At 44.3% G+C, this 70,492-nt stretch overlaps 2 protein-coding genes across 3 annotated transcripts in view; one reads left to right on the forward strand and one right to left on the reverse strand.

Moving 5' to 3' along the window:
• The window catches only part of LOC129703182 (chloride channel protein 2-like), a 496,183-nt gene extending 485,353 nt beyond the window's left edge, over positions 1-10,830 (forward strand). For both annotated transcript variants that reach the window (XM_055645357.1, XM_055645358.1), the window contains 2 exons: positions 2,574-2,660; positions 4,480-10,830. In XM_055645357.1, the coding sequence (XP_055501332.1) occupies positions 2,574-2,660; positions 4,480-4,674 (282 nt within the window). In that variant the 3' untranslated portion in view covers positions 4,675-10,830. The remainder of the gene's footprint in view (positions 1-2,573; positions 2,661-4,479) is intronic.
• Positions 10,831-38,170: 27,340 nt separating this feature from the next.
• LOC129703183 (heat shock protein beta-7-like) lies at positions 38,171-57,465 on the reverse strand. Its single transcript, XM_055645359.1, has 3 exons — positions 57,172-57,465; positions 41,857-42,002; positions 38,171-39,869 (listed from the first exon to the last, which is right to left on the reverse strand). Exons 1-3 carry the CDS (start codon positions 57,362-57,364, stop codon positions 39,699-39,701), a joined length of 510 nt encoding a protein of 169 aa, XP_055501334.1. The 5' UTR covers positions 57,365-57,465; the 3' UTR covers positions 38,171-39,698.
• Between the last annotated feature and the right edge of the window lie 13,027 nt (positions 57,466-70,492).

Here is a 70,492-nt window from a genome sequence, read left to right on the forward strand (position 1 = left end):
CCTGACCGTAGCAGCTGGAACAGTCCGTTGCAGGAGTGGAAGGGGTCTCCTATGATTTTATTTGCTCTGGAGTTGCACCTCCTGTTGTATAGTTCCTGCAGGGGGGTGAGTGAAGTTCCCATAGTGCGTTCGGCCGAACGCACTACTCTCTGCAGAGCCTTCTTGTCCTTGGCAGAGCAATTCCCAAACCAGATGGTAATGTTCCCGGACAAGATGCTTTCCACCGCCACTGCGTAGAAGCACTGGAGGATCCTCGGAGACACTCTGAATTTCCTCAATTAAAGGCGCCTGAGGTGGTAAAGGCGCTGCCTTGCCTTACTCACGAGTGCTGAGGCGTGTGATGCCCATGTCATATCCTCAGAGATGTGGACTCCCAGATATTTAAAACAGTTCACCCTATCCACAGGATCCCCATTCATGCTAATTTCATTCTATCCATGCACTCCAGAGACTCTCTCTCTGAGAACTGTGTACCTGTACGCCTAGATCCCTTTGCTCTACAACACTCTTTCAGCATCCTACCATTCACTTTGAAGGTTCTGCCCTGGTTTGACTTCACAAAATGCAACACCATTGGTCATTCCTGGGCCCACACACCCAGCTAATCAAGATCCCACTGTAAAGCTTGGTAATAATTTGCACTATCTACAGTACCATCTTTTTTGGTGTCATCTGCAAAGATACTAACCATGCCTTGTATATTCTCATCCAAATCATTGACATAAAGCACAAGCAGCCATGGGCCCAATACCGATCCCTGTTGCACACCATTCGCCACAATCCTCCAGTCCAAAAAACAACCTTCCACCACCAAACTGCTTCCTATCATGAAGCCATTTCTGTATCCAGGCACACAAAATTGCTGGAGAAACTCAGCGGGTGCAGCAGCATCTATGGAGCGAAGGAATTTCCTTCGCTTCATAGATGCTGTTGCACCCGCTGAGTTTCTCCCGCAATTTTGTGTACCTTCGATCTTCCAGCATCTGCAGTTCCTTCTTGAGCACTCTGTATCCAGGCAGCTAGCTCTCCCTGGCTGGCCTGCGATCTAATATTCCATAGCAGCCTTATCAAAAGGCCTTGCTGAAGTTCACATAGACAATGTCTACAGCCTTGCTGTCATCAACCATCTTCCTTGCTTCTTCCAAAAACTCAATCAAAGTCTTGAGACACAATCTCCCACATACAAGACCATGTTGACTATACCTAGTCAGCCTCTGCTTATTCAAATGCATATATATCTTATCCCTCAGAATCCTCTCCAGTAACAGTTCTATATCTCCCAGGCTTTTCCTTCTTAAATAGAGACATAACATTAGATTCAGATTCAGATTCAGATTCAATTTTAATTGTCATTGTCAGTGTACAGTACAGAGACAACAAAATGCATTTAGCATCTCCCTGGAAGAGCGACATAGCAAACGATTTGAATAGATAATAATAAGTGTCCCGGGGGGGGGGGGGGGGGCCTTGGTGATTGGCAGTCACCGAGGTACGTTGTTGAGTAGAGTGACAGCCGCCGGGAAGAAAGCTGTTCCTCGACCTGCTGGTTCGGCAACGGAGAGATCTGTAGCGCCTCCCGGACGGTAGGAGGGTAAACAGTCCATGGTTGGGGTGAGAGCAGTCCTTGGCGATGCTGAGCGCCCTCCGCAGACAGCGCTTGCTTTGGACAGACTCAATGGAGGGGAGCGAGGAACCGGTGATGCGTTGGGCAATTTTCACCACCCTCTGCAGTGCTTTCCGGTCGGAGACAGAGCAGTTGCCATACCATACTGTGATGCAGTTGGTAAGGATGCTCTCGATGGTGCAGCGGTAGAAGTTCACCAGGATCTGAGGAGACAGATGGACCTTCTTCAGTCTCATCAGGAAGAAGAGACGCTGATGAGCCTTCTTGATCAGAGTTGAGGTATTGTGGGTCCAAGAGAGGTCATCGGAGATGTTGATTCCCAGGAACCTGAAGCTAGAAACACGTTCCGCCTCCGTCCCGTTAACGTGGATGGGGGTGTGCGTGCCGCCTCTGGACTTCCTGAAGACAAATTAGCCACCCTCCAGTCTTCTGGCACCTCACCCGTGTCTAATGATGATTCATACATCTCAGCCAGGGCTCCTGCAATTTCTTCTCGAGTTCCCTCAGTGTCCTCGGCTATATCTGATCAGGCCTGGGAGATTTATCTATCTTCACAAGCCTTATGGGCCTGTCTCAATTCGGCGATTTTTTAGGCGACTACAGGCGACTGCCGAAAAACTTTAAACATGTTGAAATTTTTTCGGCGACAGTTTGCAATGTCGTAGGTGCTGTCATAGGTTGTCGCCAGATTAACGTAGGTTGTTGCCAGGTGATGTGGGTTGTTGATGGTGCTGATTTCCATCTGTCCAAGACGCTGGCAGTCGCCTAAAAAAATTGCCTATGTGGATGACCAGCAACTCCAACATTCAAAATTTGCTTTAAGTTTATGTCAAATTGTTTTTGAAATGTTTTAGAAGCATTTTCCAAAAATGAATTAAATCATGATGTTGAAATAGTTAATTGTGAATTGCAATCAACCATCTAATCAAAAATTCTTGCCTCCTTTCAGACTCACACCATGTTCTCCCTATTAGGACTTAACCATGCTTACGTGACAAGTATTGGGAAGTTAATAGGAGTGGTAGCTCTTAAAGAGGTGAGATACTTTGCATTTTATTGAACACATAATTGAGTGAATGCAGTGGAAAGTCATCAGGTTGCTGCCTAAACCATCTTCAAAAATGTTGGCTGTATGGTTGTGCAGGAAGGAACTGCAGATGCTGGTTTACAGCGAAGGTAGACACAAAATGCTGAGGTAACTCAGCGGGACAGGCAGCATCTCTGGAGAGAAGGAATGGGTGACGTTTTGGGTCGAGACCCTTCTTCAGACTGAGAGTCAGGGGCGAGGGAAGAGAGTTCTCCGACCAGTCTGACTGGCCCCCTGATTAAATGTTATCTCTGTATGCTTCATGGTCAGTTTCTCCGAGCTAACAATCATTTATTCTCCATTTTCCTTGATCTCATCTATTTTGATTCACACCTTACCATTCCTTATCTGCATGTCTTCCCCCCCCCCCCCCTCCTCCCCTGACTGCCTGACCTGCTGAGTTACTCCAGCTTTTTGTGTCTATCTTGGATGCACGGTCGTTCTCTCCATTAACATTGAAAGATAAATTGACAGGAATTGGTTCTTTGTGTAGAAAGAGTCACTTTCCAAATGAAACTTATTTCCCCCTCTTCTGGTCACATTCGCAAAAAGACGATGCATCTGCAGACCTAACTCAGTCATTGACATATTGTATTGGTAGCTCTCCCTGTCACTATAATGGAGATACAGACGGCGCAGTGGTGCGACGGTGGAGTTGCTGCCTCACACCACCACAGACCCAGGTTCGATCCTTCGGTGCTGTCTGTACGGAGTTTGGACGTTGTCCGCTCAACAAAATGAGGACAGCGGAAAAAATCACTGGGACTTCTCTTCCTTCCATCATGGACATGGGGTACAAGCGCTGTCTGAGTAGAGCTAAGGGCATTATCAGAGCCCCCACACACCCACAATTTGGACTGTTCATACTGCTTAACTCTGGGAGGAGGTACCGCAGCATGAAGTTACTCCAACCAGGTTCTGCAACAGCTTGGATCCCCGGTCCATAAGATTACTGAACAATGAAAAAAAAATTGACAGGCTAGAACTTTGTGTAGAATCGTCACTTTCCAAAAAACTTTTTAATCCTATGCTGGTTTACAGAATTTGCAAATGAGGCATTTTTATGCACGCACCTGGAACTTTTAACTTGACATATTGTTGGGAGCTCTCCCTGTCACTATAATTTCGATACAACGGCGCAGTGTGTCTACGGTGTATATCTGAATGACACCACCAAAGTTTTCATTCAGGTTCATTCATTCATCATTCATTCTGTACATTCATTTGGACGTTGTCATTCTCATTCAAAATAGTTTATTTCATTCACTGTACAAATGCCAAGCAAGTTAGGCATGTTGTGTCCTTGGACAAGTCATGTCGTGTCCTTTCATTCCACAAATGACTTGTCTATCTTTACAGTTCTATTATCTTTAACTGTTCAGAAAAGATAATCATCTTTAAAGATGTTAATCAGACAAAAACCCTTCTAAAGTAGATGTATGAGAAGGAACTGCAGATGCTGTTTACACTGAAGGTAGACACAAAAAGCTGGAGTAACTCTGCAGGTTAGACAAGATCTCTAGAGAAAATAAATACTGTAGGTGATGTTTTGCGTCGAGACCCTTCTTCAGACTGAGAAACAGCTGACTTCCTTTTGCCCAGACTCTCAGTCTAAAGAAGGGTCCCAACCCAAAACGTCGCCTATTCCTTTTCTTCAGAGATGATGTCTGACCCGTTGAGTTACTCCAGCGTTTTGTGCCTTCCTTCCAAAGTAGATGAATGTTTTGCGAATGTAGTGCTCACTTCTCCCTGTTTCAATTGATTCCAGCTGAGAAAAGCCATTGAGGGTTCAGTCACATCCAAAGGTGTGAAGATGAGGCCACCTCTGGCCAGTTTCAGGGGGAATGCCAACAGCAGCAGCGAATCAGACACCACAGAAATCCACAAGTTGTGGGACAGAAGGGAAAGCCTCACAATTCCACGTGACTCCAGTCCATCGGATACAGACGACAAATCACACTGAACAAGTCTGGCAGGGAACTATCTGCCTGAACATAGCTGCACTATCCACACTTAAAGCACCTGCTTTGGATTTGGAAATGTAATCTTTCAACTGGTGTCAAAAGGGTTGGGATTTGTATGATGCACTTCTAAAGAATAATTTGAAGTTGGTAAACCTTAAGAGCACTGATTGTACATTTTATTTAGAAAGTTGTAGAGATATGCTAGTCTTCATGTGCCAGCAAACATCTACAGTATTTTCAATTCATATAAAACCTAATGTTTAAATTAATGTCAATATCTAAAAATAACTGCAGACAGTTTGGAAATGGATTTGTTGATATGATGATTTCATTTCCACTATGGAATTAGAATATATGTGTTGCTTAGCAATTAATGTTCTGATGATATCAATGTTCATTTGTACCACTGTTTACAAACGCTATATGAGTTGGTGGCAGAAATGCATATGGGAAATGGAAGTTCAACGTGTAGACCCCCTCTGGAAAATTGAGGTGAAATGTGGCAATATACAAATGCTAATTCCATTTTACTGTATTGTGCTATCCAGATATTCCTGTGCTTGAGAAATAGGCTCAATTAATAAGTTGCACTAATATATGGTGTTTTAAATTTGCATCGAACATCCATATCAACCAGTTCCAGAATTTCAATCTACTGCAGGCAGCTAATTTGCAAGCAATGTGTACTTATTGCAGTTAAGATCCATCTTCCCAATAATGTGATGGTCAATTTATTCATGCTCCTGGTCTTGTTTACACACCAGATGTTAAATTCTACTACTGAAACTCATTTCACGTGCTATTTGGGTGGCAACCAATGTGTTGGCAAAGCTACTTCCAGTCCCAAAACATTTCAATTAAGCATTCTGCTCCAAATGATCAAGTGCACATTTCAAAGAAGATAGCTTTGCAGTCATTGTAGTGGGACTGTTGAAATCTTAATACCTCATAATATGTTGTGTCCCCAGGAATTAATCAATACTGGGGAATCAGGCTGTCAGCTTTTTAGTAATGAATACGTTTATGTAAAATTGAAGAAATCTCAAAATAATGGGATTGACAAATTTGGATTCTTATTCTTGCCCAGTCACTGCTCCAGCAAGATAGGTATACCTCTGATGCGATAGTATGTATTGACAGATGCACTTTGAGTTATTGTGGATGTATTAATGTTCTGTATCGACTCTATTTCTACTACAAAGGTATAATCATGGTCACAGCTCATGGTTTTATAAGACATAGAGTCCATTCATAAAAAATTGAGGTTGGATTTCAGTCGATTTTATTGAAATCTAAACTCATGACTGGTTAAAAGTGCCGCTATCAAATGCTATTTTCACTTTGTTTCCATCAGCTTCATTGAAGTTGTTTTCCCTCGATCAACTAACAAATCACGCATTAAAATGTTAAATAACGTTGTTTACTTAACTAGAACAAATTCAAGATCAATGGCTTGTTTTCTTACAAGTGTGATCCCACTTTCGATCAAGTCAAATGACAGTCCAATGTAATTTCCATCCATTTGTGTTTTCTTTTATATTGGCCTTCGACGAATGTTTGTAACTCCTGTTTAGAACACGGGAATATAAACTTGCACCCTTTCACTTACTGTGATTGAAATAGCAACACCTTATGGTGGCCATCAAGTATTGTATTGCTGGTTCTGCAACAGGTGTACGATAAAATGCCATCCGACTGTTAAATGATCAGACATATTCATAAAGCATCAAGGCAACGTATATGAGTAATGGTCCAGCCATAACAATTAAAATTAGTCCACAAATTATTAGTACAGTGAGCTGATTTGCTGAGGCAGTTTTGACATTCATATTTCTCAATTCAGCTTTGCAAACAAATGGGACTAAAGATGAAATATTCAAATATTATTCAAATATTCTGTTTTAACTTGAATATTAATTTAAAAAATTGATCCTTTGCAGATTATACCCTGTTGACTGTTTTCCTCCCACGAGTCTCTTGGTCATTAACTGTGTCAGTTTATGAATTTGTCCTACTCACCAAAATGTGAATCGATTTACTTGGATGCTTTAGTGACTGTCTAGCTAGCGAACAAACTTTGACCAAATTAGTATTCAAATCCAGACCAAGGCTTGACAACTGTTAGTGCAAATAATGGATGGTCACTTTTGTGTATGCATGATTCTATAGAATTAAAACAAAGGGAATTAGAGGTAACGAGCATGAAACTGATAAAAAATATATTATGCATAAATCCTCTTATATGTTACATCTGCCTTTGTTTGAATCTTATCCCCTGAAGTAAACCACATCTTGTACATAAGAAATTAGCCATACAAAATAACAGCTGATGAAAAGTATGATATATTTGGGAAGTATGGAAATATACCTGAGAGGAGAGGGACTGCCTATGTGGTATATGAAGACGATCAAAGTTCCTATGACATGATGTGTACGAGGAAATGCAGATGCTGGTTTAAAACGAAGATAGACACAAAAAGCTGAAATAACTCAGCGGGACAGGCAGCATCTCTGGAGAGAAGGAATGGAAGGGTCTGTAGAAGGGTCTCGACCCGAAACGTCACCCATTCCTTCTCTTCAGAGGTGCTGCCCGGCCCACTGAGTTACTCCAGCTTTTTGTGTCCATATCCTATTCCATGATGTTATGTATGCATCCTACTGCTTCAGTGAAGACATCAAAGATGAGATGACTTTGTGCTGTTGATACCTTGTATCATATTGGTCTGTAAAGAACTTGATTTCCACTGAGTCCACTGTTCCCACTTTCACGGGGACTCTTGATGAATTTAGTAAGTTGAACCAATGACATAGGCAGCATTGCTTTATCTCCACAGCAATTTATGGTCTATTGCATCTACATTTATTTTGGAGACAGTCCCCATTGTAAGAACATAATTTAGGTGTATTGAAATTGTAACCCAATCAAGTTTGTCCTTTTTGAGATTGACCGACAATATCTCCAGACCATTTGTTGAGAATTAATTTCAGTAATCAAAGGCGTATGGGTCCATGTGTCTATCCCATCATTTTGCTTTTTAGAGTAATATAATTACCCTGACTTGCAACTGGGATAATATCTACTTCATATGAACTAACAAAATATGCAGCCATTTTATTAATTCATCAATTTATTCTTCGACATTTCATGGATGCTGCTCAGTTATACATTCACATGTGAGTGATGACTGCTGTTGGTAGAAAAAATGTACCTTGTATCTTTATGGGGCATACAAAATGAATCCTAGGCAGCTCCATAAAGCTTGTGTTGTAATTCTTCAAACTGACTATATCAATGATTTTCTTCTGCATCTGTTTCCTTTCTTTCTTTGTCGCTCTTCTTACGTCTCTTGATAGTTGGTTCTCCCTGGGAATTTAGAAAAGACAACTAAGCACTTAATGGGCAATTTCTCAATGTCCCTACCTTCCATCTCTGTCTATTCTCACTGCAGTTCCATGCTGATTGAAGACTATATATTTATGCACATTTTTGATCTTGAAGGTTTTCTTTGTTCAATTGTCTGTGAGCGATTCTTTCAACCAAAATGATTTAGGCATGGATTAGTCATTTGAAAAATGATGACGGGGAAGTTATTGACATTAATCTGGTTTAAGTCATTTTGTTTCTGCAACATATCTTTTCAAAGTCCAATGATGTGAGTTACTGCCTTAACTGAGCAAAATATAAATCAGTTGCCCAATTATGCATCAATGATATGATAAAAAATGAAAAACGAAAAAAATGAAATAGATTGAGGTCTATGAGTGAAAACTAAAGATGCAATAATTTGTGTTTAGCTAATGAAAAGGTTATCATCGTTTGCTCAGTCTCAGATCATTTACTGAACCTTTTTAATATCCCTATCATTTTTCCTTAATAATTACTTAGTCGCTTGCATGAAAGTACAAGAAATGAAAGCAAGAGCAAGCTGTCCTGTCCTTTGAGTCCAATAATACATAATATTTCAACAAACCACTGTAGAGTTATATTATCAATATTTATTCCAAGGATTTCATGTTATTACCATTTTTCACCTTCTGTTTAAATTCATCTTACACATCCTTTTCTTAGGAAATATAGATAGTTCATGAGCAGCATCCTCATATACTTGGTTTATCCATGATCTCACTGAAATAAAGAATCTTAAAAACTTCCTGTAAATGTAAAATTCCTGATATTCCAAGGTTGTAGTATAACAGATTACTTTCAATAATTCTGGATGAGTTCATGATCAAACTATCATGTAAAAGGATTACTTTACTGGCCACATTCCTTTGACTACTGAATACAGTTGGAATGCCCAGATTAGATTGATTTTCTAACTATTCTAAAGGAGAGAGTAATCTGAATGTCAGAGATTTTCCTGCTTTGATTCATTTTTACATAAGAAAATAGCAAATAGCTCTACTTCATCTATTTTCTCATTCCAACCAATTACTTTTGTACCCGTAGGCTTGGGGTTTCAGCCGGGAAATAGACACAGTTAACACTAAAGACAGAATTATCTCCAAGAACATTGTCTCTGCTTTTTGTCTGGTTTGACTAATAGCTCTACAGATTTTAATGGCTAGGTAGGCTTAATATTGGCAGTGTAGCGACCTCATTAACAGGCACACATCTAACCTGAGATACTTTTTTTTCATGAATTATATGAGCGTACTCTCTGGGATTAAACTTGAACTTGATTTAACCACTAGCTTTTGGTAGCCCTTCCATTAAATCTTTGATATTTTGGCTGCTCATAATTTTGACCTCATTACACCTTCAACAATAGCTTGTTGCTCAAGATTCACCCTTTGCTCTAAATTGGTTTGTACAATAACAGGCTGTTGTGCAGCTCCTTTCAAAAGTTTTATTGATTGCATTGAAAAAAAGATTAAGCATTAAGCCAGCAGAGCTAAAAACAAGCGTCTAGTATAACAGATAATCTATTACCTTGGATGGCAGTGTGTGGTTTAATGATCAAACTATCCTGTAAAAGGATTACTTTATGTAATCTTCTTAATTAACCCCCAAAATACTGGATCTATAATGGCCATTTATATTAATATATTTTACATTGGAATTTATTTTTCAACTCTTGACCTTTCATAATGAGACATGAATCAAAATGTCACAGAAATGTAGCTGTCTTTTGGGATTCTTCCTGTAATGACACGATACATTCATTGATTTAGTTTCAGACCAATGAGTTATAAATGTTTTACAAAATGTTGGCAGTAATATTCTGCAGAATTAGCTTATCCACAAAATCTATATGATTTGTAGTTTTGAAAACACTGAGATGATTGGAAAATGTAATTTTGGACTAGATATTTGAGCATTCCGGGTACTGTGGTATCTGAACAACATGTCTACAGTCATTACGTTTTTGTCTTTTTACATTGATTTATGAAATTTATGAAAAATACTGTGAAGAATTTTGCAATCTGTCAGTTTTGTGTAAGAATTCAAAAGCATATACTGCATATTATTGGACCAATCCCCAGTGTATAATCTGTGTAAAATATAACATGTGTTGTGATTCTTCCTATCAATGGAGCAACATGTGATTCAGAAGAGAGGGATCAATTTAAAAGCATTATCAATGAAATCTTGCGAACACTAAATAACAATCTGATTGGAAATATCGTATTGATTGGAATTAAATATAATAATTGGATTGCATTTTAATATTTGAGGTATTCTTCTATTGCTGTCATTTAAATTAAACATATATTTTCAGTATAATATGATTAAGTGTTCTAAAATGGATGCTGTCTATTTCGTTTCTTGTGCAGTTTTTCATGATTATAAAACTACATGGGTACTCCGTGGTGATATTCGCGTCAGAATCATCACTTGTGCAATAATTTTTTGAATGGGAGATTTTGACATCCAGTTCTATACATGGAATTAATTCAATTAAATTCATTTTTATATCAATGATCACTTTTTTTAAACTGCCCGTTGCAATTGATCAAACATTAGCCTTAATTTTTTGTGTTGCATTCGGATTATTTGTTTCTGATCCATGTTAAATCTTCTGTAAAATAATTTCTGTATATTAGAGTGAGCTCAGATGTTTAACAAATTTCAGTGTTATTTAAAAAAAATGTTTATCTTGACACTACAAGAAATAATAAATTTTTAACTGCTTTTGGAGTCTTATTTGTGAAAAGTGATTATCTTCATTAATGGCCAATTAATAATGCATTACAATTCAAAACAATACAATAATACTTTATTTAATTTGCCAAGTCAGTCATACAAGTAAAAAGCAACAGAAAACACAAAGTACATTTTAACATAAAACTTCCACCACAGTGACTCCTCCACATTCCTCACTGTAATGGAAGATGAAAATAAGTTAAATCTCTTCCCTTCTTTGTTGTCCCGTGGTTGGGGGCCTCAAGCCTTCCTTTGATGGGACGATCTTGACTGCCCTAGCCAGCAGCGTTTGGGCCCTCCGCATCGGGAGGATGTTAGCTCTTCGCGCTGAGCTATCAGACCCCGGGTCGGGGCTGGTTGAAACCTTCTGCTTCGTTGGAGCTTCCCAACATCAACGGCCTCTCCCGAGACTGTGAACCCGCGAAGGAAAGTCCGCAGGCTGCGTTTGGAGTGATCCCAGGCAAGGGATCGGCTCTTATGTTAAGTCCAGGCTCCGCGGTGGGGCTCAAAGTCAGTCCGATCAAGGCCTCCAGCTCCAAGATGTTAGGCCGCAGAGCGACCGGAGATACGATCCGGAAAACAATCGCATCTCCAGCAAGGTAGGAGATTGAAAAAAAAGTTTCTCCCGACTCCCTCCCTCCACATAAAACAAACCGGAGAACATTTACACAAACTTTATAAACACACTAAAAATAACAACAAAAGACGAAAAAAGAGACAGACTGTTGGCAGGGCTGGCAATCGTGTGGCGTCCCTGGTGGTCGAATGTCGAAAGCCCTGGTGAAATAGTAATGATTACAAGGTTAATTCCCGGGGTGGCGGGACTGTCATATGCTGAGAGAATGGAGCAGCTGGGCTTGTATATTCTGGAGTTTAGAAGGATGAGAGGATATCTCATTGAAACATGTAAGATTGTTAAGGGTTTGGGCATGCTAGATGCAGGAAACATGCTCCCGATGTTGGGGGAGTCCAGAACCAGGGGCCACAGTTTAAGAATAAGGAGTAAGCCATTTAGAACGGAGACGAGGAAACACTTTTTCTCACAGAGAGTGGTGAGTCTGTGGAATTCTCTGCCTCAGAGGGTGGTGGAGGCGGGTTCTCTGGATACTTTCAAGAGAGAGCTAGATAGGGCTCTTAAAAATAGTGGAGTCAGGGGATATGGGGAGAAGGCAGGAACGGGGTACTGATTGGGGATGATCAGCCATGATCACATTGAATGGCGATGCTGGCTCGAAGGGCCGAATGGCCTACTCCTGCACCTGCTGTCTGTTGTCTATTGTCTACTGTTCAGTTTAGTTTAGAGATACAGCAGGGAAACAGGCTCTTCGGCCCCACTGAGTCTGCACCAACTAGTGATCCCCACACATTAACATTACCCCACACACACACACCAGGGACAATTTACACTTATACCAAATCAATGAGCCTACAAACCTGTGCGTATTTGAATGAATCTTGAATTTCCTTTATTGTCATTCAGACCTTACGGTCTGAACGAAATTTCGTTCAGACCGTAAGGTCTGAATGACAATAAAGGAAATTCAATTCAAGTATTTGGAATGTTGGAGGATACCGAAGATCTCGGAGAAAACCCACGCAGTTGACTGAGAGAACGTACAAACTCTGTACAGGCAAGCACCCTCAGTTGTGATCGGGCCCGGGTCTCTGGCGCTGTAAGGAAGCAACTCTACCACTGTGCCATCATGCCGCCCTGTTTGTAGAGTACCTAGAATTGGAATTCCTCCGTGCAATTAAACATTAACTTTACATGTTACTTGCTGACCTTTGATACCATTGTTAAAAGCAACAAAATATGATAATAATAATGGGGACACAAGAAATTGCAGATGCTGGAATCTTAAGCAATCAAACTACTGAATGAACTCAGCAGGACAGGTAGCATCTGCGGAGGGAAATGGGCAGATGACATTTCTGGTGAGGATTCTTTGAGATTGGAATAGAGGGGAGATAGCTGTTAGAAAAAGCTGAGTAAGCTGCAGGGGCAATAACTTGCAAATGATAGGTATAGAGTGGTTGTTTGGCAAATGAGTGGTTGTTTGGCAAATGAGTCAAGTGGGGAGAAATATTCAAGTGATAGGAGCAGAATTAGGCCATTCAGCCCGTCAAGTCTGCTCTGCCATTCAATCGTGGCTGATCTATCTCTCCCTCCTAACCCATTCTCCTGCCTTCTCATAACTTCTGACACCCGTACTAATCAATAAATTGATGGAGATAATGGCAAAGGCTGGAGGTGATAGTCTTAGAGATACATAGCGTACAGAACAGGCCTGTCGGCCCAGTTTGTGCATGCCGACCAAGTTGCCCCAGAATAGGAAATAGAACACAAGCTTGTTTCTAGGCTTGAGGATGTGGTTTTTAAAAACTCTTCTGCACCCCTGACTGAAAGTTGTGCTAGCGCTTGTGAACTGGGGATTCATATTGTTGTCAATGACTGGCCTCATTGAGAGGTGGCTCCTGAGAACGTGGCAGTGAAGGACTCAAAGACTGTTTGCAGCAGAGCCCCCTGACGTGCACAGTCACATCAGCTGCATCCCATAACATAAGGTTGATGTGATCATGTCTCTGGACTGGAGATAGCAAAGTTATCTCCCTCCTTATCTATATTGCTCCCTCCCTTATTTCTTCCTCCTCCCTGCCAACTCCCCCATTCACAAGCCTCTGCCATATCCTGAATCATTGAACCTCATCATGACGTGGAGAAATTATATTCAAAAATCAAATAAATCTGGAATTTTGAGGGGTAAAGAAATTTAGATATGGTAATAATATTTGTGAAATTATCAGATTGTTGCAAAAGCTCACCTGATTCATGACTACTTGGCATTTTCACCTGGCCAAGATCACATATGACTCCAGACCCATCAATGTCATTGACTCTGCAACCCCTCTCAGTTGACAGGACAATTTTTTTTTATTTTTTTTTATTGGAAGTACAGTAAATTACAATAATTCAGATTCAATTTTAATTGTCATTGTCAGTGTACAGTACAGAGACAACGAAATGCATTTGCAATAATACTCATCAGATATATCGTATTACATTTTGTTGTACCACTTCGTTTTTCGAGCTTTAAAAAAGATAGAAATAAAAGAAGTAAGGAAAGTGAGCAAGAATTGTGAAGGTGCAGGAAAGTGTTGGGAAAAGAAAGCCCCTTAGGGAAGAAGTTAGAGAAGGAAGTAAAGAAAGGAAATAAGACCCTAGAAAGAAAAGAAAAAAAAGGAAAAACAATCGCTCTATTGCAACACAATACTCGCAAAAAAGGATGTACCAACCGTATTTTTTCAAAAATTTATATTATACCCCCCGTTACCAGATCCTGGTATCATTTATATTTTAAATTACTATTGCACCTTATGCTTGTATTAGATCCATAAATGCAGACCACGTCTTTTGGAAGTGGTCTGCTTTGCCTGCTAGGAGAAGTCTCATCTCTTCCAAGTGTAGTGTTTCAAACATGTTTGAAATCCACATTTTTATTGTTGGTATTGGAGCATTTTTCCAAAATTTGAGTATAAGTTTTTTTCCCATTATTAGCCCGTAATTAAGTAAGTTCTTTTGAAACACATTTAATTCGGGGTTACCTTCCGATATTCCAAAAATGATCCATTCTGCTTTTGGTACAAGTTTATTTTAAATAATTTTGTGAAGATTTCAAATATTTTGTTCCAAAATGTTTGGATTTTTATACAAAAAACAAAAGAGTGCGCTATAGTAGCTTCTTGTGACTGACATTTATCACAAATATCACAATTTTAAATATTTTCAAATCCGTGACTATCTGAAAAAATACACAAAAGACTATCATAACATGTCCCCAGACTTATTGGATGAAGCCAGGAAGACAAAGGCTGAATCAGCAAATCTAATATCATACTTATACAACATTATTTTAAATATAGAAATATCTACAACCGATGGTATTAGAAGAGACTGGGAACAAGAACTAGCTATAAAAATTTCAAAAGAGAGCTGGGATAAACACTTACTATATGTGCATAAATGCTCGATCAATGTACGACATACTCTAATTCAATATAAAACATTACATAGACTATATTATTCAAAAACTAAAATAAATAAACTTTTCCCCAATGTCTCACCCATTTGACAGGACAATTTATAGCAGCTAACATTTGATGTGAGTTTCACCTGTTCTCCATTGATCTGTGAATTTTCTTTCCATTTACCTTTCCCACCATTTTCCATTGTGAACTGACTGTTGAAGCTGGCTTCGACCTCCGTGACGAAACCTTCCCTCATCCACCTCAATGATGACCCTTGGGCGCTCTATAATCGGGTTTTAACTTGCACTAAACCTTGTCATGTATCTATACACTGTAAATAGCTCGATGATAATCATGTATTGTCTTTCCACCGACTGGATAGCATGCGACAAAAAGTATTTCTCATTACCCCCGTACACGTGACAATAAACTAAATTAAACAAAACCTTGCATTGTGACAAATTCTTCTGCTCATAATTTTCATCAAACAATGTTGAAGAGTCTAAGGATCATAGTGCATGGACACAGGCCCTCCATCCCAACTCATCCAAGCTGACTAAGATGCCCCATCTAAGCTAGTCCCATTTGCCAGTTCTCTCTCAAAATCTTTCCTATCCATGCAGCTATCCATGCATTTTAAATACTGTTATAGTATCTGCCTGAACTACCTCCTCTGGTAGCTCGGTCCATATATCTGAGTGAAAACGTTGCCCTCTCACCTTAAACATATGGCCTCTTGTTTGTGATTCCCCTACCCTAGTGTGCATTCACCCTATCTATCCCCCTCATGATTTTGCATACCTCTATAAGAACACCTCTCAACCTCCTGCAATACCCGTAAATCTTCCTCCAGCATAATGACATCTTTCCTATAGTAGGGTGATGAAAACGGAATACAATCCTCCATGTATGGCCTCAGCAACATCTTGTACAATGGTGGTGCATCAGTAGAGCTACTGCCTCACAACACCAGGCAGCCAGCCTCAATACTCACCTCACGTGCTGTCTGGGTGTAATTTGTACGTTTTCCCTGTGACCACCTGGGTTTTCTTCAGGTGCTCCGGTTTCCTCCCACATTCAAAACATGTGCCGCTTTGTGGATCAATTGGCATCTGTAAATTGCCCCTAGTGTGGAGAACATAGAACTAGTGTACGGGTGGTCGATGGTCGGCACAGACTCGATTGGCCAAAGGATCTGTTTCCACGCTGTATCTTGTAAATAAACTGTAACATAATGTCCCAACCACTATAATCAATAACCTGACTGATAAAGGCCAATATAGCTTGGCTGTTTTGACAATAATATCTACCTGTAAGTAAGTAAGTAAGTTTATTGGCCAAGTATTCACATACATGGAATTTGCCTTGGTGCTCCGCCCACAAGTAACAACATGACATACAGTGACAGTTACGAATAACTCAGAAAACACTAAACATTAATAATAATAAACATTAATGATAAAACACCATTGATCAAGCATGTGAACCAACAAAATACCAGATCAAAGGGAGGCTACAGATTTTTGGCTGTTGAGTAGAGCAACTACTCGTGGATAAAAACTGTTTTTATGTCTGGCTGTGGCAGCTTTGACAGTCCGGAGTCGCCTTCCAGAGGGAAGTGATTCAAAGAGTTTGTGGCCAGGGTGAGAGGGGTCAGAGATGATCTTGCCCGCTCGCTTCCTGGCCCTTGCAGTGTACAGTTCATCAATGGAGGGAAGGTTGCAGCCAATAACCTTCTCTGCTGATCGGACGATTCGCTGCAGCCTCCCGGTGTCGTGCTTGGTGGCTGAGCCAAACCAGACCATGATGGAGAAGGTGAGAACAGACTCGGTAACGCCACTTTCAAGGAACTATGTACCTGCACTCCTAGATCCCTCCTCTCTACGCACTCTCCAGTGCCCTGCCATTCACTGTGAAGGTCCAGCCCTGGCCTGACTTCCCTAAATGCAACACTTTACATTTTTCTGCATGAAACCCCATTTGCCATTCCTTAGCCCACTTGCCCAGCTGATCAAGACCATGCTATAACTTCTAATTTTACATCGAACATAGAACAGTACAACACAGGAACAGTCGCTTCAGACACGATGTCTGTGCTGAACATCAAGCCAAGATAAACCAGCACATGATCTATATCTCTTCCTGTGTCTATATCCATGTGCCTATCCAATTGCTTGTTAAAAACCATTCTCATACCTAGACTGAAGAAGGGTTTCGGCCCGAAACGTTGCCTATTTCCTTCGCTCCATAGATGCTGCTGCACCCGCTGAGTTTCCAGCATTTTTGTGTACCATTGTTAGCTGTGGCCTAGGTGTATCGAGTTACAGACAATGAGACTCAACAAGAAAACTTAGTAGCTGCTACGACGGGTGGGGGAGGGATGGAGAGTTAGGGGATGCAAGGGTTACTTGGTTAGAGAAATTAATATTCATATCACTGGTATTCATACCAATATTTATACCAACTAGGCAACTAGAAATGGTGAACAAGGACAAGTTGGGCCAATCTGTGCTCAATCACTCTGACATATGCTCGCTCTCTCTCTCTCGCTCTCGCTCTCTCTCTCCCCACATCTCTTTGTCTTCTATCTCCTCCCCATGTGTGTCTCTCTCCCTATCTCTCTTTCTCATCTCTCCCCATATCTCTCTCCACATCTCTCCCTTTCCCATCTCTCTCTCCCTCACCACTCTCCTCTGGCCCAACTCTCTCTTTCACTCCCTTTTTCTCTCCCATCTCTCTCTCTCTCTCTCTCTCTCTCTCTCTCTCTCTCTGATCTCTCTCTCTCCCCTTTCCCTCTTTATTTCCCTATCTCTCTCACTGTGTCCCTCCTCTCTCTCCCTGTGTCCCATGTTCCTCTCTTCCTTTACCTCTGCTTCTCCCTCCCCGCCCTCTTTCCCTCCCTCCCCTTCCCTCTCCCCTTCCCTCTCTCCCTCTCTCCTTATATCTTCCTCCATTCTCCCCTCTCTCCTCCCCCCCCCCCCCCCCCCCCCCCCCCCGCTCCATCCATTTCTCTCAACCCTTTTCTTTCTCCAAACATTCTATGAAGGATATTAAAATAGTTATGAACTTAACAATGCGAGCGTGGTCATCAAAATCAGAATGCAATAGATGGGCTGGGAACAGATGTGGCAGAAATGAAACCTTTGAGACGATCCAGATACAAGATACAAGATACGAGATACAAGATACATTTAATTGTCATTTCGACCCCTTGAGGTCCAAACGAAATGCCGTTTCTGCAGCCATACATTACAAACAAATAGACCCAAGACACAACAACACAACATAATTTACATAAACATCCATCACATCATTGTGATGGAAGGCCAAAAACACTTATCTCTCCACTGCACTCTCCCCCCCCCCACGATGTCAGAGTCAAAGTCAAAGCCCCCGGCTGGCGATGGCGATTGTCCCGCGGCCATTAAAGCCACGCCGGGTGGTGCGAGGTCACACACCGGGTCTTGCTGTTAGAGCCCCCGGCGTGCGCTCGCAGAGTCCCGAGGCCATTCCAAGCCTCGCGGGGCAGTGATGTCAGGCCCCGCTCCAGGAGCTCTTCAACCCCGCAACTCGGGCAGGGGAAGTCGCCGTTGCAGGAGCCCTGAAAAGCGGTCTCCCTCCAGGGAGCCGCGGGCTCCCGGTGCCGCCGTCCACAGACCTGCCGTTGGAGCCATACCTGCCGTATGGAGCGATAAGAGTTACAGCAGAAATGAGGAGAGATTCAAAGTCCACTGAGTCAGAGAAGAAGTGAGATGGTATAAAAATGAAGGCACAAACATAGAAACATGGAAAATAGGTGCAGGAGGAGGCCATTCGGTCCTTCGAGCCAGCACCGCCATTCATTGTGATCATGACTGATCGTCCCAAATCAATAACCCATGCCTGCCTTCTCCCCATATTCCTTGACTCCACTAGCCCCTAGAGCTCTATCTAACTCTCTCTTAAACCCATCCAGTGATTTGGCCTCCACTGCCCTCTGTGGCAGGGAATTCCACAAATTGACATCTCTCTGGGTGAAAAAGTTTTTTCTCACCTCAGTCTTAAATGACCTCCCCTTTATTCTAAGACTGTGGCCCCGGGTTCTGGACTCGCCCAACATTGGGACCATTTTTCCTGCATCTAGCTTGTCCAGTCCTTTTACAATTATAGAAACAATGGAGAGTCTTAAGATGGTCAAAGTAGAAACATATAGTCATAGAGTGATACAGCTTGGAAACGGGCCCTTCGGCCCAACTTGCCCACACTGGCCAACATGTTCCAAATACACTAGTCACACCTGCCTGCATTTGGTTCATATCCCTGTAAGCCTATCCTATCCATGTACCTGTCTAACTGTTTCTAAAATGTTGGGATAGTCCCTGCCTCAACTACCTCCTCTGGCAGCTTGTTCCATACACCCCCCATCCTTTGTATGAAATATTTTCCCCTCAGATTCCCATTAAATGTTTTCCCCTTCACCTTAATCCTAGGTCCTCTGCTCCTCGATTCACCTACTCTGGGCAAGGGACTCTGTGCATCTACCCAATCTATTCCTCTCATGATCTTATACATCTCTATAAGATCACTCCTTATCATTCTGCGCTCCATGGAATAGAGTCCCAGCCAACTCAACCTCTCCCTATAGCTCAGACCCTTTAGTCCTGGCAACATCCTTATAAATCTTCTCTGTACCCTTTCCAGCTTGACAACATCTTTCCTATAACATGATGCCCAGAACTGAACGCAATATTCTAAATGCGGTCTCACCAACGTCTTATACAACTGCAACATGACCTCCCAACTTCTATACTCAATAGTCTGATGAGGGTTAATAGTCTGCATTTTTTTTTTTTTTTTTTTTTTTTTTTTAATTTTTTTTTTTATTAGAAGTACGGTAAATTACAATACTACACAACACATATATCTTAATACATTTTTTGTACCGCTTCATTTTTTTTTAGCTTTAAGAAAAAAGATAGAAGTAAGGCAAGTAAAGAAAGTGCGCAAGAGTCGTGAAGTGCAAGAGTGTTGGGAAAAGAAAGCCCCTTAGAAAAGAAGTTAGAGAAGGAAGTAAAGTGAGAAAATAGACCCTAGAAAAGAAAGAAAAAGAAAATAGGAACAATCGCTCTATTATAACATTAAACTCCGCAGAAAGGGGACTACCAACCAAGTCTGTTTTTGTTGTTTTACCTCCCGTTACCAGGTCCTGATACCATTTATTTATTTATTTAAATTACTATTGCACCTCATACTTGTAATAGATCCAGAAACATAGAAAAATAACCAATATTTTAAATATCTTCAAATTCGTGATTATCTGAAAAAACACACAAAAGACTATCATAATATGCCTTCCGACTTATTGGATGAAGCAATGAAGACAAAGGCGGAATCAGCTAATTTAATATCGTACCTATATAATATCATTTTAAACATAGAAATACCCACAACAGATGGAATTAGAAGAGATTGGGAACAAGAATTAGCTATAAAAATCTCAAAAGAGAGCTGGGATAATCATTTACTACAGGTGCATAAATGTTCGATCAACGTACGACATACGCTCATCCAATTTAAAACATTACATAGATTATATTATTCAAAAACTAAATTAAATAAAATCTTCCCTAATGTTTCACCAATCTGTGATAAATGCCTGTGTCAAGAAGCTACCATAGCGCACTCTTTTGTTTTTTGTACAAAAATCCAAAAATTCTGGTATGAAATATTTGATATTTTTTCAAAATTAGTCAAAATAAAACTGGTACCAAAACCAGAATGGATTATCTTTGGAATATCGGAAGGTAACCCTGAACTAAACGTGTTTCAGAAGAATTTATTTAATTACGGGCTAATAATGGGAAAAAAGCTTATACTTAAATTCTGGAAAAATGCACCCACACCAACAATAAAAATGTGGATATCAAATATGTTTGAAACATTACATCTGGAAGAGATGAGATTCCTCTTAGCAGGTAAAGCAGACCAATTCCAAAAGACGTGGTCAATAGTCTGCATTTAAGGTCATAAAACATAGGATTAGAATTAAACCATTCGGCCCATTGGATCTGCCACACCACTTGATCATGGCTGAGTTATGTATCCCTCTCAACTCCAGTCTCCTGCCTTCTCCCAGTAACCTTTGACAAACTAACTCATCAAGAACCTATCAATCTCCGCAATAAAAATACCCAATGACTTGGCCACCACTGCCGCCTGTGGCAATGAATTCCACAGTTTCACCACCCTCTGGCTAAAGAAATTCCTCAGTTCCATTCTAAAGATACGTCCTTTTATTCTGAGGCTGTGCCCTCTGGTCCTAGACTCTCCCACTCCACTCCCATTTAGAAAATAGTCTACACCTTCACCCAAGTACACGACTGTGCATCTTGCTACACTGTATTCCATCGATCACTTCTTTGCCCACTCTCCCAACCTGTCCAAATCCTTCTGCAGAGTCCCTGCTTCCTCAACACTGCTTGCCCTTCTACCTATCTTCGGATCAACTGCAAACCTGGCATCAATTCCATAATCTAGATCATTAATGTGTAGGAAGGACCTGCAGATGCTGGTTTACACCGAAGATAGACACAAAATGCTGGAGTAACTCAGCGGGACAGGCAGCATCTCTGGAGAGAAGGAATGGGTGACCTTTCGGGTCGATACCCTTCTTCAGACTGAGAGTTAGTGGAGAGGGGAGATATAGAGATATGGAAGGGTAAGGTGCGAAAACGAGACATCAAAGGGGATGTCGATCAAGGAAAATATAGAATAGATCATTGTTCGCTAGAGGAAGATTATAGCGAAGCATACAAAGATAAAATTGAAACAGGAGGACAGTCAGACTGGTCGAAGAAGTAGGATGGGGGAGGGATGGGGAGAGAGGGAAAGTAAGGGTTACTTGAAGTTAGAGATGTCAATTTTCATACCGCTGGGGTGTAAGCTGGCCAAGCGAAATACGAGGTTGCCGTTCCTCAAATTTGTGTTGGGCCTCACTCTGACAGTGGAGGAGGCCCAGGACAGAAAGGTCAGTGTGGGAATGGGAGGGGGAGTTAATGTATTTAGCAACCGGTCGGACTGAGCGGAGGTGTTCAGTAAAATGATCGCCAAGCCTGTGCTTGGTCTCACCGATACATAGGTATCCACACCTGGAACAGCAGATACAGTAGATGAGTTCAGAGGAGGTGCAAGCGAACCTTTACCTCACCTGGAAAGGACTGTCAGGGTCATTGGACGAGTCGAGGGGGGAGGTAAAGGGACTGGTGTTGCTTCTCCTGCAGTTGCAAGGGAAAGTACCTGGGGAGGGGGTGGTTTGGGTGGGAGGGGATGAGTTGGCAGGGGACTCATGGAGGGAACAGTTTCTGTGGAATCATAAATGTGTAGGAAAGAACAGCAAGTAAACAACACCCTTTCTATAACCTTTTTGTTGCTTCCGCAAAGAATTCCAACTGATTTGTCAGGCAAGATCTCCCCTTAACAAAATCACGCTGACTTCGACCTGTTTTATCATGTGCTTCCAAGTACCCCGAAATCTCACCCTTAATAATGCACCCTAAAATATTACCTACCACTGAATTCAAGCAAACCAGCTTATCGCTTACTTCCTTCTGTCTCGCTCCCTTCTTGAACAGTGGAGTCACATTTATAGAATGCTGGGACGAGGGAATGGTTTGACCAGAAGGGTTGATGTTTCGTGATAAACAATGCGATTTTGTTTCAGATTTCTTTATGTTACAGTTCAAATTTTCCAATGGGTGTAGTGAGATTTGAACGTATCTCCACATTATTAGACTCTGGATGATGAGAAATCTGAGCCCTTGGCAAAGCTAAATGAAATTACATCAGCCACATACGATTCAAGCTTCAGTTATTTCTGCAAATAAAAACATTAATTAAATCCACATGCTTTATAGACCCTCCAGCGGAAACAGAACTCAAGAGATGTGTTAGTGTTTAAATTTGTTTGACTCTATTTAAATATCTATTTTAAAATATTCAAAGTGTTTAATGTCAGGTTAGTGATGTCACTGGCACGGGGAAACCTTCCCATAAAAGAAGCAGCCGCCATCGGAGAATTAGATGGCAAGTAAGAAGAATACCTCACGCTGCCTCGGCAAGGCCAGCAGCATCATCAAGGACGAGTCACACCCTGACCACTCCCTCTTCCCCCCTCTCCCATCGGGCAAAAGGTTTAGAAGTGTGAAAACGCACACCTCCAGATTCAGGGACAGTTTCTTCCCAGCTGTTATCAGGCAACTGAACCATTCTACCACAACCAGAGAGCAGTGCTGAACTACTATCTACCTCATTGTTGACCCTCAGACTATCCTTGATCGGACGTTGCTGGTTTTACCTTGCACTAAACGTTATTCCCTTATCATGTGTCTGTAACACTGTAAATGGCACAATCGTAATCATGTATTGTCTTTCTGCTGACTGGATAGCACGCTAACAATAGCTTTTCACTGCACCTCAGTACACCTGACAATAAACTAAACTAAACCTTAACTAGGATTAATTTGTTATGGGGAAAGGGAATGGGTGGGCAGATGGGATTGCTGTAAGGGACAGGCTTAGATATGGAAGACTGGCTGACTGACTCATGTTGCAGTTGTATTAGACGTTGGTGAGGCCACATTTAGGGTGTTGTACACCATGTTAGATATGTTGTCAAGCTGGAAAGGGTCCAGACAAGATTTACAAGGATGTTGCCAGGGCTAGATGGTCTGAGCTATAGGGAGAAGTTGAGAAGGCTGGACTCTATTCCTTGGAGCACAGGAGAATGAGGGGTGAATTTATAGAGGTGGATAACATCATGATATGAATAAATCGGATAAATAAATGAATAAATGACATGCACAGAGTCTCTTGCCCAGAGTTGGTGAATCGAGGACCAGAGGACATAAGTTTAAGGTGAGGGGGAAAAGATTTAATAGGTATCTTTCACACAAAGGGTGGTGGGGATATTGAACAAGCTGCCAGAGGAGGTAGTTGAAGCAGGGATTATCCCAACATTTAAGCAAGTTAGACAGGTACATGGATAGGACAGGTATGGAGGGATATGGACCAAAGGTAGGCAGGTGGGACCAGTGTAGCTGAGGCATATTGGGCAGTGTGGGCAAGTTGGACCGAAGGGCCAGTTTCCACATTGTATCACTCCATGGCTGTATTAGTCTTTGACTCCTATCCTTCTGGAACAGTTCTATGATGTTACAAGAGAAAGGGCTAAAGGAATCAAAGGATATGGGGAAAAAGCAGGAACGGAATATTGATCAGCCATGATCATATTAAATGGCGGGGCTGGCTCGAAGGGCCGAATGGCCTACTCCTGCACTTATTTTTCTATGTTTCTATGTGTCTATGAATCTAAATGTAAGATCAGTAAAGTCAGTAAAATAAAGGTTCCTAGTATTCTAATTGGGTAATTTGTCAAGTAAGTTGGCTGACCATTGATAGACCATTAACATGACAATATTTCCACCTTGCATGTAATAGAAATTTTAAATTAAAATTCATTTCATTATAACAGACACCTGCAATATCATTATAGAGTTATATCATTTTGGATGTTTAGTTTAGTTTAGAGATACAGCACAGATACAGGCCCTTTGGCACAGCGATCCCTGCACACTTACACACACTAGGGACAATTTTACAATTATACCAAGCCACTGTCTTTGGAGTGTGGGAGCAAACCTGAGATCCTGGAGAATTCTCATGCAGGTCACGGGGAGAATGTACAAACTCCGTACAGTTAAGCACCCATAGTCAGGATCGAACCTGGGTCTCTGGCACTGTTCTGTAGCAACTCTACCGCTGCACCACCGTGCCTCCCGTTGCTATGGCCCAAAGTCTTAGTCATGTAATATATGACCCAATTATTTGCATTCACCTTTTGTAACATCGTACAAGTGCTTAGATCAAAATGCAAATACTGTATTCTAAAAAATGAAGATCTCTTATCTGCAGCTGTGAAGTGCAATCAGTATTACCTCTGCTCCATGCAGAACAAATCAACTTGACAATATTGCTTAATGGTACTTAAGAGAATTGGGAGATTGTCTTCGGAGGGTTGCCAGCATTTTCATCTCATGTTTCCCTTTCAAAGCAACAACGTATTATCTGTCATCAAGTTACTTCAAGATGAATTAGGCTGCTAGTGGGGAAAATAGATCTTGCAGCATCTTGCAGGCATTCTTGTCATTTTGAAAATGTTATTGTAGAGCTTTCATCTCTCAGGATAGGGACTTGGCTGGCTTTCACAAGTGGGAGGATTGAAGCAGTTCTAGAGCAGAAATTGATTATTTCACAAGTAATTGTTTGCTTTGATCTCAGCTGAAGAAGATTTGTTGTGATCACTGCTCTGAATATCACAGGAATTGTTCCTCTTCTGAGGCGCTGTTCAAACATTATGCAGTAGGTACTTGTATTTGTGAATGGATTTGTCATGTCAATGAAAAAGACCATGCAGCATGTTGAAATGCAATTTCTATTTTTATCTAATGTGCCTTTCTTAAATTCATTCTTATATCTTTAAAAATCTCTCCAATCAGTTGCTGCTTCCACTAATATTATCGTTTCCCAGCAACATTTACAAATTTTGATTTAAATTCACTTCCTACCATTTGTATTAATATTAATTCTCCACAGCATTAAAATATATGCCGGTTGCCAAACACTTTAATTCCCCTTCCCATTCCCATGCTGATCCTTCCACCCTCCATTGTCAGTGAGGCCAAATGCAAATTGGAGGAACAGCACCTCATATTTTGTTTGGGCAGCTTACACCCCAGCGGTATGAATATGGATTTCTCTAACTTCAAGTAACCCTTGCATCCACTCTCTCTCCGTCCCTCCCCCACCCAAGTGGTGGTACTAACTTTAAAGTCATCTTGTTGAGTCTCATTGTCTGTAACTTGTTTTCACCCAGCACACAGCTAACAAAGGCTTGTTTTCTTTATCATCATTACTTTTTTGCATATCTTTCATTCATTTGTTCTATATCTCTCTATATCACCGTCTATATCTCTTGTTTCCCTTTCCCCTGTCTCTCACTCTGAAGAAGGGTCTCGACCCGAAACATTACCTGTTCCTTTACTCCAGAGATTCTGCCTGTCCCGTTGAGTTATTCCAGCTTTCTGTGTCTATCTTTGGTTTAAACCAGCATCTGCAGCTCCTTCCTACACTGAATTGAACTGAGGTTTGTCTTGGTTTCAAAGAATGTAATGGGGCTGTCCCATCTAATTGGCGAGCTTAGAAGAGTTTGCCCACGACTCATACTCGCAGCATGGTCGACACGAGGTCCTAGGAGGTCTTTGTAACTCTCCTTCATGCTCAAGAGTAGTACCCGCATACTCGAGGCCTCAGCTAGGTCGCGGCGTATTTTTCAACATGTTGAAAAATGCCTGCGAGTAAAAAAAGGTCGCCATGGAAAAAATCGATATTTTTTTAACTTGTAGGTTTAGTCGAAGTAGGTCGTAGTAGGTCGGCATGTTAGTCGTAGGTAACCGAGGGTAGTCGAAGGTAGTTGAAGCTAGTCGTAGCTGGTCTTCAACATAGTCGAAGGAGGTCTCAACATGACACTTTTTCAAACTCTCCTAAACTCGCCAATTAGGTTGCCGCTGTGGGACAGCCCATTAAGGGAGTGAAATACAATAATATAAGGTCTCTGCTTCACCATCTATTTTCCTCTTCTGTCATTGGGATTTTGTGTCATTTTTACCCCTGTAAATACTGTAAAAATCGAATATAGAAGAATAGCAATATGTTTACAATTTTTTGCTAGTGATACTCAGGAGGGAATTGGAGAAACAAATATGCTGGGATATTGCAGACAACTGCATGAAGTATTGGGCTGTCGTAGTAGGGGAGTTTAACTTTCCCAATAAAGACTGGGGCAGCTATAGTGCCAAGGTATTAGTTTAGTTTAGTTTAGTTTAGTTTAGTATAGTTTAGTTTAGTTTAGTTTAGTTTAGTTTAGTTTAGTTTAGTTTAGTTTAGTTTAGTTTAGTTTAGTTTAGAGATACAGTGCAGAAGCAGGCCCTTCGGCCCACTGAGTCCGCACCGACCAGCGATCCACACACATTAACACTACCCTACACACACTAGGGCCAATTTTTACATTTACTAAGTCAACATACCTGTACCTCTTTGGAGTGTGTGAGGAAACCGAAGGTCTCGGAGGAAACCCACGCGGTCACGGGGAGAACGTACAAACTCTGTAAAGACAGCACCCATAGTCGGAATCAAACCTGGGTCTTGCCGCGGCAAGCGCTGTTAGGCAGCAACTCTACCGCTGCGCCACCATGCCGCCCTTAGATGGGGTGGAATTTGTCACGTGTGTTCAGGAATGAGCAGGACAAATGACGGAAGTTTTGGTTGGTGGGCTTTTTCATTCTTTAAGCTTTAAAATAGTTAAGGATGATAGCCCTGTCCCACGGTACGAGTTCATTCCAAGAGCTCTCCCGACTTAAAAAAAAATCAAACTCATGGTAAGCACGGAGAATGAACGTAGCGGGTACTTCAGAGCTCGGGGATGTCTCTTGACGGCTCGTAACGCTAATGGCAGGTACTCGGGAAGACTCGCTAACGGCAGGTAAGCGCGGGAAGACTCGTGAAGGTTTTTCAACATGATGAAAAATGCCCACGAGAGCCCCGAGTACCGACGAGTGGCCATTACCGTAAATCTCCGAGTTCGGATCAGAGCAAACTCAGGAGAGCTCTTGGAATGAACTCGTGCCGTGGGACAGGGATTTAAGGACAGAGCTGATCCACAAGAGCAATCCCTAAATAGGGACAAGGTCAACCATGATGGTATTCGACAGGAGGTTGCAAAGGGTGGTTGTTTGTGGGTAAAGGCAATGTCTGGAGAGTGGGTCCTGTTTGTGGGTTGTGGGAAGAAGATAGAACCAAGAAGTGCGGGGTTGGGGAACTACAGGTGGCACAGGTGGTAGAGCTGCTGCCTTTCAGCGCCAGAGACTCGGGTTCGATCCTGACTATGTCTTCTGTCTGCATGGAGATTATACATTCCCCCCCGGGTTTACTTTGGGTGCTACGGTTTCCTCCTACACTCCAAAATACTAGGATCGTAGGTTAATTGGCTTGGGAAGATTATCAATTGCTCCTAGTGTGTATATAGGATAGTGTTAGTGTTAGTGTTAGCGTGCAGGGATCGCTGGTCGTTGTGGATTTGGTTGATCGAAGGGCCTGTTTCCACACTTTATCTCTAAACTAAACTAAACTAAACTATAAGGTTGAAGGCTGTGGAGGGGAGATCGGCAGAGGTGATGAAATTCCACGAGATCCCACCACCAGTCGCATCTTCCCATCTGCACACTTTTCTGCTCTCCGAGGAGATCATTCCCTCCGCAACTCCTTGATTCAATCCTCTCTACCCACCCAGACCGTTCCCTCCCCAGGTACTTCGTACCCCACCCCACACCTGCAGATGTGACACCTGTCCCTACATCTCCACCCTCACATTCATCCATGCACCCCAGCAGACCTTCCAGGTGAGACGGAGGTTCACCTCCTCTAACCTCATCTACTGTGCTCCCAATGTGGCCTCCTTTACGTTAGTAAGACCAAGCATAGACTAGATGACAGTTTTGTCAAACATATGCTCTGTCCACCTACGCCTGTTGCATCTCCTGAGACAGACACAAAAAGAAGGGTCTTGACCAGAAACGTCACCCATTCCTTCTCTCCAGAGATGCTGCCTGTCCCGTTGAGTTATTCCAGCATTTAGTGTCTATCTGTGGTTTAAACCAGCATCTGCAGTTCCTTCCTACACTGTTGAATCTCCTGGTTGTTACCAATTTTAACTCCCTTTCCCATGCTGCCCTTTCTGTCCAGGGCCTCATCCATAGCCAGGATTGGAGGAACAGCACATCATATTCCACTTGGGTAACTTATGAACATTGATGGTATGAATATTGAATTCTCCAATTTCCGTTAACACCATCCCTCTTTTCCTTGTCCCTCCATCGCACACCCAGTTCTGCCCCCCCCCCCCCCCCCCCCCCCCACCCCCCACCCCCCACTTTCCCATTGTGGTGAGCCACTTCCTTACTGGCTCACCACACCGCTCTGTACTGCAGCTCCCGTCCCTGGCTGGACAATAAGAGCGCCACATCAAATGGCAATTTATGTAACACAGGGCTATGTTTAACATTTCTTCAAAATAACCACAGCCACACCTTTCAAAATTATTCCTGGTAAGCTGGGGCTAAAGCCCCTGTCCCACGTGGGCGACCTCCACCGCGACCTCTGGCGAGTTTGCCCGTGACCCATAGTCACAGCAAGGTCGCCACGAGGTCGTAGGAGGTCTTTGTCACTCTCTTTCATGGCCGATAGTGGTCTCCGCGTAGTCGAGGTTTCAGCTAGGTCGCGGCGTATTTGTCAAGATGTTAAAAATTGACCGCGACTAAAAATAGGTCGCCGTGGGAAAAATCAATATATTTTTACTCGTAGGTCTAGTCGAAGCCGGTCATAGTAGGTTGTGATTCTAGTCGTAGGTAGTCGAAGGTGGTCGATGGTGGTTGAAGGTAATAGCTCCGGGGTGAAAAAAAGGTCAGTCGAAAAAATGGTAATCTAAACAGCAGCACGTGACCTCTGTCACTCCAGGGCATGTTCATTCACAGCTGGAGAGTTTTTTGGAGAGGAGACGTGTTTTAGAGATGGCACCAAAAATGCAGCAGCGCTGGAGGAAGGCACAATCCTGAAAAAAACCTGCCGTGCATGTGTTACCCACCCAGGAGAAGTGGCAGGAGGTGATGCCGCAGGAGGTGATAGTGCTGAAGGAGGTAACCCTGCATGCAGGGCCGGATTAAGACCCATAGAGGCCCTAAGCACTTAAAAGATTTTGGTGCCCCCATATAAATGTAATTCAAAATATAAACTATAATAAACCATGAAATACATTTTAATTTTTCAAAATAAAACTAACAGCAAGATGGAAAATAATGTTTATTTTTGTATACTTCCACTTTATTTATATTTGAAAAGTTTTCTCCTACATTTTCACCCTATGAATTATTGTGTGTTATCACTGTAAATTTGCCGAGAAATAAACACCGCACGCAAACGCTATTCACCAACGCATAAAACTGACGGGTAAATAATACCCAGCAACACGTGAATGAACTCCGCCCATCTTGTTTATCATTGGTCAATTTTATATGACGTCACTATGACACCATGAACACTTCGAAATTACATTTCCAATCATATAAACCACTTTGAATATTATTTTAGCAAGTGATTTCCTTTGTGCCATAAACCATTTAGATTTCTGAGGTGCCCCCCTTCCCCTGATGCCCTAAGCACGTGCTTATTTTGCTTAATGGTTAATCCAGCCCTGCCTGCATGAGAGACCCCTGCAGGAGGAGACCAGGGTGGCAGTATATGTCCCCACCACCACCCCATCCTTCACTGCCTCATTTGAAGGCAGCAAAGCAGCCCTTTCTCCTGTGTCTGACACAGCATCAGAGGCAGATGCCCCATTGGTGGTGAGGGAGGGCTGGAGGAAGGTTATGCCCTACACCTTCACCAGGCAGCAGGAGGGGGACCTTGAGGAATGGCTCCAGCAGAATGCCATCCTGTACGATAAGGAAAATGAGAGGTACAGGGACAGGGACAAGAATGGCATGCTTGCCATCCACTGCCCCACATGTGTGCTTAAAGTTCCATCTTTTGTCAAAGCCCAGCGCCACTCTCTTCCAGTCATCTGGTGTACTGGGACAGTCCATCACATCATCTCCATTCACCCATTGAGACCTCTTCTTGTGTTTCCTCTTCACCCCTGCTCTTCCCCTTCTGCCATTCTTAAAAGGCTGCTGAAACAAAAGGGCTACTGCAAACAGCAGTAGGTGTATCTTTACTAACACCCTCCAAACTAGTTCCATCCTTGCTTGCATGGTTCAGAATGATTTAAAAAAAAACCTGGTAGGCATTTTTTAGTGAGAAAAAAATGCAGACATGACACCGTTTTATCAGGTGATGATTTGAGCTGTAGACACTCGTCACTGGTCGGTGTTGGTTTTTGGTGTGGCCCTCAAAGTCGGAAGGGGGTCGTGCTCATTCATGGACCAATTTGCCAGAGACCATCCTCGAGCAAAACGTACATGGTCGAAGCCAGTCTTCAACACAGTCGAAGGAGGTCGAAGGAGGTCTTCTTCATAGTCGAGGGAGGTCTTCAACATAGTCCTAGGAGGTCGTACACATAGTCGACGAAGGTCGTAGGAGGTCGTAGGTCACCGCGGCCTTGATTTTTTTCAGTCGCTTAAGGTCGCCAGAGGTCGCGGTGGGGAGGTCTCCCAAGTGGGACAGGCCCTTAAGTCATGCAACTTCATTGTAAATCAACCTCTGTAGATACTCACCCTAGTATGTCACTGGTATAATACATTATGCTGCTCCAGTCAGATTGCCACAGTAGTTTAGTTTAGTAGTTTAGTTTAGTTTAGTTTAGCTTAGAGATACAGTGTGGAAACAGGCCCTTCGGCCCACCGTCTGTGCCAACCAGCAATCACCCATATACTAGGTCTATCCAACACACTAGGGACAATTTGGGAAGAAATCAGACCACGCTATCACAGGGAGAACGTACAAACTCTGTACAAATAGCACCTGTAGTCAGGATCGAACCTGGGTCTGTGGCGCTGTAAAGGGCCTGTCCCACGAGCATGCGACTGCATGCGGCAAGCGCGACCTTACGTGGTCGCTTGAGCCGTACGGCCTCGTGGGGCCGGTCCCATTTCGATCGCCGGAGCCGTATGGAGTTGTGCGGAGCTGGTCCCGACATCGCGCGGGGCTCCGAAAAATTGACACTGTCCAAAAATTCCGCGCAGCGAGGGCCTGCCGGCTCGCAGTCGCATTGAGGCCATACGCACCGCCTCGACGGGCGTGCGCAGCGTCTCGACGCCGTACGCAGCGTCTTGACGGCGTACGCCTAGCGCGAACTTTTGCTCGAACTTCACGTCAACTCGTACGGGATCACTCGACCTCCGCGCGGCCTCCGCTTCCGGTTTGGTCGCGCTCGCCGCATGCAGTCGCATGCTGGTGTGACAGGCCCTGTACGGGGATCACTTGACCTCCGCGCAGCCCCCGCGCGGTTCCCGCTTCCGGTTTGGTCGCACTAACCCTAACGCAGCCCCTTATTTGCTTCGGTCGACCATTAATTGCTTAAGAAATGACATGATCTTTAAAACATTAAAGTATGCAGATTTGCAAATGCAACAGGTATCCTGTAGCTAAATGTCACTATGATCAATGTGTTAAGGTGCATTAAGGTCATGATATCTTAGTCAATTATGAATATGTCAATATATTGAGTCAAATATGAGTCAAATTTCTTGTTAGCATTCAGTGCCAGTAGTTACGTATGATTTTTATGCAAACTTTTTATGAACCTTAGTGTCTTGCTTTTAACAGTTTCTGCTTTGAGGTGATAAAATAAGCTCGGTGTTGTTAGTATTTGCATTGCATCACCTGGAAACTTAGCTCAAATGTTTTTGGATTAGCCTTTAAAAGATCAGCACCCTCAAGTGCTATTTAAATAGGGGAATCAGTAATTCAGAGACTGCTGTTTTCTTATTCTAAAGGGCCTGTCCCACTGTACGAGCTAATTCAAGAGTTCTCCCGAGTTTCCCCTGATTCGAACTCAGAGAATTACGGTAATAGCCACTCGTAGGCACTCGGGGCTCGCGTGGACATGTTGAAAAATCTTCACGAGTCTTCCCGAGCTTACCGCGTTTCCCGAGTACCTGCCGTTAGCGTTACGAGTCGCTAAGAGACGTCCCGAGTTCCGACGTACCCGCTACGTACATTCTACGTTCTTACCACGAGTTTGATTTTTTTTTTAAACTCGGGAGAGCTCTTGAATTAGCTCGTACAGTGGGACAGCCCCTTTAGGTGTAGAAAGGAATTGCAGATGGGAGTTTGCACCGAAGATAGACGCCAAATGCTGGAACAGGCAGCATATCTGGAGAGAAGGAATGGTGACATTTCGGGTCGAGACCCTTCTTCAGACTGAGAATCAGGGGAGTGGGAAGTAAAAGAAATGGAAGGGCAAGGTGTGGATGAATTTTGATTTCTCTATAACCCTTGCTTTCCCTCGGTCTCCGTCCCTCCTCCCACCCTAGTTCTCCAACTAGTTTTATTGTCCTGATTAATTTGACTGTTTTTATGCCTTGATGCCACCTTCTCTCCAGCCAACAATGAAGCATTCTACATTTCCTTGAGCATGGCCTGCTTTGCTCTGTTGTTTTCACACCTTCACTTTCCATATCTCTAGTTTCCCTCTGCCCTGATGCTAAGTCTGAAGAAGGGTCTCGACCCGAAACGTCACCCATTCCTTCCCACCAGAGGTGCTGCTTGCCCTGCTGAGTTACTCCAGCATTTTGTGTCTATCTTCTTATTCTTAGTCACTGCTTCTGTGTGATTAATGCCGGACTCTGGACTGTCAAAGCTGCCACAGCCAGACATAAAAACAGCTTTTGTTCCACGAGTAGTAGCTCTACTCAATAAACAAAAATCTGTAGCCTCCTTTTGCTCTTGGATTTTATTTAATTCCCATGTTTAATCAATAATGTTTAATTATTAATGTTTAATGTTTTATGTGTCATTCTTAATTGTCACTGTATGTCATATAACCATATAATAATTACAGCATGGAAACAGGCCATCTCGACCCTTCTAGTCCGTGCCGAACACGTATTCTCCCCTAGTCCCATATACCTGCGTTCAGACCATAACCCTCCATTCCTTTCCCGTCATGTTGTCACTTGCGAGCGGAGCACCAAAGCAAATTCCTTGTATGTGAACATACTTGGCCAAAAAACGTATTCATTCATAAATTGCCGGTAAAGAAATACACCATTTATTTTAGCTGAAATGGTTCAATCTGATCTTGTCACGTTGAAGGTTGTTTGAAGGAGTCTGAATATGTTGAATACCCCAGCTTGATCTTGGTAGTTATTGCATTCCAGAGTAGGCCATGATGCCCTGTTGATAGAAGTGTCGGAGCAGTTGGTTGAACCTGCCTTCAGTTCCTGATGAACAATGTGAGAGAGATCCAGAATTCTAACGCGCATATTCCCCGTGACACGGGGCTATGGTCCGATTATTGGCATTGTGCGAGGGAATAGAATCATGAAATCCTACAGCATTGAATAAGGCCCTTCAGCCCACTACAACCCTGCCAACCAAGAAACACCTCCTAAAAGAATCCCTTTTTCCAACCATGTCTCCATCTAGGGGCTAGTGGAATCAAGGGATATGGGGAGAAGGCAGGCACGGGTTATTGAATGGAGATGATCAGCCATGATCACAATGAATGGCGGTGCAGGCTCGAAGGGCCGAATGACCTCCTCCTGCCCCTATTTTCTATGTTTCTATGTTTGTATGATTCCATCAGCCCACTCATCCCCCACCATGATCTTGCCACCCTAAAGTAGGTGCAATTTTGCAATAGCCAGTTAATTTCTGAACCCGGTAGGTATTTGGCAAGTGGGGGTTAGGCCAGGGCATCGAGGGAAAATGCATATGATCATCAGGGTGAATGTGGAATCGCAGCACAGATAACCCCTTAGGTCACACTTCTCTGTATTAAATTCCATCAGCAATTCCTCAGCCCACCTGTCCAATCAATAAACAATAGACAATAGGTGCAGGAGTAGACCAGCACCGCCATTCAATGTGATCATGGCTGATCATCCACAATCAGTACCCCCGTTCCTGCCTTCTCCCCATATCCCCTGACTGCTATCTTCAAGAGCCCTATCTAGCTCTCTCTTGAAAGTATCCAGAGAACCGGCCTCCAAGGCAGAGAATTCCACAGACTCACAACTGTGTGTAAAAGTGTTTCCTCATCTCTGTTCTAAATGGCTTACACCTTATTCTTAAACTGTGGCCCCTGGTTCTGGACCCCCCCAACATCGGGAACATGTTTCCTGTCTCTTGTGTGTCCAAACCTTTAATAATCTTATATGTTTCAATAAGATATCCTCTCATCCTTCTAAACTCCAGAGTATCCAAGCTCGGCCACTCCATTCTCTCAGTATATGACAGTCCTGTATATGACAGCCCTGTTTTTGCTACCAAAGTGCAAGCATTCACCCAACCTGTCCAAGTCACCCTGCATTCTCATAGCATCCTCCTCCCAGTTCACACTGCCACCCAGCTTTGTGTCATCTGCAAATTTGCTAATGTTACTTGTAATCCCTTCATCTAGATCATTAATATATATAATAAATAGCTGCGGTTCTAGCACCGAGCCTTGTGGTATGCCACTAGTCACTGCCGGCCATTCTGAAAGGGACCCGTTAATCCCTACGCTTTCCTTCCTGTCTGCCAATCAATTTACTATCCATGTCAGCACCTAACCCCAATATCATGTGCCCTAATTTTGCCCACTAATCCCCTATGTGGGACCTTATCAAATGCTCTCTGAAAGTCCAGGTACACCACATCCACTGGCTCTCCCTTGTCCATTTTCCTAGTTACATCCTCAAAAAATTCCAGCAGGTTAGTCAAGCATGATTTCCCCTTCGTAAATCCATGCTGACTTGGACCGATCCTGTTACTGCCATCCAGATGTTCGGCTATCTCATCTTTTATAATTGACTCCAGCATCTTCCCCACCACCGATGTCAGGCTAACTGGTCTATAATTCCCTGTTTTCTCTCTCCCACCTTTCTTAAAAAGTAGGATAACATTAGCTACCCTCCAATCCACAGAAACTGATCCTGAGTCTATAGAACATTGGAAAATTATCACCAATGCATCCACAATTTCTAGAGCCACTTCTTTAAGTACCCTGGGATGCAGACCATCAGGCCCTGGGGATTTATCAGCCTTCTGACCCATCAGTCGACCCAACACCGTTTCCTGCCTAATGTGGATTTCCTTCAGTTCCTCTGTTACCCCAGATCCTCTGGAAGATCGTTTGTGTCCTCCTTAGTGAAGATGGATCCAAAGTACCTGTTCATCTGCCATTTCCTTGTTCCCCATAATAAATTTACCTTTTTCAATCTTCAAGGGGCCAACTGTGGTCTTAACTAATATTTTCCTCTTCACATACCTAAAGAAGCTTTTACTATCCTCCTTTACATTCTTGGCTAACTTACCTTCGTACCTCATCTTTTCTCCCCGTATTGCCTTTTCAGTTATCTTCTATTGCTCTTTAAATTGATCCAGATCCTACTGCAATTTTTCACAACCATCTTCACTATCTGTAAAACCATCCACTTTTGTATCATCTGCAAACTTGCTAATCTTGTCATGTATGTTCTCATCCAAACCATTGTGGAACCTTGTCGAATCCTTTGCTGAAGCCCATAGATACAGTACATCTACAACTCTCCCCTCATCAACCTTTTTGGACATGTCTTCAAAATACTCAATCAGATTTGTGACCTCCTACATACAAAACCATGCTGACTAATCAACCCTTGTCCATCTAAATGCCTGTATAACCTATCTCTCAGAATACACTCTAGTAACTTTCCAACTACAGATGTTAAGCTCACCAGCCTATAGTTCCCAGCATTTTCCCTGCAGCCCTTCTTGAAAAGAGGCTCAACATTTGCCACCCTCCAGTCTTCCAGCACCTCTCCTGTATTTAAAGACGACTCGAAAATTTCAACCAGAGCTCCCGCAATTTCCTCTCTGGTTTCCCACTATGCCCTCGGATATATCTGATCAGGCCCTGGAGATTTGTCTCCCTTCATATATGACAGTACCTTCAGTACTTCCTCGACAGTAACACTCACTGCTCTCAAGGCACTTCCAATGACTGCCCTAAGTTCCTCCGTCCTCCTGTATTTCTCCATGGTGAATCCAGAGGAGAAATACTCATTGAATATCTTGCCCATCTCCTGTGGCTCCACACAGTGGTGACCCTTTGATTCCAGAGAGGTCCTACTCTCTCTCTAGTTACCCTTTTCCCCCTTATGTATTTATAAGATCTCTTGGGATTGTCCTTAATACTATCTGCCATAGTTATGTCTTGGCCCCTTTTTGCCCTTCTGATTTCTTTTTTTACTTTGCTCTTTAGTTCCCAAAACTCCTCTAGGGATACACTTGATTCCAGTTGCCTATACCTGCCCCATGCATCCTTCTTATTCTTGACCAACACCTCAATTTCCCTCGTCAGCTAAGCTTCCTTGCCTTGCCCTTCACTCTAAAACCCCTGTCCCACTTAGGAAACCTGAACCAAAATCTCTGGTGACCTTGTCCGCGACCCAAGGTTTCCATTAGCTCGTCAGAGGTTTTGGTCACTCTAGCTAATGGTCGAAAGTGGTTTTCAGCGTGGTTGAGGATTCATCTAGGTTGATTCGATTGTTTCAACATGATCAAAACCGACTAAAAATCGACTAAAAATAGGTTGCTGATTGGTCGAAGCCAGTGGAGTGGGGCCGCTATTTACTTACAGGCAGTCGAAAGCCACCTCCTTCGCTCACCGGCCATTTTGATTGGCTCATTGGAGTTTCACGACCTAGAAGATCCACCGGTAGGTAAAATGCACGCTAAACTTTATTAAACTTCTTAAAACTGTCTCCACTCCTTCTCCCCCCCTTTCTCTCCTCTTCTCGCCCCTTCTCTCCCCTTCTCCTCCCCTTCTCCTCCCCTTCTCCCCCCCCCTTCTCCCCCCCCTTCTCTCCCCCCCCTCTCTCCTCTTCTCCCTTCTCTCCCCTTCTCTCCCCTCTCCCCCTTCTCCCCCCCTTCTCTCCCCTTCTCTCCCCTTCTCCTATCCTTCTCCCCCCCTTCTCGCCCCCCTTCTCTCCCCTTCTCCCCCCTTCTCCTCTCCTTCTTCCCCCCCTTCTCTCCCCTTCTCTTCTCTCCCCTTCTCCTATCCTTCTCCCCCCCTTCTACCCCCCTTCTCTCCCTTCTCTCTCCCCTCTCCTCCCTTCTCCCCCCCTTCTCCTCCCCTTCTCTCCCCCTTCTCCCCCCTTCTCCCCCCTTCTCCCCCCTTCTCCCCCCTTCTTCTCCCCCTCTCTCTCCCCCTTCTCCCTCTCCTCTCCTTCTCCCCCCTTCTCCTCCTCCTCTCCTTCTCCCCCCTTCTCCTCTCCTTCTCCCCCCTTCTCCTCCCCCTTCTCCCCCCTTCTCCTCTCCTCTCCTTCTCCCCCCTTCTCCTCTCCTTCTCCCCCCTTCTCTCCCCCCCTTCTCCTCTCCTTCTCCCCCCTTCTCCCCCCCTTCTCCCCACTTCTCTCTCCCTTCTCTCTCTCCCCCCTCTCTCTCCCTCTCCTCTCTCTGCTTCTTTCCCTTTCTCCATCCCCCCCCCCCCCCCCCCCCCCCCCCCGCGCTCCCTAAAGGACTTACTGTGCTCTGTGGCAGCCATTTACCTTCCTCTTCATCGTGCAGACAGCTCTCCACCGCTCTCCATGGCCCCCACCTTCGCGATGTGTTTGTGTGTGTGTGTATGTGCGGTCGGTAGATGCAGCTCGCAGTTCGGTCGATCCAGCTCGAGGCTTTCCAGGCGAGTGACCAAAACCTCCGGCGACCTCATGGAAACCTTGGGTCATGGGCAAGGTCACCAGAGGTTTCCGTTCAGGTTTCCTAAGTGGGACAGGGGCCTAACAGGGATGTGCATATACTGAGCTCTTGTCAGCACACTTTTAAAAACATCCCACTTGGCTGATGTTCCTTTCCCCTGAAACAACCTGCCCCAATCAACTTGATTGAGACTTTCTCTCACACCCTCAAAATTACCCAATTTAGCATTTTAACATGTGGGCCCTCTCTGTCCCTATCCATAACTATCTTAAACCTAATCAAACAGTGGTTTAGCCTAGAACTTGCCATAAAGCTTTATATATTTCAGCAGAGTGTGAATTTGCACAAATCTTCTTTGATATAATGAAAAAACGAATTATTTTGTGTTATATTTTAGTAATTCAATATTCTACCCCCCCTCAAAGTCAAGATGTACATGAATCAAATGCACAATTAAAACCTGCCAAATATATCCAAAATTAATAAAAAAACATATGCAAAGATTGAGCAGAAACATTCATATATATATTTTGCCATCATCATTTAGCCAGAATGTATGAATTAATAAGCAGCCAGGGAAACAATGCATTTTTTTCACTGCTGACACAAGATACTGCAGATGCTACAATCCTGAGCACAAAAACAAACTGCTGGAGGAACTCCATGTGTCAGGAAGCAACAGTGGAGGGAAATAGATTCATAGAGTGCCCAACTTGCCCACACCAGCCAACATGTCCCAGCTACAATGGGTGGTCAAGGTGGCGCAGCGGTAGAGTTGCAGCCTGACAGCGAATGCAGCGCCGGGACCCGGGTTTGATCCCGACTACGGGTGCCATCTGTACGGAGTTTGCACATTCTCCCCGTGACCTGCGTGGGTTTTCTCCGAGATCTTCCGTTTCCTCCCATGCTCCAAAAACGTACAGGTTTGTAGGTTAATTGTCTAAATTAACTGTTAAATGAAAAAATTGTCCCGTGTGTGTGTCTAGGGTAGTGTGAATGTGCTGGAATCGCTGGTCGGCGCTGATCGGGTGGGCCGAAGGGCCTGTTTCCGCGCTGTATCTCTAAGCTAAACTAAACTAAACACTAGTCCCACCTGCCAGAGTTTGGCCCATATCCCTCCAAACCTCTTCTATCCATGTATCTGTCTAACTGTTTATTAAACGTTGGGATAGTCCATGCCTCAACTACCTCCTCTGGCAGCTTGTTCCATACACCCACCGCCCTCTGTGTGAAATGGACAGAAGATATTTTGGGTCAGGACCCTTCTTCAGACTAAAGTAGCACCACAACCCAAATCTTGTCTGTTTATTTTCCTCCACAGTTGCTGCCTGACCAGCCAGTTCCTTCAGGAATATGTATTGGATGTACAGTTGAACTTCAGTCCAAAACTGGTTGTGGAGGTTCCGCTTGTTTCATTGGATTCCTCCTAACATTGATGGTAAGAATACCAACATCAGTTCGCGAGCAGCTCACTGACAGGGGATCCATGTCTTCAGGGAGCTGGTACTTATGAGTGAAGGTGTTTATGATGGTTCCATCTGCAGCTACCTGAAGATATGAAAGCAAACTTGTGTTATCATTTGGGGTTATGGATGACAACTAAATGTTGTAAACATGCTTCATTTCACAATTCTACACCTAATACATCATTTATCTCACTTCACCTGCTACCTGACCTAGAACATAGAACATGTTAAGTGGTGAAAGGCCTGGATAGAGTGGAAGTGGTTCTATATTCCAGGTCCATAAGGTCATAAGTTATAGCAGCAGAATTAGGCCATTCCGCCCATCAACTCCACCATTCAATCATGGTCCTAGACTCTCCCACTTGCTAAAGTTCATGTACACAACATCCACCACCCTGCCTTCTCCATTGTCACCTCCTCAAAAAACTCAATCAAGCTAGACACAATGTGCAGTTTACAAAGCCGTGCTGGCTAACCTTAATTAGCCCATTCTTGTCCAAATGCGAGTAAATCCTGTCTCAAATAATTCTCTCCAGTAGTTTCCCTACCACCGACTTGAGGCTCACTGGCCTATAGTTCCCTGGATTCTCTCCGCTTTCATTCTTAAACACAGGAAAACCATTGCTCACTCCCCAGATTTCCGGGTACAATCTGATACATTCTTAAACCTGACATACACTTCCTTTTCTTCCTGACCAAGTTTATAACCTCATACACTTTGATCAGCTCATCATTAAACAACTCCCATATGTCCTAACAACTGATCCCAGTCTACTCTGCTGAGCTTCTTAGCTTCTGCCTATTGACATTGTAACCTGCCTTGCCCCAATTAAGTACCTTCCCGCAACATCCAGTCTTCTCCCTATTCAATATAATCTTAAAAACTATGGATATGTGTAGGAAGGAACTGCAGATGCAGATACAGACACAAAAAAGCTGGAGCAGTTAGAGTCATACAGTCATACAGCATGGAGAGAGGCCCTTCAGCCCAACTTGCCCACGCCAACCAACATGCCCCATCTACACTAGTCCCACCTGCCTGCGATTGGTCAATATCCCTCTAAATCTATCCGATCCATGTACCTATTTAAATGTTTCTTAAAAGTTGTGATAGTAACCTCCTCAACCACCTCCTCCAGCAGTTTTTGTTCATACACCTACCACCCTTTGTGGAAAAAAGTTCCCACGCAGGTTTCCTATTAAACCCTTCTCCCCTCAACTCAAACCTACGTCCTCTGGTGCTTGATTCCCCTACTCTGTGTAAAACAAAACTGTGCATTTACTCTACATATTCCTCTCATTACCTTATACACCTCTATAAGATCACCTGATCACTATCCCCTAGTTCTTCCACTGCACCATCAGTCACCTGGCCATGCTCCTTTCCAATGCAAGGTCCAGTGCTCCCTCGTCTAGTCGGATTATTCGCGGACTATTTAAGAAAACCTTTTTGGATGCACCTCACAAATTCTGCACAATCTAATCCTCTTGCCCTGAGTAAGTCCCAGTCAATATTACGGAAGTTAAAGTCACCCACTGCCATTACCCAGTGGATCTTGCTTCCTTCTGTAATACCTGTCCCTCTATCTCCCACTAGCTATTGGGCAGCCAGTAATAAAATCCCATTAGAGTAATTGCTCCTTGCAAGAAGGTTGCCCGTGAGAGTGGGGGGTGATCGGGGAGAGTGGAGGGAGATCGGGGAGAGTGGGAGAGGGAGGGAAGGGAAGGAGGGGGGAAGGAGGGGTAAGGAGAGGGAGGGAGTAACTCAGCGGGACATGCAACATCTATGGAGAGAAGGAATGGTGACGTTTTGGGTCAAGACCCTTCTTAAGACTGAGAGTCAGGGCACAGTTTCAGTCTGAAGAACGGTCTTATCCCAAATCGTCACCCATTCCTTTTCTCCAGAGATGCTGCCTATCCCGCTGAGTTACTCCAGCATTTTGTGTCTATCTTCGGTAAACCAGCATCTGCAGTTCCTTCCTACACCTCGTTTGGCAATGGGCTGTTAATCTTTTATTAATTGCAATTGATATTTTGTTTGGAACAATACAAGGATGAATCATTTGAACCTTTTCGGCTTTGATGACTATGTGGTAGTTGTACATGGTGACAATGATCTCTTCTGGATCAAACTGACTGACATCAGCTGTAACTTGGTAAGTTTCACCAATAATGTTGACATTTCCAAGGCTTCCCTGACGCCCAGATACTGGAGCTATTATGATTGAAAACAAAACATAGTGAAAAGCAAGAAAGTATTCTCATGTATTATATACATGCATACATATATTTCTTACTAAGGCATGCTGATTAGATTAATTAGATATATTTTTAATTAATATAACGTGGAAATTGTTGTGCCAGGCTGAGATGCAAAATAAATGTCCTTGCTGCAGCTGCTGGGTTATACAGTGCCCTCCATAATGTTTGGGACAAAGACCCATCATTTATTTATTTGCCTCTGTACAAATTTGAGATTTGTAATGGAAAAAAATCACATGTGGTTAAAGTGCACATTGTCAGATTTTATTAAAAGGTATTTTTATACATTTTGATTTCACCATGTAGAAATTACAGCTGTGTTTATACATAGTCCTCCCATTTCAGGGCATCATAATGTTTGGGACACATGGCTTCATTGGTGTTTGTAATTGTTCGGGTATGTTTAATCGCCTCCTTAATGAGAGCTCTCAGCACCTAGTGTTTCCTCCAGTCTTTCCATCACCTTCGGAAACTTTTATTGCTGTTTATCAACATGAGGACCAAAGTTGTGCCAATGAAAGTCAAAGAAGCCATTATGAGACTGAGAAACAAGAAAAACTATTAGAGACATCAGCCAAACCTTAAGCTTACAAAATTCTTAAGGGTTTGGACAGGCTGGATGCAGGAAGATTGTTCCCAATGTTGGGAAAGTCCAGAACAAGGGGTCACAGTTTAAAGATAAGGGGGAAGTCTTTTAGGACCGAGATGAGAATTTTTTTTTTCACACAGTGGTGAATCTGTGAAATTCTCTGTCACAGAGAATGGTTGAGGCCAGTTCATTGGCTATATTTAAGAGGGAGTTTGATGTGGCCCTTGTGGCTAAAGGGATCAGGGGGTATGGAGAGAAGACAGGTACAGGATACTGAGTTGGATGATCAGCCATGATCTTATTGAATGGCGGTGCAGGTGGGAAGGGCCGAATGGCCTACTCCTGCACCTATTTTCTATGTTTCTATTTTTCTTACCAAAATCAACTGTTTGGAACATCATTAAGAAGAAAGAGCTTAATAATCACAAAGGGACTGGCAGGCCAAGGAAGACCTCCACAGCTGATGACAGAAGAATTATCTCTATAATAAAGAAAAATCTCAAAACACCTGTTCGACAGATCAGAAACACTCTTCAGGAGTCAGGTGTGGATTTGTTAATGACCACTGTCCGCAGAAGACTTCATGAACAGAAATACAGAGGCTACACTGCAAGATGCAAACCACTGGTTAGCCGCAAAAATAGGATGGCTAGGTTACAGTTTGCCAAGAAGTACTTAAAAAAGCAACTACAGTTCTAGAAAAGAGTCTTGTGGACAGATGAGATGAAGATGAACTTGTGTCAGAGTGATGGCAAGAGCAAAGTATTGAGGAGAGAAGGAACTGCCCAAGATCCAAAGCAGACCACCTCATCTGTGAAACACGGTGGTGGGGGTGTTATGGCCTGGGCATGTATGACTGCTGAGGGTACTGGCTCACTTATCTTCATTGATGATGCAACTGCTGATGGTACTAGCATGATGAATTCTGAAGTGTATAGACACCCTATCTGCTCAAGTTCAAACAAATGCCTCAAAACTCATGGGCCAGGGGTTTATTCCACAGCAAGCCAATGATCCCAAACATACTGCTAAAGCAACAAAGGAGTTTTCTAAGTTAAAAAATTGTCAATTCTTGATTAGCCATGTCAATCACCTGATCTGCCCAATTGAACATGCCTTTTATATGCTGGACAGAAAACTGAAGGGACTAGCCCCTAAAACAATCATAAGCTAAAGATGGCTGCAGTACAGGCCTGGCAGAGCATCACCACTTTTCGCTGATGATTGTTTGCTGTACCGTCCAATTAAGTCAGCTGATGATGAAGATGCTCTCCCAAAGGATCTCGATACTATGGTTGAGTGGTCACAACAATGGGGCATGCAGTTCAACTCCTTCCAAATGTGAAACCATGCGTGTCACCAGAAAGAGGAATCCAGGCGAAACATCTTACAATATACTTGGTGCCACCCTTGAAGAATCCAAACAAACCAAGTATCTTGGCATCAAATTGCAGAATGATCTGCGTTGGAATGGTCAGACTCATCATGCAACGGTGAAAGCAACAGGTGTCCTAAACTTTCTGAGGCGCAACTTTCATCATTGTTCAACTTCTGTCAAGGAGAAGCTATACTTCACCCTCGTTAGACCTCATTTGGACTACGCAGTTGCAGCATGGGACCCATACACAAATAAAAACATTTCTTCCATCGAACGTGTCCAAAGACAGGCAGCTCGATTTGTTACTAACACCTATGAGAGAGAAGCGAGTGTCACCAAACTTCTGAATTCTCTGGGGTGGAACCCTCTCCAAGACAGACGTGAAGCTCACCGTTTGACCTGTTTTTACAAAATGTTAAATGGTCAGCTCGACATAGACTACAAGACCTACACCAAACCCAAACCAATTAGGAGCAGACGAGGGCATTCGATCCAATTTGTGATCCCAGCTACAAAGACAGATGTGTACAGCAATTCGTTCTTCCCCCGCACAATTACAGCATGGAATAATCTCCACCCTACCATAGTTACCCAACCAGATGCAACTAAATTTAAAGTAGCTCTTTCTTCCCAATAACCCTTTCTGGCTTAAGCCCTCCCTTCACCACCTCCAGTTTAAATTCCATTTGGAATATTTTGGAGGACCAGGAAACCAAGAACCAGAGAAGACACCCAGCAACTGGTGATGTCCATTTGCTGTTATCAGGTAAATGAATCAACCTACCACAACCAGAGAGTAGACCTGAACTGCTATCTACCTCATCAGGGACCCTCGGACTATCTTGATTGGACTTTACTGGTTTTGCCTTGCACTAAACGTTACTCCCTTATCATATATATGTACACTGTAAATGGGTTAATTGTAAACATGTATTGTCTTTTTGCTGACTGGTTAGCACGCAACAAAACCTTTTCACTGTACCTCGGTACACTTGACAATAAACTGAACTTTCTAACCAACTTCCAGGTGACAAGTCAATTACTTAGAAGACTAGGAAATCCTGGTGTCCTGAGTAGCAATCACAGGAATATCAAAATAAACAAAGACCTCTATTGATATTTTATAAACAGCCATGTGAAGAATATTCAGTTGAACCTTTTCTGCTTTGACGACTGTGTGTTGACATTGAGTTTTCTGGATCAAACTGCCAGACATCAATGATGCCTTGTGTGTAGGAAAAAAACTGCAGATGCTGGTTTAAACCAAAGGTAGACACAAAATGCTGGAGTAACTCAGCAGGACAGGCAACATCTCTGGAGAGAAGGAATGTATGACGTTTCGGGTCGAGACCCTTCTTCAGACTGATTTTAGGGATGTGGGCGGTAGAGATAAAATGTAGTCGGAGATAGTAAGACTGGTGGGAGAACTGGGAAGGGGGAGGAGGGATAGAGAGAGAGAGGGAAAGCAAGTGCTACTTGAAATTAGAGAAGTCAATGTTCATACCACTGGGGTGTAAGCTGCCCAAGCAAAATATGAGGTGCTGTTCCTCCAATTTGCGTGTGGCCTCACTCTGACAATGGAGGAGACGCAGGACAGAAAGGTCAGTTTGGGAATGGGAGGGAGAGTTAAAGTGTTGAGCAACCGGGCGATCAGATTGGTTTAGGAGGACTAAGCAGAGGTGTTCAGCGAAACGATCGCTGTACCTGCGCTTGGTCTCGCCGATATATAGGAGTTGACACCTGGAACAGTAGATGAGTTTGGAGAAGGTGCAGGTGAACATAGAAACATAGAAAATAGGTGCAGGAGTAGGCCATGGCTGATCATCCAACTCAGTATCCTGTACCTGCTTTCTCTCCATACCCCCTACTGATGCCTTGGTTAGTGTTCCCAGTAGTTGAGCCTCCCAGGGGTCGGCTTGGCCTGGCGCTGCAGTTGATCCATCATTTCAACCTGATGCAGACTGCATCTGGTCCATGCGCCCGACCTGTGTGGGCTCTGCACTGGTGCCTAATCCTTGTCACCGCCCTCTACGCTGACACCCAAACCATGATCGTGCTGTCCCAAAGCCACCATTCTATCTCGTGTGCCACGGAGCCTCTGCAACTGACCCCATTATGACCAGGGCACTTCCGAGGATGTGGGAGAGCCACTGCCTGCTCACCTCTCCCATTCTCACAGCAGCTTCTCATAGAACTGTAGCACCTTCCACTCTTCCCATCCCACCACCTGGGACAGCCACTTCTTCCAATCCAGTGAATTGTTTTTGATGCTCACAATGTAGCCTCCTTCACACTGGAGAAACCAACCTAGGTTGGGTGACCATTTTGAAGAACATTTTAGTTTAGTTTAGTTTAGTTCAGAGATACAGCATGGAAACAGGCCTCTTGGCCTACTGAGCATGCTCCAACCAGTGATCCCCGCACGCTAACACTACCCTACACACACTAGGGACAATTTACATTTTGATACCAAGCCAATTAACCTACAAACCTGTACATCTTTGCAGTGTGGGAGGAAACCAAAGATCTCAGAGTAAACTCACGTGACCACGGGGAGAATATACAAACTCTGTACGGACTGCTCCCGTAGTCAGGATGAAACCCGGGTCTCGGGTGCTGTAAGGCGGTGCACCACTGCAGCACTATGCCGCCCAATTTCCAATCAGTCTGAAGAGTAATCCTGAACTTCTCATCATCTGTCACTACCCTCCAACATAGCTCCATCAACGCCCAGTGTCAGCGGAAGGAACAACACCCGATTTTCCATCTGGGTATACTACAACCATTGGGACTATATAAGTGATAGGAGTAGAATTAGGCCATTCAGCCCATCAAGTCTACTCCGCCATTCCATCATGGCTGATCTATCTCTCCCTCTCAACCCCAATCTCCTGCCTTCTCTCCATAAACCCTGACACCTGAAGTATTCAAATATTGAATTTACTCATTTTAATTAACCTTTTTTTCTTTCTGGCATTCAAACATAGAAACATAGAAATTAGGTGCAGGAGTAGGCCATTCGGCCCTTCGAGCCTGCACCGCCATTCAATATGATCATGGCTGATCATCCAACTCAGTATCCCGTACCTGCCTTCTCTCCATACACCCTGATCCCCTTAGCCACAAGGGCCACATCTAACTCCCTCTTAAATATAGCCAATGAACTGGCCTCAACTACCCTCTGTGGCAGAGAGTTCCAGAGATTCACCCTCTCTGTGTGAAAAAAGTTTTTCTCATCTCGGTTTTAAAGGATTTCCCCCTTATCCTTAAGCTGTGACCCCTTGTCCTGGACTTCCCCAACATCGGGAACAATCTTCCTGCATCTAGCCTGTCCAACCCCTTAAGAATTTTGTAAGTTTCTATAAGATCCCCTCTCAATCTCCTAAATTCTAGAGCGTATAAAGTCTATCCTGTCTTTCTTCATAAGACAGTCCTGACATCCCAGGAATCAGTCTGGTGAACCTTCTCTGCACTCCCTCTATGGCAATAATGTCCTTCCTCAGATTTGGAGACCAAAACTGTACGCAATACTCCAGGTGTGGTCTCACCAAGACCCTGTACAACTGGAGTAGAACCTCCCTGCTCCTATACTCAAATCCTTTTGCTATGAAAGCTAACATACCATTCGCTTTCTTTTTCTTCTGTCCAACTCATGTCAGTTTTCTTTTCTGTCACCAACTACTGTTTTGTAAACTAATCGTTACTTTGACAATGTTAATCGCAGACAATCCCTCTATATGGCGGACCAATTGAATAACTTCTTTGGTTCCGTCTTCACTAAGGAAGACATAAATAATCTGCCAGAAATAGCAGGGGCCCGCGGGTCAAAGGAGTTGGAGGAATTGAGTGAAATCCAGGTTAGTCGGGAAGTGGTGTTGGGTAATTGAATGGATAGGCCGATAAATCCGCAGGGCCAGATAGGCTGCATCCCAGAGTACTTAAGGAAGTAGCTCCAGAAATAGTGGATGTATTAGTAATAATCTTTCAAAACTCTTTAGATTCTGGAGTAGTTCCTGAGGATTGGCGGGTAGCAAACGTAACCCCACTTTTTAAGAAGGGAGGGAGAGAGAAAATGGGGAATTACAGACCAGTTAGTCTAACATCGGTAGTGGGGAAACTGCTAGAGTCAGTTATTAAAGATGGGATAGCAGCACATTTGGAAAGTGGTGACATCATTGGACAAAGTCAGCATGGATTTACGAAAGGTAAATCATGTCTGACGAATCTTATAGAATTCTTCGAGGATGTAACTAGTAGCGTGGATAGGGGAGAACCAGTGGATGTGGTGTATCTGGACTTCCAGAAGGCTTTCGACAAGGTCCCACATAAGAGATTAGTATACAAACTTAAAGCACACGGCATTGGGGGGGTTCAGTATTGATGTGGATAGAGAACTGGCTGGCAAACAGGAAGCAAAGAGTAGGAGTAAACGGGTCCTTTTCACAAAGGCAGGCAGTGACTAGTGGGGTACCGCAAGGCTCAGTACTGGGACCACAGCTATTTACAATATATATTAATGATCTGGATGAGGGAATTGAAGGCATATTAAAGGGAATTGAAGGGAATTAATATATATTGTAAATCTCCAAGTTTGCGGACACTAAGCTGGGGGGCAGTGTTAGGTGTGAGGAGGATGCTAGGAGACTGCAAGGTGACTTGGATAGGCTGGGTGAGTGGGCAAATGTTTGGCAGATGCAGTATAATGTGGATAAATGTGAGGTTATCCATTTTGGTGGCAAAAACGGGAAAGCAGACTATTATCTAAATGGTGGCCGATTGGGAAAGGGGGAGATGCAGCGAGACCTGGGTGTCATGGTACACCAGTCATTGAAGGTAGGCATGCAGGTGCAGCAGGCAGTAAAGAAAGCGAACGGTATGTTGGCTTTCATAGCAGGAGGATTTGAGTATAGGAGCAGGGAGGTTCTACTGCGGTTGTACAGGGTCTTGGTGAGACCACACCTGGAGTATTGCGTGCAGTTTTGGTCTCCAAATCTGAGGAAGGACATTATTGCCATAGAGGGAGTGCAGAGAAGGTTCACCAGACTGATTCCTGGGATGTCAGGACTGTCTTATGAAGAAAGACTGGATAGACTTGGTTTATACTCTCTAGAATTTAGGAGATTGAGAGGGGATCTTATAGAAACTTACAAAATTCTTAAGGGGTTGGACAGGCTAGATGCAGGAAGATTGTTCCCGATGTTGGGGAAGTCCAGGACAAGGGGTCACAGCTTAAGGATAAGGGGGAAATCCTTTAAAACCGAGATGAGGAGAACTTTTTTTTCACACAGAGAGTGGTGAATCTCTGGAACTCTCTGCCACAGAGGGTAGTTGAGGCCAGTTCATTGGCTATATTTAAGAGGGAGTTAGATGTGGCCCTTGTGGCCAAGGGGATCAGAGGGTATGGAGAGAAGGCAAGTACGGGATACTGAGTTGGATGATCAGCCATGATCATATTGAATGGCGGTGCAGGCTCGAAGGGCCGAATGGCCTACTCCTGCACCTAATTTCTATGTTTCTATGTTTCTATTCTCTCCACTCTTCCACCCTCTGCTACTTAAAACATGCCTGACTTCTCTCTGTTTGCATTCTGATAAAGGTTCCTCGACCTATAACCTTGACTCCATTGCATGCCCCACTAATGCTGCTGGACCGGCTTACAGATTTGTGTTCAGATTTCCAATATCTACAGTTTTCAATTCCAACAACATTAGTGCCTAACGGTAAAGCACCAACAAAAGAATGTCTAACTGTTCTAATTTCACATACGGAAATATATCTTTGTGATAAATTGGCAGATACAATTCTTTTTAAAACAAGCCACTTAAATTAAAGTCATAGTTTCATAGTGCCATAGACCATCTATCTATCTATCTATCTATCTATCTATCTATCTATCTATCTATCTATCTATCTATCTATCTATCTATCTATCTATCTATCTATCTATCTATCTATCTATAAAACTCTGGGGCCATCCGACCGACTGCCGACCGGCGCCCTTCCTGCCTTTCGATTCGTGCCCGATACTCGCAGATGTCCAATCGGAATGGCCGATGCTCGCAGATGTCCAATCGGAATGGATCCATTTGCATGTACGGCTGCCGGCTGCATTTCTTCCTTTGATTCATTGCCATGCCCAATCCAGACGCTCAATCTCCGAGATCTTTTCCATTTCGGTAGAGATTTCGCTTTTCTTTCTAAGTATCCGCTCCTCATTACATTTCGTCGTGTTGAAGTGCACGTTTTTAATCAAATCCTTCTCCCCCACCCCCAAGTATTTCAAAAATAAACTCGCTTCTCCATTTACATGTCAGCTTCCAACACACTTCGAAACAAAGTTGCAAGACAGGAACATTCTGAACTTTTCACTGCTGCAGCAGGCAGGGCAGGTGCCATTGGATTTTTTTTTTAATCCACTGCTGAGGGAGGCAGGGCAGTGCTGGAATCTTACTTTTGAGAACGGCTTCAGTTCCATTGGAGGAGACGGGTGCATGGTGAAATATTGGGTTGGGGGATCACACCATTGGGGGAGCAGACCCAACGGGTCTTCACTTGGTCTAGTATATATATAAAACTCTCGCCCCATCCGACCGCCTGCCGTACGGCGCCCTTCCTGCCTTTCGATTCGTTCCCGCCGTGCGATGTCACAATGCCCGATGCTCGCGGACGTCCAATCGCGATGCCCGACGCTCGCGGACGTCCAATCGGAATGGATCCATTTGCATGTATGGCTTCCGGCCGCGTTTCTTCCTTTGATTCCCCGCAACTCCGAAACCGGACGCAGAATCGCCGACATATTTTCCATTTCGGTAGAGATTTCACTTTTCTTTCTAAGTATCCGCTCCTCATTACATTTCGTCGTGTTTAAGTACACTTTTTTAATCAAATCCTTCACCCCCCACCCACCCCCCCCCCCCCCCCCACCTCAATATTTCAAAAATAAACTGGCTTCTCACCCATAGAAGCAGCACCTGCCCCAGCCCCTGGTGAACGTTCCATCGTGTGATGTCACAATGCCCGATGTTCACATATGTCCAATCGGAATGGATCTATTTACATATGCCTTTGCAGGAGCCCAGCCCATGGTGAACGTTCCATCATGTGATGTCACAATGCCCAATGCTCAAATACATTGTTGCCATAGAGAACGCTCAGCGATTATTCAAATTCTTCACTAACTGTCATTCTGACTTTGCTTGTGAAGAGAAAAGTCCTGAATTGCATTTGTCTGATGCAGGAAGATTGTTCCAGATGTTGGGGAAGTCCAGGACAAGCGGGACACAGTTTAAGGATAAAGGGGAAATCCTTTAGTACTGAGATGAGGAAAACATTTTTCACGCAGAGAGTGGTGAGTCTCTGGAACTCTCTGCCACAGAAGGTAGTTGAGGCAAGTTCATTGGCTATATTTAAGAGGGAGTTAGATGTGGCCCTTGTGGCTAAAGGGATCAGGGGGTATGGAGAGAAGGCAGGTATGGGATACTGAGTTGGATGATCAACCGTGATCATATTGAATGGCGGTGCAGACTCGAAGGGCCGAATGGCCTACTCCTGCACTTAATTTCTATGTTTCTATGTGTCCCTCTCCTCACCCCTCTCCCTCTGCCACCCATCTCTCTCTCTCCCCCACCCCCCTTCCCTCTCTAACTCCACCCCCTTCCCCTACCACTCTGTCCCTCTTCCACCAGTCTCTCTACCCCTTCCTCCCCACTCTCCCACTTCTCTCCTCTTACCCCACCCCTCTCCCTCCCTCACCCCTCTTTCTACCCTTCCCTGTCACACCCCTTCCCCTACCCCTGTCCCTCTTCCACCACTCCCCCGTCCCTCTTCCACCACTCCCGCTACCCCTCCCTCCCTGCCCACTCTTCCACTTCTCTCCTCCTTCTCTCCTCCCCCTCTCCCTCTCCTCACCCCTCTCCTACCCATCTCTCTCTCCCCCATCCCTCTCTCCCCCGCACCTTTCCCCTCTGTCCCTCTTCCACCACTCCCCCTTCCCCTCCCTCTCCCACTTCGCTCCCCTTACCCCACCCCTCGCCCTCCTCCACCCCTGTCTCCCCCTCCCTTCCCCTCTCTCCCCCACTCCCCTACCCCCTCTGTCCCTCTTCCACCACTCCCCCTGTCCCTCTTCCATCATTCCTGCTACCCTCTCCCCCCCCCCTCCCTCCCTCCCTCCCTCCCCACTCTTCCACTTTCTCTCTCCCCCCCTCCCCCCCCCCCTCCCACTCTTTCCCCTCTCTCCCCCCACCCCTCTCCCCCTCCCATCCCCCTCTCCCCCCCCCTCCACACTCTTCCCCCTCTCCCTCCTCATTCCCTTACCGTGCACAGTCTCTGCCTTAGAAGAACGAACTACATATGCTGGAAAATCGATGGTCGACATAAAAAAAAGCTGGATAAACACAGCGGGTGCAGCTGCATCTATGGAGCGAATTGAATGGTCAACGTTTTTGGCCGAAACACTTCTTCCGGGTTTCGGCCAAAAACGTTGCCCTTTTCCTTCGGTCCATAGATGCTGCTGCACCCGCTGAGTTTATCCAGCTTTTTTTTGTTGTTGTTCCAGCCTCTCTCTCTCTCTCTCTGCCCTTCTCTCTTCTCTCGACTCATGCACACCCGCTCCAAACCCCTCCCCCCCCCACCTCTCTCCCTCCATCCTCTCCTCCCCCACTCTTCTTCTCCTCCCCCTCCCCCTCCACCTCCCCTCCCTCCTCCTCCCCTTCCTCACACAATATTTTTTGTGGGGGCGGGTCCACAGTGCGTGTGACTGTTTGTGGAGGCAGCCACGCGCTCTCCATTCAAGAAGACGCTCATCTGTTTGTGGAGGCGCGAGCTTAGTGTGTGACCAAAGATCTTATAGCGGAGCTCACCGCTACAAGATCTTTGTGCGTGACGACACACGCCCCCCCCCCCCCCCCCCCCCCCCCCCCCCCCCCCACTTTGGTGCAGGGAGGCGCGCGCAGCATCTGAACGTTCAGCGATTGTTCGAATTCTTCACTAACCGTCATTCTGACTTTGCTTGCGAAGAGAAAAGTTCTGAATTACATTTAGCTGATGCAGGAAGATTGTTCCCGATGTTGGGGAAGTCCAGGACAAGCGGGACACAGTTTAAGGATAAAGGTGATATCCTTTAGTACTGAGATGAGGAAAACATTTTTCACACAGATAGTGGTGAGTCTCTGGAACTCTCTGCCACAGAAGGTAGTTGAGGCCAGTTCATTGGCTATATTTAAGAGGGAGTTAGATGTGGCCCTTGTGGCTAAAGGGATAAGGGGGTATGAACAGAAGGCAGGTACAGGATACTGAGTTGGATGATCAGCCATGATCATATTGAATGGTGGTGCAGGCTCAAAGGTCCGAATGGCCTACTCCTGCACTTAATTTCTATGTTTCCCTCTCCCCACCCCTCTCCCTCTCCCCCCCCCCTTCTCTCTCTCCCCACCCCCCCCCCTCCCTTCCCCGCTACCCGCCACCCCCCTTTCCCCCTACCCCTCTGTCCCCTCTTCCACCACTCTTCCCCGTCCTTCTTCTACCACACGCCGCTCCCACCCACTACCCCTCCCTCTCCTCCCCACTCTTCCACTCTCTCTCCCCACCTCTCCCTACCCCTCTCCCCTCTCCCTCTCTCCCCCACCCCCTTCTTCTACCACTCCCGCTACCCCCTCTTCCCTCTCTACCCCCCCCCCCTCTTCCACTCCTCTATCCCTCTCTCCCTCTTCCACTCACTCCCGCTACCCCTCCCTCTCCCTCCCCCCCCACTCTTTCCCCTCTTACCCCTCCCCATCTCCCTCTCTCTACCCCACCCCCTTCCCCCTTCCCCATCCCTCTCCCCCATCCCTCCCTCCTCCCCTCCTCCTCCCTCCCCCTCTCTCCCCTCCCCCCCCCCCCTCTCTCCTCTCTCTCTCCTCCCCCTCTCTCTCCCCCATCCCCTCCCCCCTACCCCGCTCTCCTTTCCCTCCCAAATCTATCCCTACCCCCTCTCCTTTCCCCCTCCCTATCCCCCCCCCCCCCCCCTCCCCCCCCCCCCCCCGCAAACGCTGTTGGGGAAACAGACCCAACGGGTCTGCACTTGGTCTAGTAGAGTCTTAAGGGCCTGTCCCACTATACGAGTTTACCCAAGAGCTCTCCCGAGTTTAAAAAAAAATCTAACTAGTGGTAAGCATGTAGAATGTACGTAGCGGGTACGTCGGAGCTCGGGTCGTCTCTTAGCGACTCGTAACGCTAATGGCAGGTACTCGGGAAATGCAGTAAGCTCGTGAAGTTTTTTCAACAGTGCGGAGAGTGTCCACGAGAGTCCCCGAGTACCTACGAGCGGCTATTACCGTAATTCTCCGAGTTCGAATCAGGGGAAACTCGGGAGAACTCTTGAATGACCTCGTACAGTGGGACAGGCCCTTAACAATGTGGAAAAAGGTCCTTTGGCCCAACGTGCCCTCACCAGCCAACCTGTCCTATCCATGTACCTGTCTAAATGTTTCTTAAACATTACAATAGTATCTGTCTCAACCACCTCCTCCGGCAGCATATTCCATATACCTACCACCCCTTGGTGAAATGGTTACCCCTTACCTTAAACCTGTGTCCTCTGGGTCTCGATTCCCCCACTGCACAAGAAACTGTGCATCTACGCGGTCTATTTCTCCCATGATTTTGTACACCTCTATTAGATCGCCCCTTATCCTCCTGCACTCCAAGCAATAGTCCTAGCCTGTTCAACCTCTCCTTAAAGCTCAGGCCCTTGAGTCCTGGCAGCATCCTCACAAATCTTCTCTGCATCCTTTCCAGCTTGACAACATCTTTCCTATAACATGGTGCCCAAACCTGAACACAATACGCTAATTGCGGCCTCACTAATGTCTTATATAACTGCAACATGCCCTAACTTCTATACTCAATGTTCTGACTGTGCCAAGTGCCTCAGATGCCACTTTCAATGAACTATATACCTGCACTCCTAGATCCCTCTGCTCCACAACACTCCCCAGAACCATTCCTCATCCCACCTGCCCAGAAGATCCTGCAGCAATTTTTGCCGACTATCTTCACTATCTACAATACCTCACTTTTGTGTCACCTGCAAACTTGCTGATCTTGCCATGTACAATCACATCCAAATCATTGATATGGATGACAGACAGTAACAGGCCCAGCACTGAACCCTGAGGCACACCACTAGTCACAGGCCTCCAGTCTGAGAAGCAACCTTCCACCATCACCCTCTGCTTCCTTCCACCAAGCCAATTTTATCGATTCAGCTTTCGCTCCTTGAATCCCATGGGATCTCACCTTCCACAGCAGCCTACCATGCGGAACCTTGTCAAATGCCTTACTGAAAACCATATATACAACGTCTACAGCTCTGCCTTCATCAACCTTTTTGGTCACATCCTCAAAAAATGCAGATTTGTTAGACATGACCTCATACGTACAAAATCATGCTAACTATCCCTAATCAGCCCTTCTCTGTCTAAATGCGTGTGTATACCGTTTGGAAAGTAAATCACAGAGGAAGGTATATAAAAACCAACAAGAAAGTAATTGGTAACCCTGAGGCTAACAAATAAAAATAACTGGGGCTGGGGTGGCCAGTGGGCAGTGGGGAGAATAAAGCACAGATTACTGTGATAAAAAATTCAGATGTGATTAGATAAAAAGGCAACGTTCTTTAAATTTTGATAATTATATTACATAGGTTCTACATTAATATTCATGTCAAATATGTATTCCTGTGCAAACTGACAGGACAGGTCTAAGTTACAGAGATAGGTTGAATAAGTTAGGTCTTTATTCTCTGGAGCGCAGAAGGTTAAGGGGGGACTTGATAGAGGTCTTTAAAATGATGAGAGGGATAGACAGAGTTGATGTGGACAAGCTTTTCCCTTTGAGAATAGGGAAGATTCAAACGAGAGGACATGACTTCAGAATTAAGGGACAGAAGTTTTTGGGTAATATGAGGGGGAACTTCTTTACTCAGAGAGTGGTAGCGGTGTGGAATGAGCTTCCAGTGGAAGTGGTGGAGGCAGGTTCATTGGTATCATTTAAAAATAAATTGGATAGTCATATGGATGAGAAGGGAATGGAGGGTTGTGATATGAGTGCAGGCAGGTGGGACTAAGGGAAAAAAAGTTGTTCGGCACGGACTTGTAGGGCCGAGATGGCCTGTTTCCGTGCTGTAATTGTTATATGGTTATATGGTTTTAGTTCTTGTTCATTTTACACGTCAAAGAAGGTTCAATAAGATTACATACAAACTCAACTTCTCTACAATCTGCTGAGGCTTTTCCAATCCTGGAATAATTATTTTTTTCCCTATCAAGCAGTTCCATTTTATCCCAAAATGGGATTGCAAATGATGGACAGCTCTGTACTGTAACCTTACACTTGTGTAGAACCGCCTGCCTGAAGTAATAATAACACTTGCAACATTCTCATTGCAGAAGATAGACACAAAAAGCAGGAGTAACTCAGCGGGACAGGCAGCATCTCTGGAGAGAAGGATTGGGTGACGTCTGAAGAAGGGTCTCGATCTGAAACGTCACCCATTCCTTCTCTCCAGACCTGCTGCCTACCCTGCTGAGTTACTCCATTTGTTGTGTCTATTTGGTTTAAACCGCCATCTGCAGTTCCTTCCTGCACATTCGTATTGCAAAGACTGTCTTGGGGAGGCTTATAAATATCTATGAAGTCAATAGACAATAGACAATAGGCAATAGGTGCAGGAGTAGGCCATTTGGCCCTTCGAACCAGCACTGCCATTCAATGTGATCATGGCTGATCATCCCCAATCAGTACCCCGTTCCTGCCTTCTCCCCATATCCCCTGACTCAGCTATCTTTAAGAGCCCTATCTAGCTCTCTCTTGAAAGCATACAGTGAACCGTCCTCCACCGCTCTCTGAGGCAGAGAATTCGAATTGAATTGAATTGAATTGAATAACCTTTAATCCACAGACTCACCACTCTCTATGAGAAAAAGTGTTTCCTCGTCTCCTTTCTAAATGGCTTACTCCTTATTCTTAAACTGTGGCCCCTGGACTGGACTCCCCCAACATCGGGAACATGTTTCCTGCCTCTGGCGTGTCCAAACCCTTAACAAACTTAAGGTCAAGTCAAAGTTAAAGACAAAAGACAAGTCAAAGACAAAAAAAGTTAGATATTAAATATCAAACCTGCATATCCAAAGGATTCATTTCTAGGTTTTACAAAATGACCATTCCTGAAGGAGGTCTTGTCCATTTCTTCCTCAAATAAATCCCTCGTCGCGTCTAGGTATTGATCGAAGCTGGGGTCACCTGACGATCGCCGGCTATAGTTGCTGTAACGCTCAGATCTGAATGTTGAGGAAGAACTGAGGGATGACATTGTATGTAGGGTGAAGCAGGAGAACAGTGAGTATGCCTGGTATCAGGGATAATAGCAGCAAACCTCCCAAGTCAAAGTATTCTCAATAATCTGAAAGACCACCTCTGCAGCCAATAATAAATCTTCAGTTGTTTCCATATATAGAACCCATTCATAGTTTCCATTACAAATAAGTATATAAGGATTCAAAGTACTTGACTGATGGTAACGGAAAAGGAATAGTGTTCATGGAATGTGAGATAGGGCAGCTTTCTCCGATACCAGCAAAATTCCTATGGACAGATAAGGTACATGAGTATTTTATAAATGCACCACAAACAGCCCTCTTTAGTCAGAGTCAAGTCAAGTCAAGTCACTTTTATTTCTATAACACATTTAAAAAACAACTCATGTTGACCAAAGTGCTTTACATTGGTGGAGGTACTGACGTTATACAAGATTGGTTCATAGATTAAGTACATACATAAATATATACATAGAGCCTTCCCTCAGAGGACGTCGAGAACGGCTTGAGAGTAAAGATGAGTTTTAAGTCTTGACTTAAAAGAGTCGATAGAGGGGGCAGTTCTGATGGGAAGAGGGATGCTGTTGCACAGTCTAGGAGCTGCAACCGCAAAGGCACGGTCGCCCCTGAGAATATGCCTAGAAGTTCAGTAACCCCAAGTCAGCCGTTCTGAGGGACCTAGAGGTGGTGTGGTGGGTGAGCAGACTTTTGATGTAGGTGGGGGCAAGCCCGTTAAGGGCTTTGTAGACATAAAGGAGGATCTTGAAATTGATTCGGAACCGCACAGGGAGCCAGTGGAGAGAGGCCAGAATCGGGGTGATGTGGTCCCTTTTTCGGGTGCCCATCAGGAGTCTCGCTGCGGCGTTTTGGACCAGTTGCAGGCGGGATAGGACAGAGGGTGGTTAATCTGTGAAACTCATTGCCACAGAGGGCTGTGGAGGCCAAGTCAGTGGATATTTTGAAGGCAGAGATAGACAAATTCTTGATTAGAACGGGTATCAAGGGGTATGGTGAGAAGGCAGGAAAATGGGATTAGGAGGCAGAGTTCAGCCATGGTTGAATGGCCGAGTAGACTTGATGAGTCAAATGGCCTAATTCTACTCCTAATAACTTGTGAGCTTGTTAATACTCAATTTAGAATGAAACAACAGTGTACAAGGAGCATGAATAGCCTACAACTATACTGTTTAAGAAGGAACTGCAGATGCTGGAAAATCGAGGGTAGACAAAAGTGGAGAAACTCAGCGGGTGCAGCAGCATCTACGGAGCAAAGGAAATAGGCAACGTTTCGGACCTAAGTCTGAAGAAGGGTTTCGGCCTGAAACGTTGCCTATTTCCTTCGCTCCATAGATGCTGCAGCACCCGCTGAGTTTCTCCAGCACTTTTGTCTACAACTATACTGGATGTATTCTTATGTGACAACAAACTTACTGAAGGTTGGGAATTTATCAGAGTATTGAAAATAGATGGATATAAATGCTCCTATGTACATCCTGAACATTGAAGTTGAATATGTGTTTATAATATCAATGGAATCACTGTACACATAAACAGCAAACAGAAGGTGCCTCTGAGAAATCTTGCAAAGGATATGAAAATCAGAGCGTATTGAGCAACTGAATAATCTTCAAGTTTGCAAACTATAGCATAGTGGGTGGGTTACAATCTCTGGTTAATCTTTAGTTTGAGAAAAAGATTTTTGTTCTAAATTTTCGCAGCATAGAAAACAAACAGAATGAAAGGAAGTGAAATATGGGGATTTTCAAACAAATGAAAGTAGCATCAAGTATTTAGAGATGATGGAGATGGTCTTGATCACATTGGGTTGAGTCTAGGCCCCAGAATTGCTTCTTTAGTGGCTGAATGTCAACATATACCTGGGCCTACCTAAAGTTAGATAATGAGATCTAAATGACAACTAAGTGACTAGCAGCACAGTGCAAAGGTCGTACATGGAAACATCTTTGACAACCATTGACTGCCAACAGACCTGGGAGCAGAGCAGTCAGTGCTTCCATCAAAGTTGGCTCAGAATTTGACTTTCAAATGTCTCGCACATTTTAGGCAGCACTACCAACACTACTGCTGGTAGAGTTGCTGCCTCACAGCACCAGAGGCCCAGGTTCAATCCTGACTAAGGGTGTTACCCGTGCGGAGTTTGTACATTCTCCCTTTGACCACATGGGATTTTTCTGGGTGCTCCCACATGCCATTGATGTGCAAGCTTATCGGTAAATTGGCTTCTGTAAATTGCCCCTAGTATGTAGGATACCTCAGGCAATTGAGGAAATTCAGAGTGTCTCCGAGGATTCTCCAGTGCTTCTACGCAGCGGCGGTGGAAAGCATCTTGTCCGGGAACATTACCATCTGGTTTGGGAATTGCTCTGCCAAGGACAAGAAGGCTCTGCAGAGAGTAGTGCGTTCGGCCGAACGCACTATGGGAACTTCATCTTGCCCCCCTGCAGGAACTATACATCAGGAGGTGCAACTCCAGAGCCAACAATATCATGAGAGACCCCTTCCACCCCTGCAACGGACTGTTCCAGCTGCTACAGTCAGGCAAACGCCTCCGTTGCCATGCGGTGAGAACAGAGAGGTTGAGAAGGAGTTTCTTCCCAGAGGCCATTCGGACTGTAAATGCCTATCTCACCAGGGACTAACTCTACGGAACCTTTTTCCTACCATTATGTATTATGTAAAGGTATATGTGTGTTATGATTGTGTTTATAGGTCGTTTGTCTTTTTGCACAAAAGTCCGCCAGCATTGCCACTTTCATTTCACTGCACATCTCGTATGTGTATGTGACAAATAAACTTGACTTGACTTGGATGCAAAAGTAGAAGAACATAAAACCTGTGTATGCATGGACTCGCTGTGCTGACAGGCCTGTTTCCATGCTGTATCTGTAAAACTAAGACATTTAGTAACAACAAATCTTAAAATTTAAAAGGTTGAAATACATTAAAACGACAAAATGAATTGTGAAAAACATCTTACCTTTCTCTATATCTAACAATCTTCCAATCCCCATTGTAATCCTTAGAATTTTGGATAGTGTGGCAGTGATTGTGTGTGGCAACTGGGCAGTATTTGAGAAGCCTTTCTACCATGTAGTTGTGAGTAGCCACAACAAGACAGAGGCTGGACCCACCTTGTTTGAATGGCTGATAATTGGGTGTTCCTGCTGGAACCACTGTAAGCAGGGCCGGATTTAGATGAAGAGAGGCCCTAGGCCAGTGGTTTCCAACGTGGGGCGTACGCCCCACAGGGGGGCAATTTGATTTTTAAGGGGGGCAATTGAGCGCGACTGAGGAGGTCTGGGTCCAAATTTTCGATTTTTTTTGGGGGGGATTTTCCATCAGGTAAACATATGTAGTTTATGTTTCAGATGTTATTTTGAGTAAATAATTTTTTGGGGGTAAAAAAGGTCTTTATTGTGTAGTTATTACATAATCACCGCGCCATCGCTCTTCATGCACGTCGCACGAAACGCGCGAGGTCATGGGAGAACCTTATTTATTGATTGGATTTAGAAGTTCACTTTTTAAATGATAAGAATTATATATCACCACATGTGGGGGGGGGTGGGGGGGGGATCAGGATTTCAGAGGTGATTAGGTGGGGCATGGCCAAAAAAAGGTTGGGAACCACTGCCCTAGGTTATTCCACTTGTGAGGCCCCTCCCAATCCCCCACCCCCACGACTAGAGGAAGATGGAAGAATGTTTTAAATAATTTGAGTAAAGCCAAGGATGATGACAGGTGTTTAAGATTCCATAATTTGCAATTGCTTCTCTAAAGGACATAAAATGTTATTGTTAAACAACGTAGTGATTGAAAAAAATGCATAAATGTTAAAATTATCACTGTGAAAAACGAGTCTGCTTTTTCTTATCGTTAACACAGATGCTACAAATAAGCTTAGTTTTATTACTAACCTGACAGTGGCAGCCACAGCACTACACAGTGGGTTTCTAGCGACTATTATCAGCTCTACCCCTAGCATTGCTCCTTGCCAACTTCCTAGTTCAAATATCTTTGCACTTTCCTACTTACCCCTGAGTTTTGAGTTTTGAAGCTGCAAGTATCCAAAGATGTTCCCTGCACCCGCCATCGCTGTTTACAGGAGCACATTTTAAAGTGTGTACAATAATAATGCAGTGTTATCCCAACAATAAAATCAATCTACATTTGTAAAGGGTTGACACAAAATGCTGGAGACCTGAAGGGCCACGACCCAAAACGTCACCCATTCCTTCTCTAGAGATGCTGCCTGTCTTGCTGAGTTACTCCAGCATTTTGTGTCCATCTTCGGATTAAACCAGCATCTGCAGTTCCATGCTATACATCTATATAGGGATGTTGCTCAGTGAAGCTTCTGAAGTAGTTTCACAGGAACATTATCAAACCAACATTGACACTGAACCAGAGTTTAGGGCAATTCTTCAACTGGGCGTCTACCCTAGGGCAATGCTGTTTCTTCCGCTGTTTTCCTGGGCAGAAACAGCTGCTTGCCCCAGAATGATGCCCTGCTCCAGCAGAGTGACAAGAGCAAGCTTCATAAAATATCCTAAAAGTAGAAACTACCATAGGAGGCAGAGAGATTTAGAGGTGAAATTCAGGAGCTTAGGGCCATGCATGAATGAATGAATGCTAGACTGAATGATGAGTAAATAAATAAATAAATAAATAAATAGATAAATCAACAAAAAGATAAATACATAAATAAATAGATAAATAAACAAAAAGGTAAATACATAAATAAATAGATAGATAAATAAATAGATTGATAAATGAAGGAATGAATGAACGAATTTTACTTTGGAGTCACGTGAGTGACTACGTGAAGAACCCCGTTCAGCTGCACGTGCGTCATTACGTTAGACGCATTGGTGCAGGCGGCCGGTTGGAGCAGCAGAGCTCCTCCAGCGGGTAAGTTTAAAACTCAAGGTAAGTGAAAAACCTTAAGTTCTTGAGGCCACTTTCTGTGTCGGTGGTTGTGTTCCAGTTACGATGTAGAAAGCAAGCAAGGTGAAGGCGAGGTAACCTGTGGCAAACAGTGTGGAGGACCGGGAGTGTATGGTCAATGGGTGCCCCCCTAGTTCACCAACTTTGTCGCAAGCAGGGGGGCTTGCTACATTCAAGTCTGCCAGGCCTATAGACCCAGAGTCGGGCTAGGAGTTTTCACCTCCAGGAGAGACCGTTTGCTCACGGCTCTCACTAATCGAGCACCTGATGGAGCGGTTGCTCGAGAAGGACTCCGGGAGGAGGAGTGTAGTTCTTGCCAGGCTGTTGGAGAGCCTATTGCCAGCAGCGCCTGGAGTAGGGCTGCATAATCGCCCCCTTATGGAGGAGGAGGGTGATCCGGGTCAGGAGTATGGCTGTGTATAGCCCGAGGTAATGGCTGTGTATAGCCCTAAGGGTGAAGGACAAGTTCAAGTTCGTTCAAGCGAGTTTGTTGTCATGTGTCCCTGTATAGGACAATGAAATTCTTGCTTTGCTTAAGCACACAGAAAATAGTAGGCATTTACTACAAAACAGATAAATGTGTCCATATACCATGATATAAATATATACACACATGAATAAATAAACTGGTAAAGTGCAAATAACAGAATGTGGTTATTAATAATCAGAGTTTTGTCCGATCCAGGTTTAATAGCCTGATGGCTGTGGGGAAGTAGTTATTCCTGAACCTGGTTGTTGCAGTCTTCAGGCTCCTGTACCTTCTACCTGAAGGTAGCACGGAGATGAGTGTGTGGTCTTTGTACCTAATCTGGCTGCTAAATTCGCAATCCCCAAAGAAGCAGGGGAGCCATTGCAGGAGGAGCTGGCAACGACAATCAATTATATGCTCTCCCATCAGCTCGAGGAGTTAACTATGGCCAAAACCAAAAAGGCCTAAGGCAGGCAAGGCCATTGTAGTGGGAGACTCCATCGTGAGAGGTACGGACAGGGGTTTCTGCGGCAACAGACGGGATGCGAGGATGGTGTGCTGCCTTCCCGGTGCCAGGATCCAGGATGTCACGGACAGAGTGCAGAAAATCCTCAAGGGCGAAGGTGAACATCCGGAAGTGGTAGTGCATGTCGGCACAAACGATGTCGGAAAGAAGGGGATGAATATTCTGCAGCGTGACTTTAGAGAGCTCGGAAAAATGTTGAAAAGCAGGACCTCCAGGGTTGTTATCTCCGGTTTGCTTCCAGTTCCCCGTGCTGGCGAGAGCAGGAACAGGGAGATACGGGACCTGAACGTGTGGCTGAGGAACTGGTGCACGGGGCAGGGATTTAGATTCTTAGATCACTGGGATCTGTTTTGGGGTAAGGGGGAACTGTACAGAAGGGACGGATTGCATCTTAACAGGTGTGGGACCAGCATTCTGGCAGGCAGGTTTGCCACTGCTACACGGGTGGCTTTAAACTGAATAAGGGGGGTGGGGTGTCGAATGGGATAGTGGAGGATGGAGTTAAAGGGAAAGGGTTTCTTAAATGTGTGAGCGTAGAGACCGAGGGGTGTAAAATGAGGGTAGAAGCAATAGGTAGCAAGGTGAAAAGTAAAAGTGGCAGGCAGACAAAACCAGGGTAAAAATCAAAAAGGGCCACTTTTCAACATAATTGTGTAAGGGGTAAGAGTGTTGTAAAAACAAGCCTGAAGGCTTTGTGTCTCAATGCAAGGAGCATTCGGTATAAGGTGGATGAGTTGAATGTGCGGATAGCTATTAATGACTATGATATAGTTGGGATCACGGAGACATGGCTCCAGGGTGACCAAGGCTGGGAGCTGAACATCCAGGGATATTCAATATTCAGGAGGGATAGACAGAAAGGAAAAGGAGGTGGGGTAGCGTTACTGATTAGAGAGGGGATTAATGCAATGGAAAGGAAGGACATTAGTTTGGAGGATGTGGAATCGGTATGGGTAGAGCTGCGAAACACTAAGGGGCAGAAAACGCTGGTGGGTGTTGTGTACAGGCCACCTAACAGTAGTAGTGAAGTTGGAGATGGTATCAAACAGGAAATTAGAAATGCGTGCGACAAAGGCAAAACGGTTATAATGGGTGACTTCAATCTACATATAGATTGGGTGAATCAAATTGGCAGGGGTGCTGAGGAAGAGGATTTCTTGGAATGTATGCGGGATAGTTATCTAAATCAACATGTAGAGGAACCAACGAGAGAGCAGGCTATTTTAGACTGGGTATTGAGTAATGAGGAAGGGTTAGTTAGCAATCCTGTTGTACGTGCCCCCTTGGGCAAGAGTGACCATAATATGGTTGAGTTCTTCATTAGGATGGAGAGTGACATTGTTAATTCAGAAACAATGGTTCTGAACTTAAAGAAAGGTAACTTTGAGGGTATGAGACGTGAATTGGCCAAGATTGACTGGCAATTAATTCTAAAAGGGTTGACGGTGGATATGCAATGGAAGACATTTAAAGACTGCATGGATGAACTACAAAAATTGTTCATCCCAGTTTGGCAAAAGAATAAATCAGGGAAGGTAGTACATCCATGGATAACAAGGGAAATCAGGGATAGTATCAAAGCGAAGGATGATGCGTACAAATTAGCCAGAAAAAGCAGCATACCGGAGGACTGGGAGAAATTCAAAGACCAGCAGAGGAGGACAAAGGGCCAATTAGGAAAGGAAAAATAGATTATGAAAGAAAACTGGCAGGGAACATAAAAACTGACTGCAAACGTTTTTATAGATATGTGAAAAGAAAGAGATTAGTTAAAACAAATGTAGGTCCCTTGCAGTCAGAAACAGGGGAGTTGATCATGGGGAACAAGGATATGGCGGACCAATTGAATAACTACTTTGGTTCCGTCTTCACTAAGGAAGACATAAATAATTTGCCGGAAATAGCAGGGGACCGCGGGTCAAAGGAGTTGGAGGAATTGAGTGAAATCCAGGTTAGCCGGGAAGTGGTGTTGGGTAAATTGAATGGATTAAAGGCCGATAAATCACCAGGGCCAGATAGGCTGCATCCCAGAGTACTTAAGGAAGTAGCTCCAGAAATAGTGGATGCATTAGTAATAATCTTTCAAAACTCTTTAGATTCTGGAGTAGTTCCTGAAGATTGGCGGGTAGCAAACGTAACCCCACTTTTTAAGAAGGGAGGGAGAGAGAAAATGGGGAATTACAGACCAGTTAGTCTAACATCAGTAGTGGGGAAACTGCTAGAGTCAGTTATTAAAGATGGGATAGCAGCACATTTGGAAAGTGGTGAAATCATTGGACAAAGTCAGCATGGATTTACAAAAGGTAAATCATGTCTGACGAATCTTATAGAATTTTTCGAGGATGTAACTAGTATCGTGGATAGGGGAAAACCAGTGGATGTGGTGTATCTGGACTTCCAGAAGGCTTTCGACAAGGTCCCACATAAGAGATTAGTATACAAACTTAAAGCACAAGGCATTGGGGGTTCAGTATTGATGTGGATAGAGAACTGGCTGGCAAACAGGAAGCAAAGAGTAGGAGTAAACGGGTCCTTTTCACAATGGCAGGCAGTGACTAGTGGGGTACCCCAAGGCTCAGTACTGGACCCCAGCTATTTACAATATATATTAATGATCTGGATGAGGGAATTGAAGGCAATATCTCCAAGTTTGCGGATGACACTAAGCTGGGGGGCAGTGTTAGCTGTGAGGAGGATGCTAGGAGACTGCAGGGTGACTTGGATAGGCTGGGTGAGTGGGCAAATGTTTGGCAGATGCAGTATAATGTGGATAAATGTGAGGTTATCCATTTTGGTGGCAAAAACAGGAAAGCAGACTATTATCTAAATGGTGGCCGATTGGGAAAGGGGGAGATGCAGCGAGACCTGGGTGTCATGGTACACCAGTCATTGAAGGTAGGCATGCAGGTGCAGCAGGCAGTAAAGAAAGCGAATGGTATGTTAGCTTTCATTGCAAAAGGATTTGAGTATAGGAGCAGAGAGGTTCTACTGCAGTTGTACAGGGTCTTGGTGAGACCACACCTGGAGTATTGTGTACAGTTTTGGTCTCCAAATCTGAGGAAGGACATTATTGCCATAGAGGGAGTGCAGAGACGGTTCACCAGACTGATTCCTGGGATGTCAGGACTGTCTTATGAAGAAAGACTGGATAGACTTGGTTTATACTCTCTAGAATTTAGAAGATTGAGAGGGGATCTTATAGAAACTTACAAAATTCTTAAGGGGTTGGACAGGCTAGATGCAGGAAGATTGTTCCCGATGTTAGGGAAGTCCAGGACAAGGGGTCACAGCTTAAGGATAAAGGGGAAATCCTTTAAAAACGAGATGAGAAGAACTTTTTTCACGCAGAGAGTGGTGAATCTCTGGAACTCTCTGCCACAGAGGGTAGTTGAGGCCACTTCATTGGCTATATTTAAGAGGGAGTTAGATGTGGCCCTTGTGGCTAAGGGGATCAGGGGGTATGGAGAGAAGGCAGATACGGGATACTGAGTTGGATGATCAGCCATGATCATATTGAATGGCGGTGCAGGCTCGAAGGGCCGAATGGCCTACTGCTGCACCTAATTTCTATGTTTCTATGTTTCTATGATACTGCGAAAATATATGAAACCCCGGTCAACTGTGGGTTGTTAAAGGTGCCGGTGGTCAACCATGTTATATGGGGCCCAATGGGGGTTCCAGTGATGGCACAATAATTGAGGCTCCAGAGGGTGCTCAAGTTATTAGCAGCAGGAATCACTGCGTTTGCCAGAACGGTGGATGAGGGGCACATGACTGAAGTGCACCAGGATGCTCAGGGGCTTTTGTACAGTGCACATTTTGAAATGAACGGCCTTAGAAAGATTGCCAAACGTCCTGCCCTACACCCGAAATTTGCAGCACTCTGCAAACCAAATAATGTTCAGTTACCAAATCTGTTGTTTGGGGAGAACCTCGCAATGCAAGTCAAAGAACTGGATGAAGAGACAAAAACTGTGGGCCTCATCAAAGTGCCATCAAGCAGCAGAATGGGCAAAAGGTTTTTCCCCATCCATGGGGTGTTATCACAGGGACTGGTGAGGGAACGAGTCGTTCATTCTTGAGCTCACAAACCTGGTATCCTGCCACAGGCACAAGGGCGAAGGTGAATTTCCCTACGAGGGGCCGGGGGCAACAAGCACAGTCAGCAAATGTGCAGGTCAGAGACTTTGCTCCTGAAGGAAATAAGCCAAGTGGGGATGATGTTCAAGTTGGGGGCAGGTTACACTTGTTTCTCAAAGAATGGCAAGAGATTACATCAGATCCATTTGTGCTGAGCAGTATAGAGGGGTTTCAGATTGAATTCTACCCTACTGTGTGTCCCACATCAGACACTCATGTTTTCACACGAAGAGAATATACAGATACAGGCAGGGCTTGAGATATTGTGCAAAAAAGGGGTTATTGAGAAGTCGGTTCGTCAATCCCATCAGTTTGTGTCAAGTATTTTTCCTAGGTCTAAGAAAGGTGGGGGGGTGTAGAATCATTCTGGACTTGACGAGCCTCAACCATTTTGTGCAGTATAGACATTTCAAAATGGAAACTTTTTCTATTGCTAAACAGCTGGTTTCCAAAGGGTGTTATATGGCAAGCATAGATCTCAAGGATGCTTATTACTCAGTGTCTATTCATTGTGATGATAGGAGATATTTGAAATTTAGCTGGATGAGTCAATGTGGCAATTCAAAGCACTGCCTAATGGCTTAACCTCAGCTCCGAGATTGTTTACCAAATTGTTAAAACCAATTCTTGGCTTACTCCGAACTCAGGGTCATGTGGTAATGGCCCATTTGGATGGTATTTTTATTGTAGGAAACACTCGGGAGGCAGCTGAATCATCAGCTGTGTCAGTTGTTAAATTCACTTTTGATCAATTGGGGTTCATTGTCCATCAAGATAAATCCAAATTAACACCAGTTAAAGTTATTGATTACTTGGGCTTCACCATTAACTCAGATCACATGTTAGTGACTCTGCCGAGTGAGAAAAGGCAGCAGTTAATTGAAGAGTGTGTCAAGCCTAGTGAGGAACAACCACCCTCAATTAGACAAGTGGCCACGTTGATTGGCAAGCTCGTGGCTGCTTTTCCACTGTGCAGTTTGGGCCTTTGCATTATCAACAATTACAATGAGCAAAAGAACAAGCATTGAGAGCACATGCAGGCCATTTTGATAGGCCTATGAATTTGCCAACAGAAGCCATGTCTGAGATACTATGGTGGATTATGAATGTTGCAACTAGCTCAAGGAAGGTTGTGGTTGACCCACCTTCTATAGTTTTACAGACTGATGCCAGTGGCCAAGGTTGGGGTGCTACTGATATGGGTTCCAGCTGTGGAGGCAGATGGAATAGTGATGAGGCATCCCTTCTGCAATTGCAAGGGATCAATTATTTAGAGCTTCTGGGAACATTCTATGGGCTTAAAGCTTATTGCCTTACCAAAAGTCCATGTGGGTGGAGTCAAGTCGAAAGCTTGTGATAGATTGGCTAATCAGATCTGGACCTGGTGTATTGGCAGAAACATTTGGATTTCAACAATCCATTTACCTGGTAGGTTCAACATAGTCACAGACACAAGGTCACGACAATTCAATGACAACATAGAATGGATGTTGAACCATGAGATATTTGAAAATGGTGTTGCTCGGTTTGGGATGCCAGATATCGATTTGTTTGCATCCAGACTAAACCATCAGTTGCCTAAATATGTTTCATGGGAACCAGATCCAGGGGCAGCAGCTGTTGATGCATTCTCGCTGCACTGGGGTGGAACTTTATATATGTATTTCTTCCATTCTGCCTCATCAGTCGATTCCTGCAAAAAATCAAACAGGACTCCGCTTCAGGAGTATTGGTGGCACCCGATTGGCCTACTCAGCCAGGGTATGCTCATGTTTTGGAGATGGCTACTGAGCCTCACATGATTGTTCCCAAACACAAAAATCTACTGGTGAATCCAGGAACTGGCGATCAGCATCCGTTACATGATCGTATTGATCTGTTGATTTGCAGATTCTAAGGAGGCCATACCTGGGGAGAGGACTATCCAATCGCACCGTGGATGGTATCACCGCGGCCTGGAGGGATTGTACCCAAAAGCAGTACATCTCTTCGATAAGAAAGTGGGAGGTGCTCTGCTTACGGCAGAATATTTCATATCAAACTGCAGGCATCCCAGATGTGCTAGAGTTCTTGTCAACTCCCTGTTTCGACCAAATGTTAAGCTATAGTGCGATCAATACAGCAAGAAGTGCTCTGTCTTCATATTTACCCATGGTGTCAGAATTACATTCAGTGGGGACACATCCGTTAGTCTCCAGATTTATGAAGGGAGTTTTTAATTCCAATCCTCCCAAGCCCAGGTATTCGGTTATCTGGAATGTAAGCAAAGTTCTTATGCTGCTTGGCCAGTGGACTCCTGTCACAGTCCTATCTCTAGCCAAACTCACCATGAAGGTGGTCATACTTATGGCGTTGGTATCAGCCCAACGTGTGCAGATATTACAGAAGCTGCGGCTAGACAGGATGGAGGTATCAGCAGATGCCATCACTTTTTATGTTTATGATCTGCTCAATAGGGGTGACAGGATGTACGATTGTCTTTTCGGCATACCCCAAGGATACCTGCCTGTGTGTAGTGTCATGTTTGTCCCATTACATTGAGGCTACCAAAACTTTGAGGGGAACAGAGTCAGTGCTGTTTATTAGCCACAAAAAAATGCACAGTGAGGTGTCGGTGCAAACTATCTCAAGGTGGCTAAAGCAGGTTCTGGTAAGCGCTGGGATTGACATTGATAATTTTAAATCTCATTCCACCAGGGTGGCAGCAACTTCAGCGGCCAGGGCGAGGGACATTCCTATAGACCATATCCTCGCGGCCGCAGGATGGTCCAGTGAACTGACGTTCCAAAGGTTTTATCATAAGCCAATTGCAAGGCTGGGAGTATTTGACGATTCTGTTTTAAGTTCAATTGTATAGTTTCCCCCTGGGATAGAGGGGTTACTATTGTTTTCTTTGTAAAAATAAACCGTTAATTCGTTTAAAGCAATGTTATGGTTGATGCATTATTGATTATTTGATTATGTTGAGTCAATCAATGCAGTGAGAGGCCGGGATTTGAATCTGCGGCATGAAATCACAGA

This window comes from Leucoraja erinacea, chromosome 14, assembly GCF_028641065.1.
Source record: "Leucoraja erinacea ecotype New England chromosome 14, Leri_hhj_1, whole genome shotgun sequence".
Taxonomy (NCBI): Eukaryota; Metazoa; Chordata; class Chondrichthyes; order Rajiformes; family Rajidae; genus Leucoraja; species Leucoraja erinaceus.

Bases quoted from the DNA above. Each gene is read 5' to 3' on its own strand.
- LOC129703183 (XM_055645359.1), bottom strand. From the start codon at position 57,364: ATGTCATCCCTCAGTTCTTCCTCAACATTCAGATCTGAGCGTTACAGC. The intron at 42,003-57,171 runs GTTTGATATTTA...CAATCATAATAG, and splicing joins TGAATCCTTTGGATATGCAG to CTCCAGTATCTGGGCGTCAG. The intron at 39,870-41,856 runs GTTCAAATGATT...TCATATCTTCAG, and splicing joins TAGTCATCAAAGCCGAAAAG to GTAGCTGCAGATGGAACCAT.